The sequence below is a fragment of the Chaetodon trifascialis genome, chromosome 10 (assembly GCF_039877785.1).
Source record: "Chaetodon trifascialis isolate fChaTrf1 chromosome 10, fChaTrf1.hap1, whole genome shotgun sequence".
Taxonomy (NCBI): Eukaryota; Metazoa; Chordata; class Actinopteri; order Chaetodontiformes; family Chaetodontidae; genus Chaetodon; species Chaetodon trifascialis.
Window position 1 is genome coordinate 18,848,538 of NC_092065.1, and position 70,551 is coordinate 18,919,088.

At 41.3% G+C, this 70,551-nt stretch overlaps 4 protein-coding genes across 6 annotated transcripts in view; 2 read left to right on the plus strand and 2 right to left on the minus strand.

The window, feature by feature from the left end:
- Nucleotides 1–751, plus strand: part of LOC139337248 (C-Jun-amino-terminal kinase-interacting protein 1-like) — a 21,201-nt gene extending 20,450 nt beyond the window's left edge. Inside the window, exon 12 of the mRNA XM_070971757.1 lies at nucleotides 1–751. This exon is cut by the window's left edge and continues 2,535 nt beyond it. The gene's annotated coding sequence lies outside the window, so the exon portion shown is untranslated.
- cstpp1 (centriolar satellite-associated tubulin polyglutamylase complex regulator 1) lies at nucleotides 717–5,938 on the minus strand. Its single transcript, XM_070971758.1, has 9 exons — nucleotides 5,618–5,938; nucleotides 5,323–5,425; nucleotides 4,805–4,935; nucleotides 4,285–4,369; nucleotides 3,676–3,764; nucleotides 3,162–3,369; nucleotides 2,778–2,887; nucleotides 2,494–2,557; nucleotides 717–2,256 (listed from the first exon to the last, which is right to left on the minus strand). Exons 1-9 carry the CDS (start codon nucleotides 5,697–5,699, stop codon nucleotides 2,088–2,090), a joined length of 1,041 nt encoding a protein of 346 aa, XP_070827859.1. The 5' UTR covers nucleotides 5,700–5,938; the 3' UTR covers nucleotides 717–2,087.
- Nucleotides 5,939–24,825: 18,887 nt separating this feature from the next.
- On the plus strand, nucleotides 24,826–54,173 carry ckap5 (cytoskeleton associated protein 5). Of its 3 annotated transcripts, XM_070971574.1 has the most exons (45): nucleotides 24,831–24,934; nucleotides 28,025–28,122; nucleotides 29,079–29,272; nucleotides 30,306–30,512; nucleotides 31,798–31,969; nucleotides 32,070–32,199; nucleotides 32,322–32,422; nucleotides 32,607–32,720; nucleotides 32,915–33,019; nucleotides 33,190–33,279; nucleotides 34,341–34,505; nucleotides 34,858–34,986; nucleotides 35,119–35,283; nucleotides 35,439–35,540; nucleotides 36,121–36,231; nucleotides 36,598–36,690; nucleotides 37,104–37,289; nucleotides 37,452–37,546; nucleotides 37,691–37,874; nucleotides 38,082–38,227; nucleotides 38,950–39,124; nucleotides 39,240–39,353; nucleotides 39,634–39,762; nucleotides 39,942–40,136; nucleotides 40,275–40,401; nucleotides 40,805–40,887; nucleotides 41,311–41,421; nucleotides 42,704–42,826; nucleotides 43,152–43,301; nucleotides 43,396–43,599; nucleotides 43,682–43,817; nucleotides 43,954–44,147; nucleotides 44,248–44,420; nucleotides 45,860–45,883; nucleotides 47,837–48,010; nucleotides 48,140–48,260; nucleotides 48,480–48,659; nucleotides 48,798–48,985; nucleotides 49,514–49,586; nucleotides 49,705–49,893; nucleotides 50,058–50,195; nucleotides 50,362–50,445; nucleotides 50,764–50,923; nucleotides 51,009–51,130; nucleotides 51,916–54,173. In XM_070971574.1, the coding sequence occupies exons 2-45, from the start codon at nucleotides 28,066–28,068 to the stop codon at nucleotides 52,177–52,179; spliced, it is 6,177 nt and encodes a 2,058-aa protein (XP_070827675.1). In that variant the 5' UTR covers nucleotides 24,831–24,934; nucleotides 28,025–28,065; the 3' UTR covers nucleotides 52,180–54,173. The 3 variants fall into 3 exon arrangements, with proteins under 3 accessions (XP_070827678.1, XP_070827675.1, XP_070827677.1); XM_070971577.1 differs by lacking the exon at nucleotides 41,311–41,421 and having other exon boundaries at nucleotides 24,826–24,934; XM_070971576.1 differs by lacking the exon at nucleotides 45,860–45,883.
- A 717-nt stretch (nucleotides 54,174–54,890) lies between these two features.
- LOC139338074 (homeobox protein DBX1-B-like) lies at nucleotides 54,891–60,362 on the minus strand. The gene is made up of 4 exons (XM_070972989.1): nucleotides 59,993–60,362; nucleotides 59,376–59,459; nucleotides 55,638–55,840; nucleotides 54,891–55,453 (listed from the first exon to the last, which is right to left on the minus strand). Exons 1-4 carry the CDS (start codon nucleotides 60,360–60,362, stop codon nucleotides 55,127–55,129), a joined length of 984 nt encoding a protein of 327 aa, XP_070829090.1. The 3' UTR covers nucleotides 54,891–55,126.
- Between the last annotated feature and the right edge of the window lie 10,189 nt (nucleotides 60,363–70,551).

A 70,551-nucleotide genomic window follows, 5' to 3' on the forward strand; every position in this document is an offset into this window, starting at 1 on the left:
GTCCAGGGAGGATAAAAATGCAGGCAAAATGGGAAATGCTTTTCAATTTTGGCATGAGTACTGAATATCTATACAAGGCATGCAGCTTATGTCTGAAAAAAGTAGTATTGGGCTCCAAAACCTGTATCAGCTGAACTCTTTACACAAGACACTAGTTTTTTTAAACTAAAAATCCCATTTTTTGCCTTTCAGAGAGCGATTGTCTTCCATCAATTTCACAACCATGTGAATATAATTCAGTCATGCAACAGAAATTTTCTTTCAAAAACTAAGCAGACAAGTCTGTTATTTGATTTTCATGCAGGAGTGCACTAAAGTGAATGAAAATCCATGGTAGCCTGAAAGAAAAACTTCTTTAAAAGTGTTCATGCAGTGTAGTGTCCACCACATGTTCATTTCCATGCCAGCCATCTGAGGTGCACCACAGGAAGTTGCTCTGATCCACCTGAAAGTGTCCTTTCCATGTGATTCTAACACTATGGGGATCTACTGTACACACGACTCATGTCAATGTACACAACTCTACATGACTATATATATGGATATGTATGTGTATATACACATACATATCCATATATATACTGTATTGTATGTATGTATGTATGTATGTATGTATGTTTGTATAGGAGTTATTATTGTATGCTGTTGGTTTGAGCAAAACCTGGGTGTAACACCGCATGATATCGATGTTGTAAAATGAAGACGCACAGACTGGTGATGATCATGGTGGTTATTCCTGTCAAAACAACAACAACAACAACAACAACAACAACAAAATTAAATAGAAAAAACAAAAACACATTTACAACATACACCATATCAAAATCCTCCTCAGTCAATCAGCCAATCAAAGAGAGTCTGGGAAAAGAACCCTGATGATGTCACAGTGATGTCTTCAGGGAAATCTGGACAGGAGCTACACATTAAAACTGACAGCCTGTCTTACAAAGTTTGAAAGACATTGAGTGGCACTGGGCAGGAGGGTCTAATGAAAGATGTTCTTGGTTGCATTGTAGGAACCAGAGCTGAACCCAGTATAAGGACTAAAAGTCAGGATATCTTTAACTCTGCTGCATCAATTTTGACCACACTTTTTTAACTTGTCTCTTGTGTCCTCCAGCTTTATGGAAGTGTGATACTAAGTCACTTCAAGACCCCATTGAACATCAATAAATTATCACATTGAGTCAGTTCGCAGTTACCAACAGAAACCATCAGTAAGAGGCATCACAGTCACATCTTTATTATTCACAGTGGGAGTAAGGATCTTCACACATGTCATGTCACATTCACATATCAAGCTTAATGTTATTCTTTTCATCATAAAAAAGTAATACAGAAATTGGAGCTGTAAATACAGTTCATGCTTGAGCAGGAAGTGGAGGAACTACTCCTTCATGAATTCCTGTCATGCAGTTTAGAGTCCCTGTTCTCTAACATGCTCAACACAACATTAAGAAACATAAAGGACACGTATCTGCTACTACAGTCAATGGTGCATTTATCCAAATACTTCTGACTTTCCTCAGAGAGCTTACAGAGCTACTGTCCAGTGTTGAGGCAACTCTTTTAGCAGGAAGAGTTAAAGCAGCAGGAGTACATTCATCCTAGTGTGATGAAAATAATACTGATAAGTGAGGACGGAGTGCTCACATACGAAAAGTGTACCGAACAATACTACATACAAACATTCTGTTTGGAGAGATTACAGGAAAATTCAAAACTCCCTGCAGCTACAGAGCAGTGTCACATCACGTGACCGTGTTCGGACATGGGACTTGCACATCATCAGGGCCACAGCATATAAAGAAAAGTTGCTTCAGCCGTGAGTCCTGCCCTGCAGTCAGAGATATCATGCTTGGCATTTCACTGAATCCCTCACTGTTCCTCTGGATATAAATACTGGACAACAAGAAAACATGCATGGCTGGAGTGTTCTCTCACACTGATGTGCACTTATCCACTACTGATGTGGGTTTACATAGCAAATAATGGGCAGGAAAGTTTTCATGGGTCCCATACAGACATGGTGTGTTCTGGTTTTAAGATGGGAGGGGACATGTCACAGAGCGGTGACAGCTTAGACGTCAGTTTTCAGAGGAGTCAGTCTCTTCCGTGGAGCCGTCGCTTTCCACCTCCATCTTCCTCCTGTGGTGGATGTTCCTCCTGGGGGAGGCCTTCCTCTGCACCTCCTTTAGACCACCCACAGCGCTGCCACTGCTGTTGCTGCCAGGACTCACTGAGATCTGGGCGATTCTGGACAAGAAAAGAGATGCAAAGAGAAGAAGAAAGGAGTTAGGAGAGGGGAGGAAAAAGGAAAGCGAAGATGACAGGAAGTACAGAAAAGAGATGAAGACAGTGAAAGGAAAGAAAAGGAAATGTGTGCTACAATGTGTTGGCTTGTCATGATGCAGCCATGCTGTGCAGTATACAGTACACTTTATGAGCGAGTGATATAAGGGTGTGTATTTGTGTGTGGTTGTGAGCTCTCACAGTTTGTCCAGCTCCTGGTCCATCTCTGGGTCAATGAGCAACTCTGCCTTGCTGGGTAACGCACCTCCAGAAAGAAGCAAGAAAGAGAAGGTTCAAGATCTTAAGCTCTTTCAATGAACAGTCTCTTAGTCTCTTTTTATTTTTACAACAGACTGACTGCTGTCTGTTCGGTCTCAATGCTCTAATCAACCCTTGCAGTGGTATATACATTAATGTATACCTGTAATGTATAATTGCAAAGCTAGAGGCTGGCTGAGGAGGGTAACGTGTAATGTTGAACCTACCAATAGTCTGGTTGATGGTCTCATGTTTAGCCAGGCTCATGAGGAAGCTGTAGTAAGACACTTTGTCAGTCTGTTCCAGGGCTTCCCTCATACAGGACCTGGGAGGATGACTGTACACACACACACACACACACACACACACACACACACACACACACACACACACACACACACACACACACACACACACACACACACACACACACACACACACACACACACAAAGTCAAGTCATCTAAAACACACACAAACAATCATGTGATGATATTATATTCAACTTCACTGAACTTCAGACTGGACTTTGCGTGTGTGTGTGTGTGTGTGTGTGTGCGTGTGCGTGTACGTGTGTGTGTGTGTGTGTGTGTGTGTGTGTGTGTGTTTTACCTTCGTTTGAACCTGTCACAGAAGGCGTCTATACACTGAGCCAGAGTGGACGGCTCCACCCCATCCTGCTGCTGCTCTTCCCTGTCGTTCTCCTCTGCAGCCACAGAGGGGAGCTGCTCGATGGAGGTGGACGTGGGGACGATGACAGTGTTAGGACTCTTCCCTGATAACAGATCCTGGTAGATCAGCAGCACGCTGTCCAGGAACTCTGCAGGCACATTGGATAGAAAGGGAAACCTGAACACTTGTTGCTTTTTTTGAAAATGCAACTAAATAAATGATTATTTGATGTACAACTAACGCAATATATTACTCATCACAACAAAAAGTCATCTATGAACTGTAATGTGTTATTTGTTGCGTGGTACCCTCAACATGGTTGATATAATATGTTAATTTAACAACACAAGAAAAGTACAAATCTTTGATTTAACATGCTGGACTGATGCAGGAAACTGAACTAAGAGGAACTGGTTCTTTGACACGGCCTATGACACAGTGGTTTTGATTGTACCTTGGTAGTAGAACTGCAGCTGGAAGGCATAAAGGAAATCAGAGAAAGACATCAGACAGACATCGATGGCATCGTCCATCAGAACAATTCTACAGAGAGACAAGAGAAGAAAAAGCAGTTACAACCCAGTTACAAAGAAGAGAGTCAAAGAGGTCAAAGAGTTTTTTGAAGTAATAAAATGCAATGAAAAAGTTTTTTTTTTTTTTTTTTTTTTTTTTCCAAGAGTTGAAAGTTAAACCATCCAAACTGAGACAAGATTACAATTTTTTACTTTTACCAAGGTCAAAAATTATAGATTTATTTCAAATAAGGCATTTAAGGGCAAATAAACAAGGTGACTCTGACTATTGAATTGATGAATCTTCCCATAAAACTTGAAATGACATGGCTTCTGAAGTTCTTATTCCTATTTCCGACAGCACCAATGACACAGCCTAAAACCTTCTTGTTATTTAGCATTACAGACTTTATATGGAGGGGAAAAAAAGAATTAAAAGGAAGTGTATATGATGTAGACTGTATATATTATGAAATATAAAGTAAATATTAGCAAAATGAACTGAAGTGAAAGAGTGCAGCATGTTGTCTGTGGTGTGTTCATGTACTGGCCTGGCTGCACTCTGCACCATCTCCGCTGGGAAGTCTGGACACAGCAGCTGCAGCAGAGACCTGTACTCCAGCATGGACAGTAAGTCTGGAGCACAACAAGACATTCAAATACGTTTAGCTACAGAGGACACGTCAGTGAACCACCAAGTTCATGTTAAACACAAAAAATAGTCTTATATTGAGAAAGAGGGAATTTATTTAATGTTCCCATTCAAATTAGTGTGACAATTTCAACATTAAAACATGATATTTATACAATTCTGTTAACTTTCAGACAATGAAACTTGATCAACAAATTCTAAATGAGCATGTGAATGGCATATTGGTAGCATGACACCCACAGCCCCACCTTGTGGTCATTAGTGAAACACCACCATACCGCTCATAAACTGCTGTATGGCTCTAAGGTGATATCAATGATGTACTTTATTACTCCATGGAAACCACATTACAGCTTCCAACGCTCACACACATTTCGTTCAGGAAACACACTCTCTAGTTATTTTTGGCTCCCACTCACCTCCACTCTTGCCGACCTGTCTGTAGCACCTCCAGAAGACTCTGATGAAGGAGGCTCTGTTATGAGGAGTGGCCTTGATGTAGTTATACTCCCTGAAGAGGACGTGGTTACTGTTCTTCACGCTGCTGAAACTACACACACACGTAATGTAAGCTAGTTGCAACATTCAGTGTGAACGTACAGGACTGACTCTCTGCATCACATTTACAAAGGCAGTGTGCAAGCATGCACTGATATTTTTAGAGGATCTTAATGTACAGAAGCATGCACTGATGTACAAATGTGTATTGACAAGCTGTTTTGGGGTGGTTTACATTATGAAAACATGCCAACTTGTAGTGACTGTCAAGTTTGATTACTTTCTGCTCTTTGTGCAGATATATAAACCCTCCCTCAGCATCTCTGAGAACATGCTCAGTCATGCAGCTCATTGGGATCCAGGAGGGCTAAACCAAGACCAGCTGGACTCCCAACACATGCAGACAGGTGACTGAATGTGTGCTGAGTGTGTAACGTACTATTCAGCAAAGTAGCGGATCACCCCGAACTGGGTGTATTCCTCTTTGTGTTCCAGCAGCTGGGTCACTGCGTCATTCACGTAAAATAACACATTGCTGTCCGCTGTGAGGAAAACAAACACACACAATGACACGCGCGTGGACACAATGACATAACGTTAGGCTGCCAGTTTCAGTAAACTGATATATAACGTCGCTGATTTTGAACGAGTCAGATGGATCGATAGCTTACGAGTGGTAAATGAAAATGTGCACAAGCACACAGTCAGCTGGCTGAAGCGCTCACGGATCTTACCGAGGTATTCGTCAACCGGGACGGTGGAATTTAAACGGTTCATCCTGCTCGTCCTCTCGGGAGATGACGTTGAAGTTAACATTTATCCTCTTGACGTGTGTGTAGCTTTGATCAGAGGCTTGTCTGGCTTCAGCTCATTTCTGTAGACTCTGGATTTTGCTGTCTATTAAAGCACTGACTATCCTGACATGGTGGATCTCCATGGAAGCGGAGTGTTGTGAGTTACACCAATTAGGTTCCCCCGAGCAACACAGCGCCCATGACTTCCTGCTCCGTCGTCGTCTTCTTCTTCTGACCATATCAGACAGCCATCCCCAGAAGACAAGGACACATCCTGAAAATAAAAACACTACAAGAGCTCATAATGAAACGTCTGTGTTTTAGCAGCTTATTAGTGAATCCACAGTCAAAAAATAGGAGTCAGACAGAAGAAATTCATTCAGCAGAGAGTGAATTAGCCTTTAATTAATGAGCACTTTATGTGAGTAAACTAAGGAACGTTAGCATTAGCATCACATGTACCAGGGCTCTCATTGTATTTCTCACGCTGAAAAAAAAAAAAAAAAAAAAAAAAATCATAATATAAATTCTGGGCTCTCAAGAATTGAACTTGAGTTCAGAGTGAGATTTTGGCGGTGGGGGTTGGGGTGGGGATGGGGGTCTGATCTGATAAATGAGGCATAAATTTGTACAAATAAAAATATTTATTTAATTCAGCATTTCTTAGCCCTGCTGAAAAATCCAGTAGAATACCCATTAGGGTATGGTCTAATGGGAATTGGAACCCCTTTAGGAACCATTAGAAGAAACCATTAGGAACCTACTGGTCCCATTAGAATGTAATACCATTAGAAAGCTACTGGTTCCATTAGGAGCTAAAACCATTAGAAAACTTGTCCCTTTAGGATCTAAAACTAAACTAAACTGAGAAACCTACTTAGAAACAATTAGAAAACTACTGCTGCAACAGAAATTATAGCAGAGTCCTAACACTGGGTCCCAGAGACAAGTGTACTGTATAGCTTGCACAAGGACCCACTAGAAATCACAGATGTGATCGCCAAAGAAGGCTACAACATCTGTGTTCCTCCATCACATTAGGAACCATTAGAGACCACTACACCCTGTAGTGACCACTAGACCACTGTATGGTGACCATTTGACTGGTATAGAAACGCCTGTAGGAACCATTAAGACTTCTGTAGGAACCATTAGACTCCTGTAAGAACCATTAGTAGGGACCCGTTCAAGTCCTGTAGATTTGTGTAGGAGATAATACAATCCCATTAGAAAAACAAACCGAACCAATAGGAAAACATAAGTAGCCATTAGAAACCATTACAAAACCACTAGGAACCATTAGAAACCAATAGAATATGCTTAATGGTTGCCTAATGGTTTCTCTGACTTTTTTCAGCAGGGAGTGCAGGTGTATAGACTTGCTGTTTTTTACCTAATTCTATCTTTTACTGGTGCTGCTGTACATTGGAATTTCCCCTTGCGAGACAAATAAAGGTATATTGAATTGAATTGAATTGAATTGAATTGAATTGAATTGAATTGAATTGAATTGAATTGAATTGAATTTACTGCAGCAACTCTGAACATTCACTCAGAAAGGACTCTGTTGAACTCGGAGAGCTATTGTTTTTCCCCAAAGGATGGGTGCTCTTCTTTTTATGTATTATATTATTATTATTATTATTATTTATGTGTGGGACAGTGTAATTTCAGTTTGTGAGCAAAAGTGTGTTAGAGGGTGTAAGGGCTATTTTTTTAATATGTCCCAAGGAAGGTCTTTTTTGATGTCTTGACATCCATTGACACTTATTTTGAAGCAAGGCTGCTTGAAGTTGGACTTGTTGGGGGTTAAATAAAGGTCCTTATTGAATTGTCTGTTCAGCTATTTTTTCTTGTGTTAATATTTAGTTTGTCTTATTCTCATGGAGATTCTTTGTGGATATTATTTTGCTTAAAATTTTGAAATCTAGCAATTTCTGTAAACTCAAGTAACTTGGCAGTAAAGCATAAGAAAAAATAATAATGTTGCCCTAACTTGATAAAATAAGTTCAACCAACATCTTTTTTAGTTCTCTTAAGTAATGTTTTCCATTCCACATTACTTGATACAGAAAGTTGAGTCAACAAATCGCAAGTTGTATCAATTATGTATTCCATGTTGAGCCAACTTGATCCGCAGTTGTAGGAACTTGATCAAATAAATTCAACCAACATCTCTTAAAGTTATCTCAAATAATATTTTTAAGTTCAACTTACTTGATACAGGAAGTTGAGTCAACAGACTGTATGTTGCATGAACTCATGTTTTGAAGTGTAAAAAACTTGACACTATAAGTTGACTCAAATTAACTCAGTCAAAGCGACAAGATGACTTGACATAGTTAAGTCGGGTCACCTAATTTTTTTTTTATTTTTTTGTTGTTGTTTTTTTTACAGTGCATATGCTTCCCGTGAAATTATTTTCTCCGCATTTATCCCATCCTCGGTCTGTCGATCCTCCGCGGCAGACCAGGAGCGACATTCATAATCCCAAAGCATTACATAACATGACTCGGCATATTTTAGCAGATCCATTCCATTTTCAAGTTTGGTCATGTCATTTCTTTTCAGCATCTGAGCCAATTAGTCTCGGAGTGTTTCAGGAACTGACATTTGTTTCTTATATCTCAGATTTCCCTCCAGCTCTTTGGAAATGTATATATATTTTAAAAATAAACGTTTTCTCTTAACAATATTTATCTATTAACTGTTAATCCATTAGTGTGATTTGTTCGTTAAATGGCCATTTATGTTGGCTGATTCTGCTGTATATTAAATAAATGATCATTCATCCGACTCTAAAAACTCAACATCCTAAACAATCAATCAAACCACAATAGTCTAATAGTAATCATCTCCACTGACGCTGTGCAGCCAAGGATGTGCCTCTTCCCCCTCACGTCTATACTTTTGCAAGCGTTTTCGCTGTTGAGGACGTGGTATCGGGTGTAGTGGACATTTTTAAAAGGCGCGGGTGTTGTGAGCAGCGCCGGTGTGTGATGTCTGTCTCTAGGCAACCGTGACAGCAACACACGCAGACAGCGAGGCACAGACACACGACCGGGGTCCTGCGTAGATCCCCTCACGACAATTTTGCTGGCCTTAGTATTTCCTGTGTTTTATTTTGTTCATTATTGTTAGATTTAGTGTGTGTGTGTGTGTGTGTGTGTGTGTGTGTGTGTGTGTGTGTGTGTGTGTGTGTGTGTGTGTGTGTGTGTGTGTGTGTGTGTGTGTGACAGACATGTGCATTGGACATTTGTGAAAATACGGAACAAATCGCGTCCCAACATTTAATTGTCAATTAAAGGACGATTCCGTATTTTACGGGACGGGTGGCGACCCTACCTATAATTGACCTTGAACAGCCAATTATGTGGAGAGATTGCTGCCCCATACAAAATAAAACAAATATAGAACAGAAATATGTCAGCTAAGACGCGACATTAATGATCCATTAATGTCAGGAAGCACCCAACAAGCCATAGCTTCGATGAGCCATTGACGAACGCAGTTCGATTCGCCTGATCTAATAAGCAATTGATGAAGCACTGAAAAAACACCTGAAAAACCTTCTCATGGTCAATTCTTTAAGCCGAATTACTCAGCAGAGGATACTGATTACTTTCCCAGATCGAAACGCGCGGACCGACGCAGATTTTGGAGAAAAAGCGAGATAACTTTAAATTTGTGGATTTTTGACTGGGGTTCGGCGAGACCCGCAGCGTCCCGTTAGAGTCCTCACTTCGGGACGAAAGCGACTGCCACACTGTCAAAAACAGTTATATTTCTCCGTAGATTTTACAAAAAGATCATAAACTATCACTGAGTTTTAGGCATGTTATTAAAATGTGTACTTTTTCCATAATGAGTCTTACCTGGCCACAGTTTCATGCAAACGATGTCCTCGTGCGCCTGAGGTGAACGGCAGAGTCCCGTGATCTTGCTGGGCAGGTGGAGGTCTGCTATCCTGCACGTTCACATACAACCAGATTGACTGTCCGTGTGCATGTGTGAAAGAAGATTCATCGACCGGTATCGAGGAACACTTTTAAGTCAAATTTCAGGTTTCTGCGTGAGCTCAGAGCGGGACACAGTGGAACTACTCTGCTAAAAGGGATTAGTCAGAAGGACTGCTGTCAAGCTGAGCGAACTCTGCCCATTACAACAAAGTAAGAAGAGTTCAAACAACTTCAACTTGAAAAAAGCGCGGAAACTCATTAAAAACCCATGATAATCCATTCAGTTTACTTCAGAAAATACGTCGTGGGCGTTTCAACCAACACGCATGCGCCCGCAATGTGACGTCACGCGCAGTGTTGAACTTTAAATCCGAGCCGACCGCCATCTTTTTACCTCGGAGCCGAGCCGTCCAGTAAGTACATTTAAAATTATTTTCGCTTAGTTAGTTCATCTGTTGGTAATGTGCATTGGTCGTCTAATGTCTCTCCATCTCAAATGATCCGTCAAGATATTAAACCTGTGATGAATATTTCATGTTCGTTCTTTTTCGGAAATACTTTAGCATGTAGCGCTAGCTAGCTAGCGCCGCCAGAGTGAAACAGCAAGTTAATGTAGGGTTGAGCCTCATATTCGACGGTAACAAGTATTCGGCACCGACAATGTACTCTTACAGGAGTGAAACAGTGCGAGACTTGTCATTATTATTACGGAAAAATGTGTCAACTGTGGGAATATTATACCTGGATCAACCCGCTAATATACGTGACGTTGCGACTTGTACAAGAGGCTTTGCTCGCACTCAAACAACCTGGCACAGGACTGACAAGGCAGCGAAATTACAGAGCAACTTATGTTCCACGAGGAAGAGGAGTGGAAAAACACTGACCACCGCCGTAGTGTATGGATATTTTTTTTATGTAGAGTTAGATGCTGTATAAACACGTAGTGATAGGTGATTGTTTTCAGGTGTGCAGTTACACTCTGTATCCATGGCAACGCGTAGCAGTGGGGGTGAACGGCCCACCGGCTGCGTGTGGGTTTTTTGGCCAGTGGGAAAGGAGCCATATGCCGTTTGAAAGCGGGTTGACCGTGTTTAAAGAAAAAACAAACAAAAAAAACAACGTGTCAGTGCATTTATTTCTTCGGAGGAAGGTGTATGTCCAATTACAATAATCATAACTTTTTACCCGATTTTCACACGGTTTGGTTTGTTACAAATGGCAGAGATGTAGTTATGAAACAGGACGCTGTCACACATTAAAAACACGTGCTTGATGCTGAAATACTTTGTTAAAGAGCAGAATACAGACATATGGTATGGCATATGAATAAATGTATAAATTAATTAATTTTATATTTTAATAAAGAAACAGTTTGATTGTTCATTTGAATTTATTTCTCTCTCTCACTCACTCACACAAAATCATGACCCTTCTGTACACACCAATAACACAAGAATTTCTTTATTTTTGTTTTTGTGCGCTGAGTATATTTAATGTAAAGTTTGGCACATGCACGTCTGCGCGCACACACACAACACACACACACACACACACACACACACACACACACACACACACACACACACTCAAAAACCAGACATCTCACATAACCTGTTGACATGCGTATTAAACTTTGAGCAGGTTTTTTTACTCAGTTGTGTTGGAGTAAAACTTCACCAAAACAAACTGTCAAAACGAGGAAGGTTTTTTCTTTTTAGCCAACACATCATATGTCGGCCCACAGTCCACTGCTGCTTTCAAATACACACGTACACAAACACACACACCTTCTGGCCTGACATGTCTAAATTTAAACAACTGTTCACAGCTTTAGGATGACAAAGATTCCACAATAGCCTGAACTGAAACTGCTGATGTTTGTGATATACACTGATTTTAACACATATACATACATACAAAGCTCCCATATATACCTGGTCGGTACATTTTTTTCCTTCTTTAATTTTTTTTAAGGCCTAAAATTCCAGGTCATTCCAGTGTCTTACACTACCCTGTTAAGCTTGCAACTGGGGCTGGGAAGCTAAATAAAATAAAATAAATAAATAAAATAGGGGCATTGTTGCTCTCTTTACGTTGACTTTGGTTGGCTCTGGTGCTAGCAGAGACCCACCCAATATGGCGGCGATGCTGGATTACGCTCCAGCACGTAATGAGGCGTCTATGTATATTATGTCTATGGCTGCCACCGCTGTGCATTGCCATGGATACAAAATGTAACGGTACACACATCACTCATGAGAAGCTCTTTTTTCTCGCTGTCTTGTCAGTGCTGTGCCATGTGGCTTCTGTTTTTACAATGTAATCACTTACCATTCAGATGAGTGACATGGCCAAGTGTGTCCACTTTATAATAAAGTCGTGTTTATTTCATGTTAGGATACATTAAAATCTGGAAGCTTTAAATTGTGAACTGTGCAATTTTTCAGAGATTTGTGGCGATGCACAGTATTTTGCACATCTAAAAATACACATACACATTAAGGAAACTGAACTTAGTGTGTTTTGTGTTGATAATGGTTGTATTTCTTTCTTTCTTTCTTTCTTTCTTTCTTTCTTTCTTTCTTTCTTTCTTTCTTTCTTTCTTTCTTTCTTTCTTCTGTACAGGGTTACTTCACTTCAGTGTAGGCTGTGCTGTTTGGGGCAACTGCCCCTCAGTGAGGTGGTCCTGCAAGTGTTTCTCCTCGCCGAACCAACACACACTAATTGCCCATTATATGTCCACCTTGTTTTCATTTTCTTACTTATTTCTATTGCTCTGTTTGGAGGAACACTAATCCATGTGATGTTATAGAGAAATTGTCAAGAGAGTGGACATTTCAGTAATGTTTGAATGTTTTCATTTTCAACAGACAATGACTCCCACCCACTCCAACACACACTCACTGCACTGAGGAGCTCCATCAGTGATAGGATGCTACATCCAAAGTGTGTGAAGGAGCGGTATCACAGGTCATTCCTTCCTGCAGCTGTCAGACTACACAACAAGAACTGCTGAAAGTAATTTTTTGATAATTTATCTGTAAATCATCTGTAAATTACCTATGCAATAATCTGGGCAAAAACTGGTGCAATAATCTGTGCATTTATCTGTAAATCATTTGTAAATGATCTGTACAATAATCTGGGCAAAAGCTGGTGCAATAATATGTGCAATTCATCCTGTACCTAACAGTCCGCAAATACAATTTATAATTTGATATTGCTTATTTTTATATAATGTGTATTTTTATTACACTCTTTTGTATAGACTTGCTGTTTTTTTTACCTAATTCTATCTTTTACTGGTGCTGCTGTACATTGGAATTTCCCCTTGGGGGACAAATAAAGGTATATTGAATTGAATTGAATTGAATTTACTGCAGCAACTCTGAACATTCACTCAGAAAGGACTCTGTTGAACTCGGAGAGTTATTGTTTTTCCCCAAAGGATGGGTTCTCTTCTTTTTATGTATTATATTATTATTATTATTATTTATGTGTGGGACAGTGTAATTTCAGTTTGTGAGCAAAAGTGTGTTAGAGGGTGTAAGGGCTATTTTTTTAATATGTCCCAAGGAAGGTCTTTTTTGATGTCTTGACATCCATTGACACTTATTTTGAAGCAAGGCTGCTTGAAGTTGGACTTGTTGGGGGTTAAATAAAGGTCCTTATTGAATTGCCTGTTCAGCTATTTTTTCTTGTGTCTAATTCTCATGGAGATTCTTTGTAGAAAAAAAATAATAAAATAATAATATTGCCCTAACTTGATAAAATAAGTTCAACCAACATCTCTTAAAGTTATCTCAAATAATATTTTTAAGTTCAACTTACTTGATACAGGAAGTTGAGTCAACAGACTGTATGTTGCATGAACTCATGTTTTGAAGTGTAAAAAACTTGACACTATAAGTTGACTCAAATTAACTCAGTCAAAGCAACAAGATGACTTGACATAGTTAAGTCGGGTCACCTAATTTTTTTTTTGTTTTTGTTTTTTTTTTTGTTTTTTTACAGTGCATGCTTCTCGTGAAATTATTTTCTCCCCATTTATCCCATCCTCGGTCTGTCGATCCTCCGCGGCAGACCAGGAGCGGTGGGCTGCCAGCTGCCAGCCGCCAGCCGATGCCGGCGCCCGGGGACCAGTTCTCCATCGGTACTTCGGTTCTCCTTCCTTTGGTGATCTTCTTGCATGTTTTTAGTGGGACTTATTTAAGGAGGAAACCTTAGGTTCATGCAAACTCCACACAGAACATGCAAACTCCACACAGAAAGGCCCCCTTTTTTCCTCGAGCAGCAGGCACAGAAGGCGTGGTGGAGGACACGCCACCAGCGCCCACAGCGAGATTCCGGGGGCCTTCTAGCTGTGAGGCGACAAGTGGGACCACTTGTGCAACCGTGCTACCCTACAAATAAGTGTCTGACATTATTATGGAAAGAATCCATACAGAGATACTTCTTTGTTGATGAGGAAGATCTGTTTTGTTTCAGCAGAAACAGCTGTTGTAGCGCTGTTGCCAAAGCCACCAGACTCCATTCAAAAAAACAGTAATTTTAGCATTTTTAAAAAAACTTCTTCAAATGCATCAAAAACAAAATAAAACTCGACAAAAACCTTCTTGGATCACCTTTTTAATGTTTCGGCAACAATTACTAACTCTGGATTGGTTGAAATAAACTTTCAATTCACGGAATGGGGAGAGGAGCGAGAGAGCTGGCTGACGTCAGAGAAGCAGCGGGGGAAACAGCACATTGAGTCGGAATGTTTGATATTTTTACACTTAGACTGACACTAGACATAAGACTTGGTTCTTGGTAAAAATAAATAAATAAATAAATAAATAATAGTAACGTACAGCACAATGGAAACTCTGATTTTGTGGCTCCTGTCCATCATGAAGTTCTTTTAGCAGGCACCCCCCCCCCCCCCCCCCCCCCCACAATCCAGTATTTATTTACATATTCGAATGTATGGATTTTTCAACAATTTGAATATAAATTAGAATTTAGGATATTAATTGACAGCCCTACTCCTGATTTTGATGATCCCCTAGTTTTTTGTCTGGCGCCATAAGATGATTTGTAATAACTTTTATTAGCCCTTTTTATTTAGTGCCATCATCTGGTCAAAAACTTGGTGCATGTCCATATATCTCAGAAAAATATCCCCATCAGCTTTGACTTATGTTAAGTGCTAAGTAGCAAGTGTTGGCACACTAACATGTTGACCATTATGCATACTATTAACTTGCTAAACATTAGCACATTAGCATTGCCACTGTGAACATGTTAGCATGCACACGTTAGCATTTAGCTAGTGCTACTGTGCCCAAGTACAGCCTCAAAAATTTGTTAGAAGGGCTGTACACTCATGTTAGAATATAAACTGTATAATGTGTCATATACTTCAGTTATCAACAACAATGCAGCTACCAATGTTTTACGGCCTTTTCGAGTCTTAGCCTCATTAAATTATTGCTGTTATTTATTTTTATTGTTAGATAGCTCTTTTTAGGATGCCAGGCTGTTTCAAGGTTGAAATCTTACATATGATTAATGAATTTATTAATTTATCAAAACCAAACCACCACCTGGTTGTCACTGCAGCACCATTTTGCCAGCCTCCTCATTTCTAGTCACACCAGTTTGTGTTGTTATTGACTCGAGTACCGCACACATCAATACAGTATGTTCCAGCGGAGTGCTTACCTGTGTGGGGAAGTCAGATGAGGCGTGGAGGTATGAAAAGAGGAATGGTAACTGTAGATTTATGGTTGGCTGTGCACTGTTCTCAAATATTTACTATACTGTTAGTCAGGTTTTCCTGTTATTCGCCTGAATTCAAAGGATTTAAAGCTGAAGAAGTTACAAAATAGAAGAAGTGGGTGGCGATGTCATTTGATAGATATGAAATTCTTAAGTACTTCAGTATTTTGAGGTTATGCGTCTTTACAGGGGCTTTATTAGCACTTAAAAATCTCCTTAATCTCACAGGTACATCTCATTTTTTGGCTGCATACCAAGCTTTGATGCCTCATTACGGTAAAGCTTTAAGGGAGAGGCGATTTCCTCAGGATACAGTTGCTTACCTTCTCCTGAGTGTTTGGAATTTACATATGCTGCATGCTTTTCACAGGCTGTGTGGATGCACAGGATTTCGCGGAGCCATTTTACAGCCCTTTGTTTTCTGTTCGCAGTCTGTGAACATAAGAGGGTGTTGGCTAGGTACACACTACAGAGACAAGGTGATTAAAAATGTCTATACCCTATTTTTAGGATGTGTGCATTTACGGTAAAATATCACCGATTTCCAATCAGTCAAATCTAATTGTTCCGCTCACAGTTCAGAAGCTAGCGGCATGGCATTCTTTCATCTTTACCAGCCAGGCCATATGATGTGAATTAGCCATTAAGCAAATGTTAGCAATGCTAGTATGCTAAACTAAGATGGAGAACATGGTAAACATTACACATGCTGAACATCAGGATGTTAACATTGTCATAGTAAGCATGTTATCATGCTAATGTTAGCATTTAGCTCAAAGCCTAAAATACCACCTCACAGAGCTGCGAGCACGCCTGTGGACTCTCAGTTGTGTTTCTGTTTCTGTTGTCCCTGTAGATACTGCTTGCTTGTCTGGCTCTTTTTACTTTTTTTACGTCTACTGTTTGTTTTACTTCCCTTCAGCGACTGATACCAGCAGCAACAAACAAACCGGGACACATTTAGACAGTTTATGTTTCAAAGTTTCATTTGGTTCTTATCAGGAAGTGATAATCTGTGGTATCACAATGGGACCAGAGGTTTTGCGACACCGGCGGCTTGTTTATCTCCGGCTGGGAGAGCGCCGTCGGGAGGTAACATTAACCAGCTATTTTAACCCATATTAATGTTCATACATTACCCGTTAATAAACGATACCGTTTAGTGAGAAACGCTTGCCATATAAACTATGGACTGACATATATGTCATTTAACCATGAGTCTTGATACATCTGTATGCTGTAATTTTAATGCTATGTTTTCAAGATCTGAAAAGTGCTTCAATTGAATAGTTAAATGTGTACGAACCCTGTAAATAACCCTGACTTAATTCAATAGCCTATTAAAATGTTGTGTTATTAAACATCAGAACCATATTGAGGAGCCAAAGTGTAATAGATGGAGAAATGAAGCATAATTGGTCTAAGCTTTAACATTCACTAGAGTTGTTGTATCAACTAAAATTCAGTTGCTCCTCCTGTTCTTACCCTCTTTTCTCCATCCAGGCAAGGGTGATGTACTGCTGCATAAACATCAGTGTTCCTGTTCTGCTATTATTTTTCAACGATCATGACACCAGAAGAGATTTTAGGCTGAGCAGAGAGTCCTTGGCGGTGCTGCTGGAGCTTCTCCACCAGGAAAGGCGACATGGATGGGGTGCCACAATAGAGACCTTGGTCTGTCTCTTCTGGCTGGCGAGTGGGACATCCTCCAGTTGTGGTGACAAGGGTGTTTGGGATGCCTCGCTCGCTCCACTGTTCACCGCATCATCCATTGAGTCACTGAGGAGGTGGTGGCTATTCGCCACAGGGTCATCTACCTCCCCAAGACCACAGAAGACATGGCACTAGTAACTCAGGGTCAAGCCTCCAAGCGGTCCTGGTGGTCACTGTTAGAACAGGAAACTGTTTGCTTCAATAATCTTGCAGCATCACCAGGGACTCCTGCTCAGCCCCAACTGTATACATGTTCTCTGTAAATCTGCAAATCTCTGTAAATAGTCATTTCTGCTGATCTTTTGTAAATAGTTGTACATTTTAAGAATGCCCACTTGTAAATAGAAATATTCATATTGTATCTTTGTAAATATCTGTAAATCCATCCATCCATTTTCTATGCCGCTTATCCCTTTCGGGGTCGTGGGGGGACCAGAGCCTATCTCGGCTGTCAACGGGCGAGAGGCGGGGTACACCCTGCCAGCCGATTGCAGGGCACATACACACACCATTCACACTCACACTCACACCTAGGGCAATTTTAGAGTCACCAATTAACCTAATAAGCATGTTTTTGGTCTGTGGGAGGAAGCCGGAGTACCCGGAGAGAAACCACGCATGCACGGGAAGAACATGCAAACTTCACATAGAAGGGCCCGACCCGAGAATCGAACCTGCTTCACTGAAAAGTAGTTCAAAAGTTTACTTATACTGTAAATAAGAAATGGAATAGATAACGTAACGAGGTTATAAGATTTTAATTTAGAACACAGTATTTTTTTATTAACAATTTAAATCTAACACAGAACGTAATCAAACAGAAAAAAAAAAAATAAAAAACACCATCAGCACCTGTCAATCATTTTTTGTCAATCCCATTTTCTGCAGGATTGTTCTAAACATGAGTGAAGCATGACAAAAGGTAAACACACAAAATATTAAACATTCCGACTCAATGTGCTGTTTCCCCCGCTGCTTCTCTGACGTCAGCCAGCTCTCTCGCTCCTCTCCCCATTCCATGAATTGAAAGTTTATTTCAACCAATCCAGAGTTAGTAATTGTTGCCGAAACATTAAAAAGGTGATCCAAGAAGGTTTTTGTCGAGTTTTATTTTGTTTTTGATGCATTTGAAGAAGTTTTTTTAAAAAATGCTAAAATTACTGTTTTTTGAATGGAGTCTGGTGGCTTTGGCAACAGCGCTACAACAGCTGTTTCTGCTGAAGCAAAACAGATCTTACTTATCAACAAGGAAGTATCTCTGTATGGATTCTTTCCATAATAATGTCAGACAGTTATTTGTAGGGTAGCACGGTTGCACAAGTGGTCCCACTTGTCGCCTCACAGCTAGAAGGCCCCCGGAATCCCGCTGTGGGCGCTGGTGGCGTGTCCTCCACCACGCCTTCGGTGCCTGCTGCTCGAGGAAAAAAGGGGGCCTTTCTGTGTGGAGTTTGCATGTTCTGTGTGGAGTTTGCATGAACCTTCCTCTTTAAATAAGTCCCACTAAAAACATGCAAGAAGATCACCAAAGGAAGGAGAACCGAAGCACCGAAGGAGAACTGGTCCCCGGGCGCCGGCGTCGGCTGGCGGCTGGCAGCTGGCATTTTTCACACTTCAAAACATGAGTTCATGCAACATACAGTCTGTTGACTCAACTTCCTATATCAAGTAAGTTGAACTTAAAAATATTATTTGAGATAACTTTAAGAGATGTTGGTTGAATTTATCTTATCAAGTTCCTACAACTGTGAATCAAGTTGGCTCAACATGGAATACATAATTGATACAACTTGCGATTTGTTGACTCAACTTTCTGTATCAAGTAATGTGGACTGGAAAACATTAGAACTAAAAACGATGTTGGTTGAACTTATTTTATCAAGTTAGGGCAACATTATTATTTTTTCTCATGCTTTATTGCCAAGTTACTTGAGTTTACAGAAATTGCTAGATTTCAAAATTTTAAGCAAAATAATATCTACAAAGAATCTCCATGAGAATTAGACAAACTAAATATTAACACAAGAAAAAATAGCTGAACAGGCAATTCAATAAGGACCTTTATTCAACCCCCAACAAGTCCAACTTCAAGCAGCCTTGCTTCAAAATAAGTGTCAATGGATGTCAAGACATCAAAAAAGACCTTCCTTGGGACATATTAAAAAAATAGCCCTTACACCCTCTAACACACTTTTGCTCACAAACTGAAATTACACTGTCCCACACATAAATAATAATAATAATACATAAAAAGAAGAGCACCCATCCTTTGGGGAAAAACAATAACTCTCCGAGTTCAACAGAGTCCTTTCTGAGTGAATGTTCAGAGTTGCTGCAGTAAATTCAATTCAATATACCTTTATTTGTCCCGCAAGGGGAAATTCCAATGTACAGCAGCACCAGTAAAAGATAGAATTAGGTAAAAAACAGCAAGTATATACAAACGAGTGTAATAAAAATAAGCATTATCTAAAAATAAGCAATATCAAATTATAAATTGTATTTGCAGACTGTTAGGTACAGGATGAATTGCACAGATTATTGCACCAGCTTTTGCCCAGATTATTGTACAGATCATTTACAAATGATTTACAGATAAATGCACAGATTATTGCACCAGTTTTTGCCCAGATTATTGCACAGGTAATTTACAGATGATTTACAGATAAATTATCAAAAAATTACTTTCAGCAGTTCTTGTTGTGTAGTCTGACAGCTGCAGGAAGGAATGACCTGTGATACCGCTCCTTCACACACTTTGGATGTAGCATCCTATCACTGATGGAACTCCTCAGTGCAGTGAGTGTGTGTTGGAGTGGGTGGGAGTCATTGTCTGTCATCCTCCTCTCCCCCCCAAATTGCAAAGATTCATAAAAACAAACAAAAAACGTATCTGAGAAACGTGCTCAAAATGTTGAATATGAAAACATTCAAACATTACTGAAATGTCCACTCTCTTGACAATTTCTCTATAACATCACATGGATTAGTGTTCCTCCAAACAGAGCAATAGAAATAAGTAAGAAAATGAAAACAAGGTGGACATATAATGGGCAATTAGTGTGCGTTGGTTCGGCGAGGAGAAACACTTGCAGGACCACCTCACTGAGGGGCAGTTGCCCCAAACAGCACAGCCTACACTGAAGTGAAGTAACCCTGTACAGAAGAAAGAAAGAAAGAAAGAAAGAAAGAAAGAAAGAAAGAAAGAAAGAAAGAAAGAAAGAAATACAACCATTATCAGCACAAAACACACTAAGTTCAGTTTCCTTAAAGTGTATGTGTATTTTTAGATGTGCAAAATACTGTGCATCGCCACAAATCTCTGAAAAATTGCACAGTTCACTATTTAAAGCTTCCAGATTTTAATGTATCCTAACATGAAATAAACACAACTTTATTATAAAGTGGACACACTTGGCCATGTCACTCATCTGAATGGTAAGTGATGACATTGTAAAAACAGAAGCCACATGGCACAGCACTGACAAGACAGTGAGAAAAAAGAGCTTCTCATGAGTGATGTGTGTACCGTTACATTTTGTATCCATGGCAACGCACAGCGGTGGCAGCCGTAGACATATATGTAGACGCCTCATTACGTGCTGGAGCGTAATCCAGCATCGCCGCCATATTGGGTGGGTCTCTGCTAGCACCAGAGCCAACCAAAGTCAACGTAAAGAGAGCAACTATGCCCCTATTTTATTTATTTATTTTATTTTATTTAGCTTCCCAGCCCCAGTTGCAAGCTTAACAGGGTAGTGTAAGACACTGGAATGACCTGGAATTTTAAAGCTTACTTTTCCAGGCCTTAAAAAAACCCCCCAAAAACTGAGCAGGTATATATGGGAGCTTTGTATGTATGTATGTATGTATGTATGTATGTATGTATGTATGTATGTATGTATGTATGTATGTATGTATGTATATGTGTTAAAATCAGTGTATATCACAAACATCAGCAGTTTCAGTTCAGGCTATTGTGGAATCTTTGTCATCCTAAAGCTGTGAACAGTTGTTTAAATTTAGACATGTCAGGCCAGAAGGTGTGTGTTTGTGTACGTGTGTGTATTTGAAAGCAGCAGTGGACTGTGGGCCGACATATGATGTGTTGGCTAAAAAGAAAAAACCTTCCTTGTTTCGACAGTTTGTTTTGGTGAAGTTTTATTCCAACACAACTGAGTAAAAAAACTTACTCAAAGTTTAATACGCATGTTAACAGGTTATGTGAGATGTCTGGTTTTTGTGTGTGTGTTGTGTGTGCGCGCACGCGTGCATGTGCCTGCGCCAAACTTTACATTAAAAATACTCAGCGTGCAAAAACAAAAATGAAGAAATTCTTGTGTTATTGGTGTGTACAGAAGGGTCATGATTTTGTGTGTGTGTGAGTGAGTGAGTGAGTGAGTGAGTGAGTGAGTGAGAGAGAAATAAATATAAATGAACAATCAAAATGTTTCTTTATTAAAATCTAAAATTAATTAATTCATACATTTATTCATATGCCATACCATATGTCTGTATTCTGCTCTTTAACAAAGTATTTCAGCATCAAGCACGTGTTTTTAATGTGTGACAGCGTCCTGTTTCATAACTACATCTCTGCCATTTGTAACAAACCAAACCGTGTGAAAATCGGGTTAAAAGTTATGATTATGATTATTGTAGTTGGACATACACCTTCCTCCGTAGAAATAAATGCACTGGGGGCGCATGGGAGACCCATTCAAGATGGCGGCTGCGCTGAACGTCAGTTCCAACAGGAAGCGTCAATGAGGCGTCTACGTACATGAGTCTATGAGTCTATGGTGGCAGCTGCCGGAGATCAGACCCGCTTTTTTTTTGGTCAATAGGAAAGGAGGAAAGGAGCTATATCGTTAGCGGGTCGACTAGCATTAAAAAACCCGCATCGACCCGCCTATTTCATTGGGGAAGCGGCTCATGGTTACTGGGCTGACACGTTTTTTATTTAAACGCGGTCGACCCGCTTTCAAACGGCATAGGGCTCCTTTCCCACTGGCCAAAAAACCACACGCAGCCGATGGGCTGCGTGGCCGTTCACCCCCACTGCTACGCGTTGCCATGGATACAGAGTGTAACGGCACGTGTAAACAATCACCTATAACTACTGTTTATACAGTATCTGACTCTACATAAAAAATATCCATACACTACGGCAGTGGTCAGTGTTTTTCCACTCCTCTTCCTCGTGGAACATAAGTTGCTCTGTTATTTCGCTGCCTTGTCAATCCTGTGCCAGGTTATATGGCATTGTACTACTATAAGGTATGAAAAGTGCCATATAAATAAAGTTGATTTGATTTGATTTGATTTATATGAGTGCGAGCAAAGCCTCTTGTACAAGTCGCAACGTCACGTATATTAGCGGGTTGATCCAGGTATCATATTCCCAGAGTTGACACATTTTTCCGTTGTAATAAAGACAAGTCTCGTACTGTTTCACTCCTATAAAAGTACATTGTCGGTGCCGAATACTTGTCACAGTCGAATATGAGGCTCAACCCGACATTAACTTGCTGTTTCACTCTGGCGGTACTAGCTAGCTAGCGCTACATGCTAAAGTATTTCCGAAAAAGAACGAACATGAAATATTCATCACATCAAACCTAAAATTTGACTTAAAAGTGTTCCTCGATACCGGTCGGTGAATCTTCTTTCACACATGCACATGGACAGTCAATCTGGTTGTATGTGAACGTGCAGGATAGCAGACCTCCACCTGCCCAGCAAGATCACGGGACTCTGCCGTTCACCTCAGGCGCACGAGGACATCGTTTGCATGAAACTGTGGCCAGGTAAGACTCACTATGCAAAAAGTACACATTTGAATAACATGCCTAAAACTCAGCGATAGTTTATGATCTATTTGTAAAATCTACGGAGAAATATAACTGTTTTTGACAGTGTGGCAGTCGCTTTCGTCCCGAAGTGAGGACTCTAACGGGACGCTGCGGGGCTCGCCGAACTGCAGTCAAAAATCCACAAATTTAAAGTTATCTCGCTTTTTCTCCAAAATCTGCGTCGGTCCGCGTGTTTTCGATCTGGGAAAGTAATCAGTATGCTTTGTTGAGTAATTCGGCTTAAAAATTTGATCATGAGAAGGTTTTTCAGGTGTTTTTTCAGTGCTTCATCAATTGCTTATTAGATCAGGCGAATCGAACTGCGTTCGTCTATGGCTCATCGAAGCTATGGCTTGTTGGGTGCTTCCTGACATTAACGGATCATTAATGTCGCGTCTTAGCTGACATATTTCTGTTCTATATTTGTTTTATTTTGTATGGGGCAGCAATCTCTCCACATAATTGGCTGTTCAAGGTCAATTATAGGTAGGGTTGCCACCCGTCCCGTAAAATACGGAATCGTCCTTTAATTGACAATTAAATGTTGCGTCCCGTGTTGAACTAATACGGGACGCCATTTATTCCGTATTTTCACAAATGTCCAATACACATGTTTGTCACACACACACACACACACACACACACACACACACACACACACACACACACACACACACACACACACACACACACACACACACACAACACTAAATCTAACAAATATATATACTGAGCATTGGTTCCATGGTCTATCCTGCCAAAGATTCCCTTGCTCATTATTATTATTATTATTATTATTATTATTATTATTATTATTATTATTATTATTATTATTATTATTGTTGTTATTATTATTATTATTATTATTATTATTATTATTAAATACTTTAAGATGTTACCAGCTCACTCACCAGTCTTGTTCTATGATTAGAATTTAAAGCCATTATTAGTTATGAAGGGTATAGTGTAGCAGCAAAAAATAAACTACATCATACTACTACTACTACTACTACTACTACTACTACTACTACTACTACTACTACTAATAATAATAATAATAATAATACCAGACACTCTGGGGTGCTGGTAGAAAATGCTGAATGTAGAGAACTGTCTGAGGGATGTTACAGAGTATATTATGGTGTATGTTAGTCAAATCACATAGGTGTAATGGCAATACATAGACCAATAATGGAAAGACTATTAAAGTCACAGCGGGGCTTGATTTCAGAGCAGCCAATTAAATATCTCCCAAGGATAAGCGATGAATCGAATGGCCCAATCAGCAAAGGAATTTCATAAATTGGGGGCGGGCCATAGTTCAAATTCAACCAATCAATGGCTTGGTCAGTGACAAATAAGGAAGATCATTAAACCATCGCTAATAAATGAAATGTGAATTTGTGAAGACACACTGGTCTAAAGACAAAGTTTAATCCAACATTATGTGGTATGTGCTGGCATTCCCCAGTGTGTATCTGTTTTTTTTCATGCAGTAATACTGAATATAAAGCGTATGACTCAACACAAGAGTGATGTAGTCAGGGTGGTGCCCCTGTCTCCGCCCTCCTCTGTCTCTCCGCCCTTGGAGGCATTTCAAAAAGCTGCAACAAGTTGGACGTAGGCAGCAGTGATGGGTCCGGAAGTTGGTGTTCACTTGTATGTAAAATAAGAGCGCAAAATGTCTCATTTGCACAGAAAGATGCATGAAATAAATTAAACTGTATTTCGGAATGTTGATTTACTTAAGATGTTTACTAATACACAGTAACAATTACTAAATCTATACCCTTTGTTAACTGAGAAACATTATAACAGCCAGTTTTATTTCGAACCGGAAGTCATGTTTTGTCTTCGCACTGACAACGCTTGTATAAACCTCGGCTGTGCTCCGCTGAAGTGATCGCACTATCAACCTCGTCTAACTGGACAGCCAGCATCGTTTTGTCACCCAGAGACACAAACAGGTATCCCGGCGATTATAATTCATTTAATTTATTTTGGTTAAAATTCGTGTGGGACTCTGAGGTAGCATGCAGTGTTGTTGTGACTCTGCAGCTGTTGTGAACTGCGTTGTTAGGCCTGGCTGTGTTGGCGCGGATGGATGGTTAGCTCATAGCCTTGTTTCTAAGCAGCTAGCGGCTAGCAAACAATAAGGTCTCGCCATGAACATTTGCTGGACCTTGTACGTTTATACCACGTATGCTAAAAAGCGACATATTGACCACTACCTCTACATATATGTTTGGTGAAGCGGCTTTAAACAGAATGGGCCGGTTAACAGGCTAACTGTTCGACTGTTACTGTCGTTGCTAACTTAGCTAACGTTAGTAATTGGCGCTCAGCTGACCAGCTAGTAATTAACGATAGCCAGTTAAGATGATTACCACTCCCAGTCTAACCACTGGAAACAGCACTGGTGACAACTGAGGGTAGTGAAGTGGTTAGATGTTAGCACAGCTTACAAACGACTGCCAACCTAATCGATTATGTCTACCTATATTGGAGGGTGCAGTCTAGTTTCTGAGGGCACGCTGGGTAACTGTGCATGAAGCATGCACAGCTGTCTGAGTATGTTTGTAAGTATTTAGTTCGCATAATCTACATTAAGTGATACTTGGAGCCCTCGTCAGTTCATCCTTGTATGCAGTTCAAAATTTCGGTCAGAATACTGATATTTTAATATATATATATATATATATATATATATATATATATATATATATATATATATATATATATATTCACTTATGAATCTAGTAATATGTAGCAAGTTACCCAGGGCCCAACACTAACTTTTAAAGGTGGTTCCCAGGCTGGCAACCAGGCCTCAGCTTTTGGTAGCCAAAACTGAAAATGTGGTTGCCATTTTGAATGCAAAATAGATTTTTTTTTTTAAATTTAATTTGCCAAATAAAATGGTAAATATAACTGTCAAAGAAATGTAGTGGAGCGAAAAGACAAATTTTCCCCCCCTGGTGGAGTAGAACTACAAAGTGGAGTGGTTTAACAAGAGACTGAGGTAAAGTACCAGTACCTTAGACACCTTAACATATGAAGTAGCTAATTACGTTTATAAAATCATAGTTATAGAAGCAAACTGTTAACTCTTATGGCAGTTCACATATGCCTAATTCTCCATGGTTGCACAGAAGTAGATTGACACTCATACCATGAATCATAATAACAGTGAAAAAACGCAACTGTATAACATACTAAGATTCAACGTCGATCTCCCAAGTGTTAACCGTATGTAACTTGAGTAAACGTATAACTGGGGGGGACCGATATGAATCCATAGCCCCACCCAGAATGTGCATTAGACAATCACATGCTCAGGCTTTTATGTGAAAGTAAGTGCATGAGAGTGAGTGAGTGACATTGCAACTATAGATGTGACTTTACATGATTTGGAGTCTGTTTTATTGACAAATCTGACAGCGTCTTTGGTGAAGTAGTCAGCTGGACAGGAGATTGATCAGAATGCTATAGCAACCGAACATGAGCCTTTTATTATTTTATTATCCTCAAGTAATGGTGTTCCATTATTGGTGGGACAGTCCATTACTGGTTGGGCTCTTTTAGAAATCTCCTCATGTTTGCTTGTTTTACAAAACAGAAAGTGCTAAGTGTTTCCTGTGGAGATTTTTTTTTTCTGTGATGTTTTAAAGGGCTGCACCACCTCCTAATACCAGATATTAAAAAAATCATCATGAATGAATGATTTGATTAGAGTTTAAACCAAGTGTTTAACATTAGTGTTTTCCCCTTTCTTATCGTATTTGTGGTGGGAAAGACGTTTGCTTTATTTTTATCTGTTCATTACCATAGCCCATAAATACATTCCTTGTGATGCAGACTATTGTACACAAATACACTGATACGTTTGAGGAAGATTTTCAAGTGTCCTACTGAATTCAAGTAACAGACATCAAGGTCACACAGAACCCAGGAGAGATTTCATAAGGTAACTGCTATTATTGGTGTACAGTGACACTTTTTGGGCAGTTTCTACAATAAGATGTGTGATTTTTAGTATAGCTCTTGATTATGAAATATATCTGGCAACTACAGGTTGTTGAAAATATGGATGTTTGTCAGAGCTTTAGTTTGATAATGTTTGAATGTCCAGTACTTCCCGGGGATGGACAGAAGTGTCGGCGTGATACAAAAACTACAAAATCCAATGTCACTCTGCGTGTATGTGTGTATGAACTGCAATGTAGACTGGACTCTTTACTAACAGATGGAGTGACAGCTGACCCATGAACGGGTCCAGCACGAGTTGAATGCACATCAGTAGGTCTGTGTTAAGTACGTCTCATATGAAATGGCTGTCTTCACTACACTGCATGTTTAGAAACTATGGTCAACTCTCTCATCCACATCCAGACTGTCCACTGTCTCACTCCCTCTCCCTCTCTCATTGGGGGAGAGGGGGTGGGGATCAGGCCTCACGGCTAGAGTAACAAACATGTTGTGCTGCAACAACAACCACCTATGTTTTGAGGAAATGGATCAGATGATTGAACGCAGAATTTGTTTTATCTTATTTTTATTTTTTTTGCCTGTGGTGGAAAAACATTCAGAGCAGAAACACTGCTGCTCATATGTTCCATTTTTTCCCCTTGAGGTATGTAGAAAAAGTCTGAAAAACCACTGATCGAGAACACATACTTTTGAATAGATGTTAGCTATTTCCTGACAGCAGCAGAATGTTGTGTGGTTGTGTGTTATGTTTCACTGGCCAGCAGTTTTGAAATTGGAGTTAATTTTGGCCCAGTTGTGTCTTTATCTCAACAAAACAGTAATAATTATTAGTCTCATGTGTTCCAGTGCAGTACTGGTGTTATTGGATGTTCCCAGCAGATGTGAGTGAAGACAGCTGCAGCTGAAAACACAGTTTTTCTGATGACATTTGCATATTTGTTTTAAAGCAATGCTCTGCTGACACCAGGATTTCTGTCATGACTTTTAGATGTCATTTAGTCCTCCTGCTGTAAACCAGATGAAATGCACCAAATGTAATTTTGTGTCGATAATGCTTTGTTTTCCAGTTGAGCACCTTTGGGGAAGCCCACCCCCCCGAGTGGCCACCATGGGGGACGATAGCGAGTGGATGAAGCTTCCCATCGACCAGAAATGTGAACACAAGGTGATCCACTGGCTGATGTTTGGCCTCAGTGATATTCTTTGCAGTTTACCTCAGTTCTCTTTCTTGATTTCCTTCAAGTCAAGTATTGACAGGAGATGTTTGTCATATCTCACCTGGCCCGTATATTTTCTCCTCCTTGAATGCTTTTGAATGAGATGTAACACTGCAGTAAATCTTTTCTTTATCCTTTACTGTTTTTATTTCTGTTTTATGTTTAGCTTCCAAACTTTTTTGGAATTGGGGTCTTATTAGAGCCACCCAGCTAGAATTAATGCCATCTAATACAACAGCCCAATAGCGCAATAGATGGAGAAAAACAGGCAATTTCAATATGTAATCTTGGCATCAAGAGAATCAAAAAAATAATTACTCCCAGCAGGTACTGCTTTTGAAACTTTGTAAGCATATGAGCTGGAGTTAATTTTAGACTCTACAGCCAATTGCAAATCAGTGTAGAAGTGGAACCACAGCAGGCATAATAAGCAGACTGACCACAGGCTAAACTCAATTTCCTGCTTCAGTGCCATTTTAACATCACTGAAATGTCTTTTTATGTCCTTAAGTCTTTTTTGGTCTGTACATCATGAAACCATGACTGCAACAGTTTCATGAGTGCAGATGAGCTTTCTCCTTAAGCTCACAAATTAATGTTGGAAGAAAATACAACAATTTCCCACCGTACACATGGAAGGCAGATGGAAGAAAAGATGACCTATAACAGAGATATTTGGTGGCTACGAATGTAGGTCACATCCCCCGTTCACTATACAGATCTCCATCTTCTACTAAACAAGACATTCGTCTGTTTGTCCACGCGCATTTAGTTTAGCTTTTTTCTGTCTTAAACGAGAAAGAAAAGCTCGACTGAATGGGTTTGATAAACTCCAGTTTATTAAATTTTGTATACCCCTTTCTCTCTCTTCAACCATGACTCTGTAACTGTTGCTCGTCTTCAGGTGTGGAAAGCCCGTCTGAATGGTTATGAAGAAGCTCTGAAGTTGTTCCAGAGGATCACAGATGAGAAGAGTCCAGAGTGGGGGAAGTTTCTGGGACTGATAAAGAAGTTCGTCACTGACTCCAATGCCGTGGCTCAGCTTAAAGGCCTGGAGGCTGCCCTGACCTTCATTGAGAATGCCCACGTAGCTGGCAAGTAAGTAATAGTTCCAGCAACAAATGGTCTGCCATTTGTGAGGTTTCAGCTTTTTTGCCAGAAAGTGCTGCATTGGTTTGCCGAAGCCCCCCGGGTTAGCCCACCCACTCCATTCAAATGAATGAGTGGCCTCCACAAGTTTTTCTGAATGTGGCCTTAGTCTTTGGAATGAGATGTTAAACACTCAGTTTAAAGGAGCATAGATGGCTGAAGGGAAAACCAAAGTGTACAGAATAAAGTAGTTTGTGAGTGAACACTAAAATAGGGTGGAGAGTTAAAATGGTGAAATGAGGAATAACCTACTACATGAATACAGCAATGTATTCTGTCAAATATTTTCAATCCACATCACAGTTACATTGTCATTCGGTGGGAAACACTGTTTCGTGCTTGGAGCGTTACTCCCAGGTGCTCCCAGCTGCACTGAGAGCACAACCTCACCCACCATTTAATTGCAGACAATAAGTCTTTCTTCGTGGCAAGTAATGCATTAATGATACAGGGGCACTGTAACCTAAATCAAATGCAGCTATTATTATATCAAGACTATTTGTCAAGTCAAAAGGTCTGCTGTGAGAAAGGTCTCAGAACAATGAGCCAGCCACAGCCACACCTGAACAGGCTACATCTGCACCCACAATGTCAGAGATGCTTAGTAATACTGTAGTTCTAGTCCTGTTGAGCCTCCAACCTAGAAGGGATCCAGTCGAGCTCTGTGTTAGATGTCTCATGCTATCAGTCAAAGATGAGCTTTTGAAAATGAGCGATCATGATCGTGCCAAGTGATTGGCCAGGCCTTCACTAATCTGCTTTTCTACTGAGAAGTGATGTTTTGTCTCCATTTGTGTCGATTATACATATCTAAAGTAAGTTTCAGTTCTTTGCAGGTTGATTTTCACTCTCAAGTGAGCGCCAATGGCTGCTTGGAATGGCTGTTAGTGATTTGAAGTAAACATGTTTAGTGTATACTGTGTATACTGGCCTTTTAAAAGCCCACATAATTGAGCTTTTGTATGTATGTCCTTTGCTACAGGACGACAGGTGAGGTGGTGTCCGGCGTAGTGACCAAAGTGTTCAACCAGCCAAAGGCCCGAGCCAAGGAGCTGGGCTCAGACATCTGTCTCATGTACATCGAGATTGAGAAGGCTGAGGTGGTTCAAGACGAGCTCCTCAAAGGACTGGAGAACAAGAACCCCAAGATAGTGGTGGCCTGCATTGAGACACTCAGGAGGGCTCTGAGGTCAGTGCTGCTCTCATGGGTTAGAATGAAAAATTTCTGATTTTCATGCATTTTTACACAGGTATAAACGACCATCGCAAATGTTATTATATCTATGTGGCTTTTGCTTTTTGCTGCCCAGCCGGCTAATAATAGCCAGCTATTTAGAAAATAACCAGGCTAAAACAAAAAAGCATTACTCTAGCTAGATGTTACATCAGGCATTGGCTTTTGGCAGTAAAGATATGTACGCGGTCTGATTTTGTGGCCTTACCCAGGGTCATGTGAAAGCATACACTTCCCATGCATACAATATCATTTATATTGAATTTATATTGGTCATACAGTATAGATCTGAAAGTGTTTTTATTTTCTTATTAGTGGTTTAACAAACATTGGAAGATGTGTAACATATCAAAACTAGAATCCAAAAGATTTCTTTGGTCTTTAACAGAAAGCAACAGATTCAAGTCATTGGCCACAGCTAAGCTCTGTGGGCACACAGCACTCATTATGTCAGATTGTCTCCTCAAACCTCCCTGCACCAGCAGCAGAACAAGAGCTACTGTTCCTTGTCAAAAGTTAATCAGGGGAAGTCCTTTTTCCAGTCGCGTTTTTGTTCGCTTTTTCCTGCAGCCTTGTTTGGCGTTTTGATTTTGGTTGATAACTTGAAAGTACTGCTTCAGTCTCTCATGTCATCCAGCTGTATAGATACAGTGTATGCAATAGATGGTGCCTCCGGCTTGTGAGGTGCGTCTCTGGCACTTTCTTCTATTTGAACAGGTCAGAACCTGCTGAAATGTGGTTGTGGCAGCCTTTCGTGCAGCTTTTAGATGTTCTAATGGAAGAAATGCCAAAACCAAGAAACAGGGAATAATGTTTTTCTAAATTATGGTAAAGGGGGGAAACATGAAAACTTATATTAAAATGATATCTAGAAATATGCATCTGTAAGTCATTTATTTTGTGTTTTGGTATTGTATGGTGTCTATGGAGCTGGTGGCATGATTTTTAAGGACATGATAAACTACAACTCCAAAGCAGAACAGCGATGGCCATCGATGGACCTCACACACAAACAGGCAGCTCAGTCTCACACATACTGCAAAACTGTATTGCATGGGAGCTGCCGTGGTAATTTCATGCATCATGTAGCACGTGTGACATACATGACTAAATGATAATATAAATGCGGTGTACAGCCCTACATACCAATAAAACATGTATCAGTGCAATGGTGTTCTGTCTCCTGTCAGCTTGACTAACCATTTGTCACCTCTGTCTATCTGTCATCATCTTCATCTAGTGAGTTTGGATCCAAAATCGTGCCGTTGAAACCTGTAGTGAAGGTTTTATCCAAGCAGTTTGAGTCGAGAGAGAAGGCAGTGAGAGAGGAGGCCAAGCTCCTTGCTGTAGAGATCTATAAATGGATCAGAGATGCTCTGAGACCTCCACTGCAAAACATTAACTCTGTCCAGGTAGGGCATACTCACTCACTCACTCACTCACCCACTTTTTAATATTCAGCTTTCAGAAACAAGTTTATCTAAACGGTGGCCATTTGTTGTGTCCCTGCAGCTGAAGGAGCTAGAGGAGGAGTGGGTGAAGCTGCCTTCATCGCCTCCCAAACAAACCCGGTTCTTGCGCTCACAGCAGGACCTGAAGGCAAAGTTTGAGCAGCAACAAGCCCAAGGAGAGCAGTCTGATGGTAGGTTTAACTATGTAGCATACTGCTAACAACATTTACACAAACCAAATTTTCCTTGTTATTTTCCATTGATGTTGAGGAGTCATGGTCCAGTGTCCGCTCTTTTTGCGTTCCTCCTTCAGGGGAGGATGAGGTGGAAACGGTGGCAGCAGTGGATCCCTATGAGCTGCTGGAAGCTGTGGAGATTCTGTCCAAGCTGCCCAAAGACTTCTATGAGAAAATAGTAGGTGTATCTTCTCAAAAACCCCCCGATAGACACAAAGTCTTGTCTGTGTTAACCAGTCAAGGGTCATCTTGGATTGTCTCTTAAAATCTAATGACAAGTTCCTGATTGATTTGGTTAATGAAGGTTTTCTGTGTGATTGAATCCTAAATGTTGCAATATTTCACATTGTCTGTTCCTGTAGGAGGCTAAAAAGTGGCAGGAGAGGAAAGAGGCTCTGGAGGCTGTCGAGGTTCTGAGCAAGAACCCCAAACTAGAGAGCGGAGACTATGGAGACCTTGTCAGAGCACTGAAGAAGGTGGAGTACTTGGCACATTTTCAGTTAGGCAGTCATATCTGGAAATAGGTTATAGGAAACTTATGAGGGACATATAAGATGAATCATCAAAATTCCAAAATTTCTCACCCTAAACAAAGTTTTGCCTAACAAGACGGAGGTGGCGGGGCGTCTGGTGACTCTGCATTGTATGCTCACTGGTACTTATGTTCCAGGTTGTGGGAAAAGATGCCAATGTGATGCTGGTGACATTGGCAGCGAAATGTCTGGCTGGACTGGCCGCTGGTCTCAGGAAGAAATTTGGGACATATGCAGGACAAGTAAGTTGAAGGAAGTTCTCTGCATTCTGACAGCAATTACTTTACTATAATAACTTGTATCAAAATGTCAAGACTTTGCTTCAATGAAACCTCTATTGAATGACAATACTATTCCTCACTACTCATTCGAAGTCATAGATTGCTGCTAAGTTAGAGCTCTGTGTATTTAGGTGGTTCCAACTATTCTAGAGAAGTTCAAGGAGAAGAAGCCTCAGGTTGTCCAGGCCCTGCAGGAGGCTATTGATGCCATCTTCCTCACTGTAAGTATAGTCTTAATACCTCCATTAAATATTAAGTAGTCAGCAGCTCTTCTTGAATCATCCAATGAGGTTAAGAAGGGAAGAACTAGCTACTGTGATGAAAACAAGCTCAGGGAAGGCAAGAACACAAAGTCTGGGGTAACGTTGTCCAATCTTTTTCCGCCACTGCAGTGTGTGGCTTCTGTTGGATGTGGACCTGTAGAAATAGAAGGAATAGGCCTGTTTATATGTTCTTTTTATACAGACGATTCATTATATTTACAAAACCTGTGCTGTATCGTGATGTGTATGGTTGAAATGACTTACACTGGGATATGAGATTTTGGTCATATTGCACAGCTCTCATAAATATGCTATCTAGACTTATACATTACTCTTTACAAGCTAAGTCATTCATTAAGTTTTAATGGTACAACCCACTAAGAAGATAGGAAGGACTTAACTCACATACTTATTGGTGGATTTTCAAAAACTTATGCAACTCAGTTTTCATGAAACATCTCTCTTTAGCTAACAGTAGATAAGTGGGGAGTCATAGGAGACTGACAATATATTGTAGGTGAAGTATTTCAGGGCCTCTCTTGTAGAGCCGAAACAATGGCTCTATTAGATTAAAAAATGTCTATGTAACAATTCTGATAAATAGTTGTAAGTCATTTCTCAAAAATGCTTCTCAGTTGTGAGGATTTACTTAAGATTTTGATGGCGATTTTTCACTTTTAACATTTTATAGACTAGATGAGACATTGATTAATGGAGAAAATGATTGGCAGACTAATTGATAATGACTACAATCATTAGTTGCCAGTACCTAATATACCCCCTCAGTGTTCACCAGTGAGCCATTTTTTCAAAAGGCAATCTTCATTTGCGTTGGCATGACCCGCCACTACAGGGCTGCTGCAAACCCTCATGTATTGACTGCTGTTATTTATAGAGCACTTTACTGACTCTCCAGACCAGTTTCTAATGCATTTCCAGGACACAAATTGAATAGATTTATGGGTTGTTACTGTTTCTGTAGTGTATATAATATCATTTTCATGATATCTTTTTCCCAGACCACTCTCCAGAACCTGTCGGAGGACATCCTGGCTGTAATGGACAATAAGAACCCCTCCATTAAGCAGCAGTCCTCTCTGTTTCTGGCCCGCTCCTTTAGACATTGCACACAGGCCACGCTACCCAAGAGCGTCCTCAAGCCCTTCTGTGCGGCTCTCATCAAGGTATACATACTCAGAGTGGAACGGTCTTCACAGCTTTACCACCTTTCCCTTTTGGTAATACTGTACATGATAATAAGCACATGTGTTATTTCGTATAGCATGACGAAATCATATAATATGAGGTTGAAATGAAAATAAAGTTAAGATAAAATACAAAAAGGTACTGCTCCCAGGGAGCAGTAAGTAAAGTACTAATACTACCATTGATATGTGTAACATTTAAGAGCCCATCGTTGCTTCCTGCAGACACAGTGATTTTGAACTAGCGCCGGGACATTGGATAACAGGTGTGAGATGATTTCAGGTGCTTTATGAAATCCTGAACCTGTACTCTTCTCTTTAACCATCACAGCAAGTGAATGACTCTGCTCCAGAGGTGCGAGATGCTGCTTTTGAAGCGCTGGGGACAGCCATGAAAGTGGTGGGAGAGAAAGCTGTGAACCCTTTCCTGAGTGATTTGGATAAACTCAAACTCGATAAGGTAAGGATCGATGGAAGGATGAAGGGAGAGGAGACACTCATCAGCACGGATCAATTCAATTCAAAGCAAGAGAAAGCTCCCATTTTTCTCATCATTAACCACTTTCCTTGTTGCCTTTTCCTGTGTTAACAGATAAAGGAGTGTGCTGATAAAGTGGAGCTTCCTGGAGGGAAGAAGGGTGCAGGAGGAGGTAGTGGTGGAGGGGGGGACAAAAAGCCAGCAGCTAAAGCTCCTGTTGCTGAAGCTCCATCCAAGTCCTCTGGCCCACCCAGGAAGACCCAATCTGCTGCCAGCAAGGTACACTCAGAACAGTGCACATACAGAAAACTAAAATGTATTCATTTGTCACCTGGTTGTTATTTGCTGGGTTCTGGGCCCTATGACCTGAAGGAACTTAATAACATTAACTGTCCACAGTTGTACTTGAAGTGTCTTGTGTCTCTTCTGTGCAGCCGTCTGCAGGTCCATCTAAGAAAGGCAAGCCCACCTCTGCAGCTGGTGGAAAATCCAAGAAGACTGCTGACAGTAAAGAAACGCCAGAGAGTGAACTGTCTGTAAGTTTGTGTGCATACGCTTGTCTTTCAGTTGAAACTTGTTGCAAAGTGTGTGTGCAAATAGGCCCAGATATAAGACCTGCCCCCTTTCCAACACCTGTTTTTGGAAAAGACCTTTTGAAGATGAGATACATTTGATCAGACTGCTGTAGTCTTGTGTGAAGGTTCCCTGAGATAAGAGCCCAAAGAGAAGATAGATGTTGTCCTTTTCGTTGTGTTTTATCTGTCTTCACTTCCCCAAATTGCTCCTGGTGTCTGCTGTGAAACGGGTCTGTTATCGTCAGCACTGACTTTGAGTTGTTTTCTTTGGTCATTAAAATTGTGTCAGCTCTGTTCTTATGCAGTTGTTAGAAGTGTGCCATCCTACCTCTGATTGGTTTTAGGCTCTGTGAAAAGAGCAATGAGCAGCGAGTCAGCATGTGTTTGATGACGACAGATGGCAGATCGACCTTCTTCGTCCTGACTATTCTCATCTCATTGAATTGTTTCAGTGTCATTTGCATCCCAACACCTGTGGCTCTCAGAGGAGGAGTGTTGTTTGATTTGATTTGATTATTAACTGTCGTGTGTGTTGTCACAGCCTGAGGTGTGTGAGGATCTGGCAGCGGGTGTACTTCCTGCCTCCTGTCTGCAGCAGCTGGACTCAGCCAACTGGAAGGAGAGGCTGGCCAGTATGGAGGAGTTCCAGAGGGTAAAGCCTTTTTTTCTTTCTTCATGACTGAATTCATGACAAATTATTTCATAAATGACTCTTCTGTTTGCATAGCAATGATGCCTCCTGTCATACTCCTATTTTTGCAAATTTGATAGACAAAATGATTAATCAAGAAAAATAATAGTTAGCTGCAGCCCTGCTTTGTACTAAAGTAAATATCGAAATCTTTTTCCATGAAAATATCAATGTTGAAGAAAACCACATTGACTGAACCTTGTTACTATTAAGTTTTCAGTGTGAAATGCTTAAAAGTCTGCATTGCATGTTGAAGTCTGGCGTGTCACTGCGTTCTGTCCAGTAATGTGCAGGAATGTTAATACATGCTTTCATGTTTGCTTCTAGGCCGTTGAGACCATGGATAAGGCTGTGATGCCCTGCCAGGCCTTAGTCAGGATGTTGGCCAAGAAACCAGGCTGGAAGGAGACCAACTTCCAGGTAACTGTCTCGGTTACATCAGTTGACATTTCATTGACAGTTTCCTGAAGCAGTGAGACAGCAGCTGCTTTGACTTGCACTGTAACATTGCCTCCAGAAAAATGCTTTCTAATCTTGACTGTCACATCTTTTTTGAACGTGTTGGTTGCTCAAAAACCATGGCTCCATCATACTCTGTAGAATCAGAATTCAGTGGGTACAACCCAGATACCTTAATTGCATCCACATTTCCCACACATGCGTCTTTTCCTCGCATCTTCCCTCCCACTGAAGACGCGAAGAAAGAAGAATCAAGCACATTTTTAGAGCAATGACTCGTTCTTTTGTCTGATTTAGACCAGAACAGCAGCAGTCAATAAGGGGCTGGGATGCACCCTTTCTAATGCTGTGGTCTTCTTTCTCTCCCTGTGTAGGTGATGCAGATGAAGCTGCACATTGTGGCTCTTATCGCTGAGAGAGGACAGTTTTCAAAGACGTCAGCCTCTGTGGTCTTGGATGGCTTGGTGGATAAGGTTGGAGACGTCAAATGCGGTGGAAACGCTAAAGAGGGACTGACTGCTATTGGGCAGGCCTGCTCACTGCCGTGGACTGCAGAACAGGTGTTTTGCCCATTTCTCTGGATAGAAGAAACTTCTTTTTAAGTTGCTGAAAAAGAAAAGATATTTTTACCTCACAGAAAGATCCTAAGAGTGATCAACAGACCAGAGATGTTGATGATGATGGATATACTGTATTTACACGGTTTGCATTTTCTTTGTCAGGTTGTGTCTATGGCATTTGCACAGAAGAACCCCAAAAACCAGGCAGAGACTCTCAACTGGCTCGCTAATGCCATGAAGGAGTTTGGCTTTGCTGGGTAATTTACAGTCCTTATTTGAATGCTTAGTGTAATACTGAAGCATTAGAAAATTCAAGTCAGGAATTTGCTTGCATGCTTCAGAAAAAAGTCAGCTTTAGTACCTAAGCAGAAACATTGACCTTTGATCTCCCCTCTCTTCAGTATCAATGTGAAGGGTTTCATCAACAATGTGAAGACTGCTCTGGGAGCGACTAACCCAGCTGTTCGGACGGCAGCGATCACCCTGCTGGGAGTCATGTACCTCTACATGGGAGCTCCCCTGCGCATGTTCTTTGAAGACGAGAAGCCTGCTCTTCTCTCACAGATTGATGCTGAGTTTGAGAAGGTAGGGACATTAACCTTCTCTGAATAGAAGTGAAAAAGGTTATTGATTTTCTTCAGTTTTACTATTAAAGAAAAGAGGCTGGAAGAAACGTGAGGGCTTCTCACCACTATGTCATCCTGACAATAAGATATGCAGAGAGAATGACACTTGAAAATGGAAACAAGATATTTAATTGTGTGCGTTTGTGTACTTGTCTGTCCCTCACAGATGCAGGGCCAGTCTCCACCAGCTCCGATCCGATTCACTAAGAAGACAGCAGCGGCGGAAGAGGACGGTGATGAAGGAGAAGACCAGGAAGAAGATGGAGAAGGCGGACATGACATCATGGACCTACTGCCCAGAACAGACATCAGGTAACCAAACACTGAGCGTGTAGGACACAGCCTGTCAATCGACCTGCACAAATACAGCAAAATTAAACTTCCTGCAGTCCTATTTTTGAGAACACCATATTTGATGAATGTAAATCATGAGAGCAGGTCATGCATGCATCCTTAAAAGTCTTAAGATGTTGAATTAGATTTTTACATTTTTTAAGGACATAAAAAGTCTTATTTATAATCTCAAAACGTCTTTAAATTTTGAGACGATGCCTATCGTCCTCTAGCATTTAACATTACATATTTAAATGTATGAGTGCGGAGGGGTTCTACGTATGTGTTGGGTTGTTGGTGTGTAATTATTTGTGCAAACTGAGGTTGAACTATATTTATATTATTTATTTAAGTGTGTGCTTTAGCTTAGCTAGATGAAACATTATTCAGCAGAAGTGATACGGCTACAGGAAACACTCAAGTGTTTTGGTTTGGTAAGTGAATAAATGCGTGACATAAGCATTTTAAGGTTTCATACTCTGCTGCTTCAGTCTTTGAAAGATGTGTTAAAGTGCCTTAAGTGATTTTTAAGGTTATATAATATTTAACTGTGAAATAACATGATTAAAGGGTACTGTATGCTGTGCTTAATGTAAGACTGAAGAAGTCCCAATCAAGAGTCCTGTTCCCTGTCTATTTTTATGGGTGCAATATTATCCCTCATTTCTGTCCTCCCCTCATGTCTCTCTTCTGTCTTTAAGTGACAAGATCACATCTGAACTGGTGTCTAAAATTGAGGATAAGAACTGGAAGATCAGGAAGGAGGGTCTGGATGAGACTGCAGCCATCATCTCAGACGCCAAGTTCATCACAGCCAACATTGGAGAGCTGCCTCTGGCCCTGAAAGGACGACTAAGCGATTCCAACAAAATCCTGGTCAGTTAAAGAGCAGGTGTATCCTGATGTATTAGGTTTTACTCAATGAACTGCTTTTCACAAATGGAAGGATATTAAAATCTAAGTTAAAATGGCTTATACTTGTGCTCTCCAGGTCCAGCAGACCCTGACCATCCTGCAGCAGCTGGCTACAGCCATGGGACCTGGACTGAAGCAGCATGTTAAAACACTGGGAATTCCTGTTATCACTGTACTGGGAGACAGCAAGGTATTGGGCACAAATTAGAAACATACCACCTGCAGTAGCACACACACGCCTGCATTTCTACATGCATTTGTATTTTGCATAGTATTTGAAGTTCTGTGAATGCTCATTTCTGTCCATCTCAACACAAACGCCTTTTGTTAGTAGATCGATGCACTGTGAAAATGTACAGACTGCATATGATGAAAAGGGTCAAATGAATCAGAAGAGGCATGAGAAGATGGAAACGGCGTCACTTCCCTGATTGTGTGGTGACGATGGACATGTCCCTGTTCCTCTGCAGCTCAATCTAAGGACGGCTGCCATGGCCACCCTGCAGGCCTGGGTGGAGCAGACTGGGATGAAGGACTGGCTGGAAGGAGAAGACCTGTCGGAGGAGCTGAAAAGAGAAAACCCCTTCCTACGACAGGAGGTACACACAGATGCACAATCTTCCTACTTTATTCTGCTTTCAGAAAATAGAAATTCTATTTTTTTACCCTTTGGAAACGAAGTGAAATTTCAGGTGCACATATTCCCGAGAGAAATCATAATAAACTTGATGCTGATCAGGGACTCGTGTTTTGCTGTGAACCTCTCTTCATCACCCAGGTGCTAGGCTGGTTAGCAGAGAAGCTGCCCTCCCTGAGGACCGTACCTGGGGATCTGATGCTGTGTGTCCCTCAGCTTTACACCTGCCTAGAGGACAGAAATGGAGATGTGAGGAAGAAGGCTCAGGACGCCCTGCCCACCTTCATGATGCACCTGGGCTACGACAAAATGGTCAAGGCTGCTGGGAAACTCAAAGTACTGAACTGATACATTTTACTATGACTAACAAATTACTGAGATAAATTTACTCGACTTTTCAGTGACTGGCCCCAGGCAGTGATACATAGCTGTGTTGTTTGTAATAATTGTCTCTCTGTCCTCATCTCCCTGCAGCCTGCCTCTAAGGATCAGGTGGTAGCCATGTTGGAAAAGGCCAGGGCAGTGATGCCGGCTAAACCTGCTGCTCCCGCCAAACCTGGAGGAGGGAAAAGCTCTGCAGAGCCAAGCAGGGCTGCTTCAGGTTTGTATGACATCACAGTCTTTACATCTACAGTTTGATTTGCGATGTCAAATCATATGCATGCGACTCTGTGGTAATTTCACATGTAATGTAAAGAAGTCTAAGCATTGTGCTGTCACCAGATTTTAAATCTGGGTCAATTACACCCACAACTTATCACACCTAACTCCCAAGAGTCCACTCCTCTACCCAATAATCACCATCAGTGTGTGAGTTTGTGAATGGTGGAGCCAGAGGCAAATTGTAAAGTGATGGGGGTTAAAGCGCCACATAAGTGCAAGTCATTTTCAAATGCGAATGCACTGTGTGGTGTCAGATGTTTTGATATTGTGTTCAGTAATTGGTTAATGAAGACGTTATATTCACACACTTGACGATTTTGACCCGTGCCTCTCCTCTGCAGCCTCCAGGTCTCAGCCAGCTTGTGATGACTTGGACGGTAAACCTGAAGTGAAGAAGGTCCGAGGAGGAGCGGCTGCTAAGAAGGTATGTCTGTCTGAATCAAGTCCTGTCTTGTTTTCCAGTGTGCACACAGGAACAGAGAAGTGTTGATATTTAGGTACTCTGGCTAGACAGCCATTTGAAGATTTATCACAATAAAAATGGATTGAGGGTGCAATCAGATTAATCCGATTTGGATTTTGCTCCCCATTCATTTCAACAATAAACAGAGTGAATTCAGTTTTGTTTCACTTCTGACTTAAATTTTGAGACACTTAAGTGAAAATCTGTACCTGTGTCAGTTATTCACGTCCACCATTCATACTTGAGTTGTTGTCAGTTCTGTTAGTGGTTGTCCAGATCAGGCATGCACATTATTTCCTTTTGGTCTGTGCACACCATTAGGTTTTTATGTGTCATTTCATGACCATGAAGTGTAAATATGATGTGGTTTTTCTACTCACTCAGCCTCCCTCCCCTCCCGAGGAACCTGTCCCTCCCCCTCCCTCCAAGGACAAGGACAGTAATGCTAGTAAAAAGGCCCCCAGCAAAGGGAAGGCTGCTGCTGGCAGTCAACAGGTAGATGTGTAGCAGGGGTCCTCATGATGAAACTCGGCCCAGAATGCCTTGACATTTAATCTACATGCTGCTACTTATTAATGCCAACAGTGAACCCCAGAGCAAGGTTTCTGTTATCTGGTAATTACCCTTTTTTGACCGGGAAAATTATTTCAATCTCTTGTCATAACGTCCAGTGAAAGTAATTCCATCTTTGCATAGTTTGTATTGTACTAAAATAGCCTAAAATTAAAGATTGCAGGTACCTTCTATTTAAAGAATCAAATAGATATTTTTTTGTTTCACTAATTTATTGAACATGAACCAAACCGTTGTTGTTTCATTGCTTCATTCTGTCAAAGTACGTGCTCTGATTCAATGCTGTAGCCTGCCTAGCCGCTACAACGGCAAACAGCAACAAGTAAGGGAGATCACACATGGTCAAACAAGCAAACCCAAACAAGTATTTAGTGAAAGCATGACAATGACAGCAAGTCTGAGATACAGTCTGAAGACGCGGAGACCATTGGGAGAAATTTGGGAGGAATAATGTGTTCACCAGATGAACATCGAACATGAAAACATCAGCTCTCTGAGCACAGTCAGTGTAGTGACAGTCTGTCTCATCAATTGTGTTTAAGCTCAGTAAACACAAATAATATTGGAGTTACCGGAGTTTCTCCCATTTATCTTGAACATTGAAACCTATTTGTTTTGACAGAAACCCTGCTCTGGAGTCCACGAGTAGCAGACGTAGGCAGAGTTTCTCAGCAGAGACTTGTTGGCCTGACAGATGTTAACCTTGGATCTTGGCTCAGTCTAATCTCTCTAATCACTAACACTACCACTGAGGATACAGCTGTATGATCAAATGCACATGGACATGCAGTGTTAGCAGGGTTCATACAAAGTCTTGAAAGTTTGCAAAATGCTTCATTTTAAGTGTTTTAAAGGTGAGAAAACACAAGCACAAACTTAGAGCTTACGTCACTTTAACTTTTCAGGTCACTCCACTGCATGAAGGTGTGTTTGTGTTTTGATTTGGAATAATCTTCAGTGTTTCCTTCAACCTGTTTATCCATTAACCTGCACTGAGATCTTTTCAACATTAAACCGCTTTGTCTCCTGTTTCTACTTGACTGTCTGTCACCTACCTAACTATTGTCATCCAAATCACACAAAAGAGCCTGTGAGGAAACTGACAGTTTGTGCACACAGCTGTAAGCACACATCCATGGACAGAACGCATTGGTTCACTCACTTTTCCTCACACACACTGTCATGCTGTTACTTCCCTTCTTAGGGTGCAGCTGGTAAGAAGCCTGCAGCCAAAAGCCTGAAGGATGAGGAAGATAAGTCTGGGCCAATCTTCATCCTCGTCCCCAACGCTAAGGAACAGAGGATCAAAGAGGAGAAGCAGCTGAAGGTACCCAACTGGCTGAACAACATGTCATGATCTCAGTGGCTCAGTGCTGCAGAAGCTACATACTGTATGTCTGAGGGGTTGCAGGACACCAGTTACCAATTACCACTCAGGAGTACAGTGCAGTGCGGTAAAGCAAAGAAATAGTTATGAAACCAAACAAAATGCTTTGTCACAGCTTGTGTTACCATACCTGCACTTCCAAGGCCACAGTCAATAAATCATTGTTTTCCAAATGTGCACTGAAAAATCTACACGCTTGCACACCTTCCTCTAATGCCGTCCAGTGTGAGTGACTCTTCTGCTGACAGAGCTGTTTCTTTTCTAGATTTTGAAGTGGAACTTCATCACTCCTCGAGATGAATATGTGGAGCAGCTGAAAACTCAAATGTCCACATGCTTTGCCAAGTGGCTGCAGGACGAGCTCTTTCACTTTGACTTCCAGAGACACGTCAAGGCTATAGGAGTCATGATTGAGGTAGGGAGTGATCTCATTGCTATGAGGGGGTTGAGTGTTGGGGGTAGGCTAGTTTTAGTAATAAAGTCTGTGTGTGCATGTTTGTGTTTGACAGAGGTTGGAGAGTGAGAGCGAAGCCACCATCAGCTGTTTGGACCTGATTCTGAAGTGGTTTACCCTGCGCTTCTTTGACACCAACACCACAGTGCTGATGAAGGTGCTGGAGTATCTAAAGCTGTTGTTTGCCATGTTGAACAGAGAGAACTATCACCTGACTGAATACGAGGCCAACTCCTTCGCCCCCTACCTCATACTCAAGGTGAGTGCACGTCACACTCAGAACCATAAAAGAAGCCACAGTTAAAGCTCCCCCCCCTCACAGTTCCTTCTCTCTTCCTCAGGTTGGAGAGTCAAAGGATGTAGTTCGTAAAGATGTTCGGGCCATACTTGGCATGCTGTGTAAGGTTTACCCAGCATCCAAGGTCTTCCCTTTCCTCATGGATGGAACCAAATCCAAGAACTCCAAGCAGAGAGCTGGTAGGTCTCTACAGACAGCGAGCTTACCGGCTAAAGTTGCACAAATCTGTCTGATCAATTTTAAGCCTCTTTGATGGAGAAATGTTGGAAGAGACGTATTCTAACATTGTTTATGTGGTTTCCTTTCTTTTCTCAGAATGTCTGGAGGAGCTGGGTTGTTTGATAGAAGGCTATGGGATGAATGTATGCCAACCGACTCCAGCAAAGTCTCTGAAGGAGATTGCCGTTCACATCGGTGACAGAGACACGTCTGTCCGCAATGCTGCTTTGAACACTGTGGTGGCTGTCTACAATGTCTGCGGGGACCAAGTGTACAAACTCATAGGAAATGTAAGACAGATACCATTATCATACTTTATAGGGTGTCATGAGAGCTCCAAAACCTACTCTCTACAGTTTGACTTTACCCCCCCCCCCACTTCCTTTGCAGTTGTCAGAGAAAGACATGAGCATGCTTGAAGAGAGAATCAAGCGTTCAGCGAAGAAGACTCCTGCAGCTCCTGCCAAGCAGAGTGCGACAGAGAGGTCTCAAAGAGAGCACCCAACTAACCCCAACGCCACCTTCCTCCGCAAGCCTGCACAGGAAGACCCCAATAAACTCAAGTAGGTCACCTCTGACTCTTGGCTGCAGGATATGTTCATCTTAGCTGAATAAAAACCAGTAAGGAGCCAATGATATATGTTCACCATAAAATATGGAATGTTGAGGAACAAAAATCCAGTGCATGAGCACTTTGTTAGGTTCTAAATAGATGCAATAAATCAATATAATTCATTCAGTTGAGTATATATTACAAAAGCAGAATACATGCAAACTAAAAATAAGACACGTGTTGCGTTAAGACTTTCAGCCGCATATAAAGTAACAAATCGTTAAAAACATTGTCAAGTGCATAGCAAGCTTTCTAAAGTCATCTTACCAGTTAAAACTCATATTTCAGTGCCTGTGTAAAACATATTCATTCCTCTACTTTCAGTATTCATGTTTATTTTACAACATTCAGTCAGAGTGAGCATATTTGGCTTTTAGATGCGGATCAATACAAAAAGACTGACAAAGTGAAAAGGATTACCATCAGCTTCTCTAACAAGTGAGGCAGTTTGCTCATTTGAGCCGTCTGAAGTTAGTTGGGCTGGAGGTTCCTTTAGGAGGGACATTATCGCACAAATGAATATACCTGAATGTTTTCATGGTAAACATTTACCTCCATGCAAATATAAAATGTCTGTTTCCATTTATGCATTTGACGTAGATCTGAGTGGGGAAATTAATGATTTGCTGAGAAGAAATACATTCAGAAAATAATGGTGCTTCTTCAGGGAACTATGAATAAATAATCATTAGCAGTGGGCAAGAAATAATCATCAGAATTCAACTTCCCACCAGCACACACTGCATCACTTTTTCAAAACGTGTATCTGTACAGCGCTGTGGATAATGAGGTGTTTCACTGCGATACGACCCCAACACCCCCAAGAATACACACACACACACCAACTTCTGTTTTACAAAAATCTCTTATCTAGTGATGTGCAATGACACTTGAAGCATTCTTTTACAGGCAGAAGACTAGCATGCTACCAAACTGATGCAGTTCACTTTGTCTGATAAGGTCTCGTAGTCGGATGTGAAATGTCTTGAATGCATTAAGATCCAACTTTTCCAACTGTTCTTCATCAGCATGTCAGCCATTCTGTCAACCAACCACCTCTCAGATGTGCAACATGTTGTGCACTGTCGTGACTTGACTGCGTTTAGATTCATGCCATGTTCCTTTTGAATGTTTGTCTTCTGCTCACAACTAATCTGTCCTTCTCTTCTCGTCTCATTTTACTGACTCATTGCATGTCGGGTTGCTCTCGCAGACACACTGGTACATGAAATCCCATCCATGTGTCTGTGAAACCAACCTCCCTTTTTAAGTGTGTGTGGCTGGCTGGTGGGCCGACTGCCCCCGTTCTGCCTGTCTCTTAACCCTTCATCTCTCTTCCTGTGTGATTTCCTCCTTTCTCTGCTCTGCCTGCCTTCCGCTCTGGAGCAGAATAATGTATCGCACGTATAGGATGTGAGTACCTCCTCCTCCTCCTCCTTGTCCCTCTTTCTACCTGTGGTCATCCTAAGAACTCCACTCTGAATGCAATCTAATGCTCATCGTTCATTAAACTAGTGGAAAGAGAGATTTGCTGACATTTGAGTTTTAGTCGTGCTTCTTCACATGGTAGGCAGTAAGGGTCTGTTCTTCCTCACTGTCACATGATAGGTGAAGTACCAGACTAATGTTTTAAATGTCCTGATGTCACTTTCAAATGTGGTTCTTTCTTCTTCACCTTCACCCCTCCCTTTGTCTTAGTAGTGGATGTTATGCATACTGGAAATGTCGTCTGTGCAGTCCGACACAATCTCGCCAGCTCCAAATGTAGACACACTTTGTATTTTTTGACTGTTGCGAAAAGGAAATGTCACTAATTGATGGTCATGTTTTTTAAACTTCTTATAATTAGCAACAGTTTGGATTGGTTTTGTGCTGTGAAATGTTTCCTTGAAAAAAGAGGACTAAAAATGAATATGACAAAGTAGCCAGCTGGACTTAAATGAGAAAAAAGACCCCAGTGTCCAAGCAGAGGCACACAAACGGCTGTTTTCCACACAATGTTCTTGATTGATCACCTAGATAGAAGAATCTAGAGGAGAATGTTCTATACTGAACCAATAGCTGCCGTTAAAGCAACATCATGTAACTATTTTACTTTAAAGCAACAACTTGAGAATCTTTTTGATGGTAAACTGACTTTTAACAGAGAGGTAGGTGCCTCCGTCGCTCCCACTCTGCAGCCTGAACCCAGCTAGTCTTAGTCTCGCAATTAGTTTCCAAACGGCTTGTCAAAAATCTGACCAATCTTTTGAAATTTGTTTGGAAAAAAGATTTGTAGTGTAATTTTCTTCCGGTTGCGTTTCTGCCCGTAAGACACAGCTGCAGGCCTCCTGGGAGCATGTGCAGGCAGCTGCAAAGGTTCGAAGAAGAGATGTGGTTGTGACACCGGGTTCATGTCAAAGAAAAACATAATATCTTGCTTGTATTGTAGAATATATATTTACTACTAACAACTATATATTAACTGCTGTCATAATTTAAACTACTCTTCTGAAGTGCGTGGCAAAGTTTTGGTGAGCAGGCGTATGGAGAACAGTGATGCAGGGTGTCAGATCCATTGAAAAGAGTTGGCAGACTCACTTCTCATGCTCATTAACGGGCTGAGCAAGCAGGCGTGCTGCTCCATTGGAAACTTATCTAAATGCACAGAAGAGCTCAGTCTCGAGATGATTTTTAGAACATCTTAGTCTCAGTAAAAAATATTGACAGAATGCCGTTGATGAAAAACCAGCCTTCAGTCATCCCTTCAGTCGTCCACAGATGATGTAACTGCAGATCGGCACAAGCCTGATTCAATACTGCAAGTGTTAGTAATTAATGAATTATTCATCATTAACATGCCAAAAATCATTGAAGGAAAATGCAGTTTTTTTTTACATTTTTTTTTTAAACATTTTTTTAAATTGTCAGGGTAGCTTTTGAGTGTGTTTGTTTTTTTTTTCCTTTCTAAAGGAAACAAATACTGACTGTTGGTTTTAGATCAGTGCTGACGAGCTCCAGTCCTGACAGTCTAATTGTAGTTTGGACAAGATCAGGTTCTACGCAGGCTTCAATGTTTTATTAGGTTCTGCCAAACAGATCCTCATTAGACTGAGAGCGGGAGGCACTCGAGGGTGAACCCAGTGAACTGACCTTCTCATTTAAATGTTTGATTAACTGGAATTTGTTCTGAACTTATTTGGATAAAGATGGTTTTTCACCCAAAAATCAGTGTCGGATTCTCAAACTAATAATAGTAAAAGCTTGTGTCACTGGACTGGAGTTTAAAGGCACTGATCGATGATACTCTGGACTAAATATACTGTCCTGTCCCCTCTCTTCCCCCCCATGTCCACCATCTACCTTTCAATCCTTTCGTCCATCCAGCCAAGCCCGTCAGAACGCCCAGCTCAGCGAGTCCTCCCATCCATCCATCCCCAAGGAGTTCCAGCTAGACCTGGACATGATTGAAATGGACCAGAGCAGAGTTTGTGAGCTGCCGGACCTCGTCCAACACAAGCTGGATGAGCTGCTGGAGCCCATCATGATCCCCGAACCCAAGTAAACACACTCTTCTGCTTGTGTTTCTAACAGACACCGAAGCACATACACAGTTCACATTGACCCTAAAGCATTAAAAATACAGACATGTTTTTGTGACTAATATCGCTTGTGTTTCTGTGTACAAAGGATGCGTTCTGTCTCTCCACACTTTGATGACCTCCACAACAGCACGGCCTCCACCATCAACTTCGTCATCTCTCAGGTCGCAAGTGGCGACATTAACACCAGCATACAGGCACTGGCACAGGTATAACACACACACATAAATACATGGTTTGGTCTAACACATTTTCAATTATCAGGGCTCCTGTCAATGATAAAACCGAGCTGCAGAGTCTGGTGATAACTCTCTGGGGTCATCACTACGAGTGACCCCTCTCACATTGTCACAATACATTGTTTTTATAAAGATATCCATTATTGTTGCTTTAAGGTGACATCAAAATTGTGCGTTTTGTCTCCGCAGATCGACGAGGTGTTGCGGCAGGAGGACAAAGCAGAAGTCATGTCAGGACACATCGATCAGTTCCTTATCGCGACCTTCATGCAGCTGAGGCTCATCTACAGCACACACATGGCTGACGACCGCCTGGACAAAAAGGACATCATCAAACTGTACAGCTGCATCATAGGAAACATGCTGTCTGTGAGTCACTGCTACTCTGCCACATACGCTAACATGACATATCACTAACAGCAATGACAACGATGAAGAACCTGAGGTGGACACTGGATGTGGAGACACTGACGTCTTTATGAACCTCCTCTTGTCTGTTTCTGTCAGTTGTTCTCCATGGAGGCCTTGGCCAGAGAGGCGTCCATGGGTGTGCTGAAGGACCTTATGCACGGTCTGATTACACTGATGCTGGATAGCAGAGTGGAGGACATAAAAGATGGACAGCAGCTCATCCGATCAGTCAACCTGCTGGTGATCAGAGTTCTGGAAAAGTCTGACCAGACCAACATGATCAGGTTAGCATGGTTACAGTGTCTTATGACATTTGCTCAGGACCTTCACATTGTTCCAAACAGTCATTCAACAAATTCCAATAATTCCAATTAATACTGCTGGTTATCTGTAGGGCATCTTAAACCAAACTGACTCTGACGTAAAGTTCAGATTCCACGCAAACAAATAATTTAATGTTCAGCATTACTAGCATTGTGTGTGTCCTTGAGCTCAAACAATTGTGTGGAATGCATTTCTTTCCTCATAAATATAACGTTCTTAAAAGCAAACTACCACAGTGCTTTATTTTGCATCGAGGCTTCTGTAAATGATGTTAATGGCTCAGACATAGCTGGCTTAGCTGTAAAGTATTTTAGATCTCCTCCCTGCTGCTCATTAAGCGATTTCAACTAAGTCGGCACACTGACCTGTTTGGACGGGCCTGGTCCCAGACGGCGTGTCGAATATGCAGACGCTGACGAAAGTCACTCTCCAAGAAACTAAACATTATTGTTCATTTGACTCCTCCCTCCCTTCTTGTCTCTCTGCAGTGCTCTGCTGGTTTTGCTTCAGGACAGCTTGGTCACGACAGCCGGTCCCATGTTCTCCGAACTGGTCATGAAGGTAAGGAGTGTAACGGCAGAGAACCTGACACCTTCTACAGCCTACACACACTCACCCTGCCGTCCATTAAGATGGCACATCACACACGTCAAACTGACTCTTCTGTGTTTGTGTTCAGTGTCTGTGGAGGATGATCCGCTTCCTCCCAGAGACCATCAACAGTATCAATCTCGATCGGATCTTGCTGGATGTTCACAACTTCATGAAGGTTTTCCCCAAAGAGAAGCTAAAGCAGCTCAAGAGTGACGTCCCACACAGAACCCTCAAGACTCTGCTGCACACACTCTGCAAGCTCACCGGAGCCAAGGTAACACACACATGTAAACACGCACGCACGTGTGAAATATATCGAATCATAGTCTGAGCAGCGTCTAGTTAAATGGTTTCGATCCTGGCGGAGTTATTTGTGTTTACTGTGTTTACTTCTCGTCCTGAGATTGAATTTATTTGTTTGAATGCTCTGATGAACAGATCCTGGACCACCTATCAATGATAGAGAACCGTAATGAGTCAGAGTTGGAGGCCCATCTGAGGCGGGTGGTCAAACACTCTGGAAACCTGTCAGGATTGAAGAGCGACCGCGGCAACGAGAAGAGCGGCCTGCGCACGGTGAGCAACACCACACCAACGACACACTCCAGTGGCCGTTCAGGTTGACGTCAAGAGTTCAGTTGCCTCTCGTCTTCAGGATGACTGTGTTGAAATGAATTCTGTAATAGAACATAATTGTGACTATGGATATAATGAGGATTGGTCCTTTATGTTTTGTTCCCAGGAGGATCGAATGTCAAAGGCTAAGGTTAGTGACATCCTGTCTGAAATATTTAAGAAGATCGGCTCCAAGGAGAACACTAAAGAGGTCAGTTCAGCTCCATCAAGCACCTTCAAATCACCCTCAACTCACTTTTTGTTACATTTCTGACTTGAAATAATGTCTGTTGAAGTTTTGTTGAATTTGAGGTATGCTATGCAGGATTTATACAAACTCAGACTTATACAGAAGTAGTCCTCACTTCTGACCCACTAGAAATGTGTGGTGGTGGTGGTGTGTTTGCAATCAGTAACAATTCCTGCATAGTACACCTTTAACTTCAGACAGAAAACAAAGGGTTATTATGAGAAAGAGCCTGGAAAACATTCAGTAATGTTTCAATACTGTGTCTGATCTTCTCCTCAGGGTTTGACAGAGTTGTATGAGTACAAACAGAAGTACTCAGACGCTGACGTGGAGCCCTTCCTCAAGAACACGTCCCAGTTCTTCCAGAGCTACGTGGAGCGAGGCCTTCGTTTGATTGAGTCTGAGAGAGAGGGCAAGGCTCGCATCCAGACCTCAACAGGTACAGCTGGAAGCTGTCATCGTGCTAATCGGTCAGAATGCCGTCAGGAGTTTATCGTAACACTGGTGTGTGTGTGTCTCTGCAGTGATCCCTCAGCACGGCGTGGAGTCCAGTCTGAGCACTAACAACGAAGAGCTGAAACCAGCTGTTTACTATGAGAGACTCAAGATCCTCAGACAAAGACAAGGCCTGGAAAACACCTCCAGGGTTAGTTCACTCATACACACTCGGATACACACTCGGTCAGTCCTCTTCCATGGGGTGCTGTACGCCCCCACTGTACATATACATGTCATTCCAGTAGAAAAATGCTGAAGGTGTGATTCTGTTTGTTGATGTTACATAATTTGTCCACTAGAGAGCACTAAACTGTTGATTTTTTTTAAGTGTAAAATGTCCCCTCAGGACATAGTTGAACAATACACAAATGTAAGGGGTCAAAAATATTCATCTGTTTGTTATGAAAACAAATATCAATTAATAAATTATCTTTTTTTAAACTCACTTCTTTAATCTCAAAAATTCAGAACCTATCAGCACACTGTTTGTAGGATTTTGATCTCTGAAGTGAGCCCTGCAATACAGCCTGAAAGGAAGTGCTGGCCTGGGAGGCTCAACTTGGGTCAAGAACATCCCTGTAGAACAGAGATACTGGTTTCAGCATATCTGTAACACAAACAGTGACATGGCACAGGATAAGTGAATGGTTGATCACCTTTATATCAAAGTCGCAACTTCGGAGAGTGCAATTTAAAATACAATATTCATGCTGCTGCATTAGTGCTGAGGCCGCTGTACTGTCAACAAAACTAAAGCGCACATTTAAGGTTGCAGTCAGACGTTTCTTGTTGACATGCGTTGGTCTTGGTGAAGTGTCGCAGGTCACGCATCATTAAACTTTCAGAAGCTTTAACCTTCTCGAGGAATATTCACTGCATGTACACATTAGAAATGAACGCCTCTCTTCACCTTTGTCCTCTCTCCGCCTGCAGCAGGGCGTCGGAGGAAGCGAGGACGAGCCTCAGCAGCGACCTCCCATCTCCTCCCTGCTGTCCTCGAAGCCGTCAGTGGCCTCCTCCACCGACATGCTCCACAGTAAGCTGTCTCAGCTCAAAGAGTCCCGAGAGTTGTACCAGCAAGAACACAACTCCCACTCCCACTCGCCGACGCATGCCCACACCCGCTCGGCCTCGCCGGCGGCCAACCTGGACGACTTGAAGAAACGTCTGGAGAGAATAAAGAGCAACCGGCAGTAAGGAGCACCGCACCACCACCTCATCTCATCCGCGAAGCCTGTGGAGTTCAGCTGGTAGAAAAAGCGACATCCCACTTTTTAAACTCCCTCTATGTTTTTGTTCATGTTCTGGTAGATGGAAATAGAAAGCACTTTGACACTGAAGTCCACCCCTGTGTATCAATAAACCAGGTAGCAACAGACAAATACACCCTCAAGTTTGAACCTGACTCCACCCACTGTGCCTGTAAGCTATTAGAAATCAAACGCACCCTTATCTGATTGTAGTTGAGTACATCCGGATTGAATTGAGGCTGTGACTGGGACTTTCAGCCTCTGCACACACACACACACGCACCAGGAACCATCTGAGTGTTTTTAGCGACTTATTCGGACTTATTTGAAAGCTCTTTTTGGTTTGAAGTGTCGAACGTCAGGGCAGAAAAAGATGAACCCAGAGTCTAGGAGTGACTTTTGATGTTGTGTGTACAGGACCACATAGTCTGCTGTAGTTCTCAGTCTGTACAGTTTCATCTTAATGAACGAACTATCACACCCACCCATCCTCCCTCCTGTCCTTCCCCAGCCTTCCCTTTGAGGGTGCCCCCCTCCCCTCCACTCCCGTGTGTAAACTTCTCACTGTATTATAATAATTAGATAGTGACCTTGCCCTCCTCCCTTATCTGTTTTAGTATCACGGCACAAGATGTTTGTACATATTTAAAAGTTGTTAACCACTTAACTGTTATGAAGCGCTTCTTGTGTGGTTGCAGGACAAAAACAAATGTTAAGAAATGTCATTTGTTCCTGTTTCACCCCGACTTACCACATCGCTGCTGCTGTGTTTGGATGGAGAAGCACTGCTGGAAAGAGCTGAAGTCAAATTTGTGTCTGTGTAAATGCAGTGTGAGACTGCCCCCCTGTGGCTGAACACTGTCATGGTAACTCCTGTTTGTACTGGGAGCTTCCAGTGATTTGTAATAATTGAAGAAATATTATCAGTAAAATGAAAATTCCCAATTAGTGACCGTTATTTGGTGACGAAGCTGATGTCTCTTTCAAAATAGCACAGTGCAAATAGGGCTTGGCGCTCCAGCAAAGTGTCTGATTTCTGCCAATTTCAGACATGCTGCCACTCGAAGGGCCACAAAATAAGTTGAACTGCATTTACACAGTGACATCAGGCCCTCTGTTTTTTTTCTACCTCTGACGGGGTTCAAACTGACAAGGCCCTCAAAGCTGCAGCCGTATGCTGATGTAGAAGGAGGAGTTTTATCAGTTTTAACCAGGTGTTTGGTCAGCGTTAGGTAGGGAACCTGTTCAGCTTTATTCTGAAAGTGTTTTGTGGCCTTCTGGTAAGCATTTGTTTAAAGTCAGTGGTTTTCAATCCTCTGATTTATGAGGGCTAAGTTTTCAGGGTTTCCCACCAAAAACCTGCAGACTTAAGGTGGTACAGGGTTAAAAACTACTGCTTTTATTCTGGAGGAGAAGTGGCACCATTTAGCACATCCTGATGCTGCTTTTCAGCCAATCAGGCTGGAGAATCTGTCCCTCTATCAGCCAGCTGATTCAGGAAGGAAGTTGGGACCAAGCAGAGCCGTATACAGGTGTGTTTAATTGTGCTGTGGGTTGACCTTTGGCTGTAAATACTGTATGTAACGTCCTTCATTAACACCTCCCTTCAGTTATTTAACAGCAGCCACTCTGTTGTGTTTGTAGGCTTGAAGAGCATGGCATGAAGTCTGTGATTGTTTTTATTTTCTCATGTAAATAAAGTTTACATTAATAAAACCGCTGTTTAATTAAGTCATTGTTTTTCTGATGAAGCTGATGATGATGATGACGGCGGCCCTGTCAGTCATCTGTTCTGTAGCCAAACGTTGAGTAAAGAAAAACATAAATAACAATTGTTTTTGTATTTAATTCAAATGTCAGTAACTAGTCTTACATTGTTGCTCTCCAGCTTTCCTTGTATAATCCATAGTGAACGAATGGCAATAAAGTCTTGTTTTTTTTAACAATCCATCTTTGAATTTGCTGATTATTTTCGTAAAGGAATCAAGCAGCTGTTGATGTATTTCTTTTTTTCGTATGTTCGGGTTGCTGCTGCTGACCAGCTGAGCTGCAGTTCAGAACTGATCCACCAAACATTGTTGAGCTGCATTGAGGCAGAGACCCAGAATGTCTTCAGGACTGGATTACTGTAAAAATTAGCTTGTCTCAGCTTGTCCAAATGTCCCTGAATACATTGTGAAATACTGTAACTGCAGGAACTTAGACTCTTAGTTGGGCTAACCGGTGACAGCATTTAGTAATGCTGGTAATGGCATACTGTCGTACACTTCAAATGTACTGCAGTATGACTAAACTGTCATGTCACCTTGCATGAACGCTGCTTCGTTCCTTTTCCTCAAATGCTCAGCCAGGTGATGAGCTGCCGTTGGTATTTAGGTAAAAATATGCTGGAGCTGAAACACGTCCATATTTATACTGTTCATAGCAAACGCTGCAGGACATGAGACGACTGCAGAGTTGTGAATGAGGCTTAATTCTCATGTCTGGTATCAACAGACTTGACATTGATGAGACTTTTTGAGATTTATTTGAGAAAATATAAAGAATACAAATATGTATGGAAAGAGACATTTGTATATTTCAGAATTTTAAACTTTTCAATCTACAAATATCTAAAACAGCTCCATATAAGTACCTTATTCACTGTATATACATATACTGACCTACATATAAAAGCAATATAAACAGCACTGTACAGAAATATGGCCGCGAGAGGAAAGGCTGAGAACATACAGCTATGTACAGAGCAGATTCAGGCACTTCTCGTTTGTACTTTCATTCATCGGGTTCTTTGTTAACTCTTTTTTTGTCCCGTCACACTTCACAACTGACAGCACCTCATTTTATTGGACTGTTAAACAGATCATCGGGTGTCTGAATCCTCTATCAAGGTCTTATGAGACTGTGATTTCTTCACTGTCGGACTCTGAGAGCTCTGACTGTTTGCTGGACTCTGACGGAGACGAAGGACTGTGATGATGATGATGATGGTGGTGATGATGCTGGTGGTGAAGATGTGACTCCTGGCTGTCCAGCTGTACTTGGCTGGTGGGGGCAGTCCTGTCCAGCCTGTGGCAGTAGGTGCTGCCTACGTCAGTCAGGTCTGGGTGGGGGTTGGTTTTGGTGGGGAGGGTCTGCTGGCGACAGCCGCCCGTTGACAGCAGCTCTCTCTCCTTAGAGTTTCTCCATTTCATCCTGCGGTTCTGAAACCAGATCTTCACCTTCACAGGACACAGAAAGAAAACTGTACGTCAATACCAATGACCTCCCCATCGCTGCTAACAGTGTTCACAGCTGGTTTGGGGCACAGATGGACAGAAAATGTGCCTACAAGCCCAGTTTTCAAGGCACAACATGAGTGATGAACTATTATATCATGATATAGATTGAGTCCTTGGTGCGTACCTGGGAATCTTTAAGACCCAGTTTACTGGCGAGTTTCTTCCTGTCTGGTTTGCTGATGTATTTCTGCTTCTGGAAAGTTCTCTCCAGGGCCTTCCTCTGGAGGTCTGAGAACACAGCCCGCCGCAGCATGCCCCTCCTGGGCTTCCCTCTCGGGGCCAGGGGCCATGAAAATGTTCCTGGGACAGGAACCACAGAGGAGGACGCTGGAGGGACAAAACAAGAGACAGTTAATACAGAGATATACCAGCAGGTCCCCCAGTGTGACCCACCACCCCTCAAACATTCTGCCACCACAAGGAGTCTGTTGTTATATCATCAACTAGAATGTAAGTCAGACTTGATGGCTGATGCAGAAGTTTAAGGGTTGTTTCTGCACTACGTGATTCCTGCAGGGCGATGGTGAATTTTTTATATATTTATTTCAGAATCTTCTCAGGATTCATTTCCATTCGCTTGCTTTTCTTAAATGTACCACAAGGAGTTTTCAACTGGAAATGAGTCACAGTCACAATTTAATACTAATGCCTCAATATATACACAAACAAATGAGACCATCAGGGAGAAAAAAGGCTGTGGTTATTTTTTAATACCTGTCCTCAGGTGTGACCCAAAAAGCTGTGCAACCTCCAAACAACTAGTAATAAGTTGTGACTTTCTTTTGCTCGCTTCCAAAGCAAATGCACATGCTAGCGAAAGCGCGATTTTTACCAGAGGCAGAAACACTACCTCTTCTGTCCACAAGGGGCGCCAAAATCAACACAAACTCAAAGGTCCTTGCAGTTGCTTTAACTAATGTTTTAGCTCTTTTGTTAGCTTTGGACTCTTTCATCAATATCAGTGACTGATTGATGACTGGAGGAGAATAATGGCTTTATGAACTCACTTTATGAACCACACTCTGACATTTAATATAAATGTATTACACTGCATTTCTTTTAAATTATTCTATTATTTATGTTTATTCTCACCACTTTGTCAGATAAAGGGTGAATCAACAGCCAGTCGCATGCCATAGAAAGCTGCCGCAGCAACACTTTTCTACTTTTAACGTATTTTGCAGCCTTTATGAGTGATTAATGTGTAATATCAATTTAAGTCACTTAGAGTGTTGTTTCTTCTCCAGGTTTGTTCTTATCAGTTTAGCAGCGGTACAAATATACAGCAGAAGTGTTTTTGGATCAATTCATGATAATCAATCAAGATGTGATTGTGAGGTGAATGAAGTGCGGTTTTTGGTATTTCAGGCTTCTTTTTCATGTACTTTTTGCCTTCAGTGTGTCTAAAATGTTAGAGATCAGATGAATGAATCAATCAGTCAATCATATTTTGTATTTTTCAATCATATTTTCTTGTTTTCTTATCTCAGCTGGTAGAGAGGCAGCGTCTGAATGGAAACAAGCAACAAGCTTATATCCTGATTTCTGCCAAACTTTTGTAAGTATATGCTGTATCTGTCTCAGAAAATCTTCATCCCTTCTTGCTTCCACCATCATCACACAGGCTCCCCGATGCTGCCCGTAATATACTTGTTCTGCCTGAAATCTGCCGTTTCAAAGCCCAATTTGTCCAGCAGTGGAAACAGAGCCTATGCTAATGAGACGGGCTCTCCAAAGCTCGGCTCACACTGCCTCTAATGAAGCATGAAGGGGGATTGTATAGGCTGCAAATGCATAGAGAAAGGTGATTGTGTTGTAATGAATTGAGTGGAAAAGGCCGTCGACAGGCCAGTATATTACAGGCCCATTAAAGACAGGTCAGTATAATGTAGAGCTGTTAGAGAGTCTTCACTCAAGCTTTAGAGGATACAGAGAGCTTAGGGCTGTTCACAGTGTCATACACCTGCTTTTAAGTATTATTACAGTTATTCTGTCCAAGTACTCGAAAACATAGATGGTGTATTCTGTTGAATTGATAAATATGCTGGTCAGTGTTGGAAAATAAATCAAAGGAAACAAGTTCAAACCTGTGAATTTAACAAATCTTGTGAGCAACATTGCTAACTCAAATCTTCAAGGTGTGTGTGTGTGTATGTGCGTGCATGCATGGATGCATGTGTGTGTGTGTGTGTGTGTGTGTGTGTGTGTGTGTGTGTGTGTGGTTTTGGCTCCTATTGGTCATGGTGCTGGGAGCTTTGTGGGCAGGCAGAGGGGCTTGGTGGGAAAACGACGGCGCGTGAAGAGGCGCTGAGTTCCTGAGCTGGGAAGATACCCGCCTCACATTTAGACCATGACAAACGGCACTAATATATTTAGAGCGTGACAAACTGGACTAATTTGTAGATTAGGACAACTGGTGCTAATGTCAGCAGTCAGTGCGTCGCCTAAATAGGCCTTCAAATTGGCGGAGCTGATTCCATGCTGTCCGAGGTATTCCCATGCTAAAAGGCTACCAACGTCTCTAAACGGCCGACTGAGGCCTCATCGTCTGCATCTGCTGCCACAATGTGTTTTCACAAACAATTTCAGGAGCTGTGACATCCAAACTTTTAGGACTCAACTTGCCAACAGCCAGAATTGTATGCTTGAAGGCCTGTTTAGTTTAAACATCTCTAATATTTTTGCTGTGTTAGAAACAGTTTCCTTGACGCCTCTCTCATTTTTAAATCCAGAATTAATCAGACCTATCAGAGAATTGATGAATTCATATTCATCTATTAGCTATAAATCCACGGGAGGCTGGAGAGGGTCCCAGCTGGCACCTGGACAGGCCACCAGTCAGTCACAGGGCTAATTAATTAAAATGTTAATCAGTATCAGACTGAAATCTTCATTGAACTGTAGGTCTCATAGAAACCTTATGGTGGCACCATGAGTTATTTCCCATTATTACAAACTTGTGGCTTCTCAATTCAATTCATTTAAAGAGCTTTAATGAATTGATTCTCCATATTAACATTTATATGCAGCCAGTTGCACTGGTCTAGTTACTCTAACCTATAAATAACAGTTTGCCGATGCAGAGAAATTAACTAATCAGTTAAGATCAGGCATAAATATTTATTAGAAACTGCTTTTGGATCTTTTGTTTTTTAGCTGAACAACCAGTCGTTTTAATGTCTATGGTGAAAACGTGCACTGCTGTTTGTTTGCTCACTCAGATGTTGGCGGTGAGGGTGAAGTGGAGGAAAGTGAAATTTTCACTGACTGAGGAGTTTTCATTCCAACCAAAGTACAGAAAGCGAGCTATGAAAAGCAAAGTAAGTGTTGAATCATCAGTCCCTGCTTCTGCAGGGTGTGTTACTATGAAAACACTCTGTCCTACAGAAATAAAAAGGATATATGAAGAAAAACGTTCTTTGTGTAGCATCTTATTTCCTCCACCACATTTCAGATTGATCAAACTGCCTTGCAGCAAATCACAAACTATTTATTATTATTATTATTAATACAAGTGTGAAAGATATCCACGGATGAATCCTATCTAAATCTCTGGGTTGCAGCTGAAACACAAACCCACTTACTGACAGAAAAATGTTTGAATATTATATTCTAAACAGATGAGGATAAGAGCGGTTTGCCAAAGAGAAAATGAGGAACACATCCTCAGATTAGCACCCAGAATAAAGTGATACCCAGACAATGCAATAAATGTATGTGAGCATGTGATGTCTTTCTCTTATACAGCGGGAAACCAGCGAAATAACACGTAACTCAGCTGTAGATGAACCGTGTCTGTCTCTGAGTTCTGAAACTGCTAATGCCAACATACAGTTTGTATGGACGTGATAAATCCACCAACCTGTGAAATAGGAGGCTCTGATGAAAGGATGGAGGCTCCCATCAAAGAAAGGCAAAGGAAAGGACTTCGACTGGAAACTCTGGACTGAGGAGCAGAAACACAGCACAATTTGACTTCAGATCAGAGAAATAACATGAACAGAAAAATACACCAATCCAGACAGCAGAAATGTATAGAAACGATAATTAAGGAATTACAGCATCTCAATATCAATATTTTAATAACAAATATACAACTGTGTTACAGCTGTGCCCGGTGAGAAAGAATTGATTGAACTGAAAAATAAAGGGAACATTTTAAAGTAACATCTGACACATCTCAGCAGGCTGCTAAATATAATTTTACTGAGCGTTCACCAGTTTACTGGGCCTACAGTTGTTGTTTTTTTAAAGCTATATTCAATATTCTGATAGACTTTGTGTCAATTTGCCAACATTTGTGACAGAGTAGCGATAATAATAATAATAATAATAATAATAATAATAATAATAATAATAATAATAATAATAATAGAGATGGTGTTATATTCCATTATTTCTTATTATTTAACAGTGTGCTTGCTCTAGTAGTGTAACACAAATCTAGCCAGCATCATGCAGTCTTTTCCTCACACTCACCGCTCCGTGTGGACGGTGCCAGTATCGCACTGACGCCGAACTTGAGGTACCCGGAGTCCGGGCAGACAGTCTGCGGAGAGCCCGGGCTGCTGCAGCTCGGGTGGCTGGAGCTCTGCAGCACAGACCGGTCTGCGCTGGGTCCCAACGCCCGGGGAGAGGCGCCCTGTGCCGGGCTGAGCGACAGAATGTCCCCAGGACTTCTGGACGAGAATGTCCGATGTATGTAGCTGACAGGCTGGTTTAATCGGAGGAGATCTTCCACGAGGAAACCTGAGGGGAGTGACCGCGTCAGGGGAGAGGAGAGAGCCGCAGGGGGACGCAGTAAGCCCGGGTAGAGAGGAGGCGGCAGAGCGCTGCAGGGAAACATCATGGTGGTCCGACCTGCACGAGCTTCCTTCACTTTTTGCAACTTTCAGCAGAGTTGCGCTCAGGAAAAAACAAACCTGAACAACACAGTCAGTCTGTGCTCTCTGTGATTTCTTGGAGAGGTTTTATACAAGGGGGTCACTCTCACACAGAAATACACGCACTCACGCGCACACCCACGCGCACAAGTTCAACCCTCAGGGCTGGGCTGAGGGTTCCCTTCATGAGGCTCTTTGAACACAAAGTTCAGGGAGAGGGGATTGGACAACGGTCCCCTGATTTACTGTGATTGGACCTCAGTCATAAAACCCTGCAGGTTTTATTTGTTTGATTTCTCTGATTGTCTGCGAACAGTTGATGCAAAAATGATTTCACTAATGAAAAATGAGATGCTGAGACACGACCCGCAAGCACTTCTGTGGTGATGCGAGGTGCTTTCATTCCGAACTGCTGCAGAGCAATATTATAATAATAATTTCATTGGACTAGCATTTGTGATGCCGTGAGGGGTCTCCAAATAAAATAAAGAAAGCCACAGATACAACCGACTAATGGTTCACATGAATGCAGCATTTAGTCACCCGCAACGAAATCCGACAACACAAATTTTTTTCAGTCAAGACAGAAAAATAAATGTTTTCACTTTCAATCCATTATTTCCCTCCAAAACGACAACATTCATTGAAAATACTTGGAAAGGCTGAGTTAGTGAGCTGTGCCTTTGCGCCTTTAAAAAATGTCTAGAATAATAATAATAATAATAATAATAATAATAATAATAATAATAATGAAAGCCCCTTCCAAACACAGGCAGTCATTGGACCAAAAGTGACCTTGGCCTCCTCTCTGATCCCGTTAAGCATGAAGCGTCGGCCGAGCGCCCGCTGTCCTTCCTTTCATCCGTGTCCTGCTGTCTGTCAGAGCAGCATCAGCTTTCAGACCGTCCATTATCAAAGTATCTTGTTGGATGTGATGATGAATTTAATGACACGATTTAGGCCATTCACAAAAGACTCTGAAGGCAGTGATATTACAGGCCATGTCTCTGCCGTCGGACTAAACCCTATAGAAAAGATTATTATAGGCTGCATTTTAGACAATTAATGACTCAAGCAGAGAGGAAAAAAATGAGAATATAACAATTTGAGGTTTTTAAGCCTTAAGCCAAAAATAAATAAATAAATAAAAATAAACACATAATAAAACAGCAGCTATTTTTGCGGCTCCTGCCTTATATCTCCACATCGTCTGTAATGTCACAAATTATCTGTCTGTCTGTCCGCCGACAAGTTTGGGAGACAGGTGGCCTTTCCGCTTAAAACGATTTAAACAGAGAGAGACTTAAAGTCAGCTTTGTTCTGATCGCCTTTGATCATATTGATCGTCTCAGTGTCCCCCGTTGACTTCGATGAGTGTAAAATGAGTCAAAGTCGAGGAACATAGAACACCCACTGCCCCTGAACGTCCCATGCGCTTTTCCATAGAGAAAGTCGTCATTCAAAGTGATGGCAGTGGGCGAGTTGTTCAGACTAAATGTTTGTGATCTTATGCTTTTTTTTTGCTGCAGAAAACATTTACACATACACTATATATGTTGTCTCCAACTGATTTGCATACAGCCAATAAGCTCTAAACCTGGAAAAAATGAATTAGGTCAGCCGGTGGGGATTCATAAAACCTGGAGCCATTTTCCTTAAGGTGTTTAAATTTTTGTCATTAAACCATAATGACAAACTTGATTTCCCTCAAATTAAGCAACAGGCAAACAAAATTGCCAACTTGTGAATAATGCTGTAATATATTAGCTTCAACACAGCGTTGTACATTTGTCAGATATCAAACTCACCTTTTCCACAAAACCATGTAGCACAAACTTGCAAACTTGTTTTCATGGAATAAGGGAGTTCTGGCCTAGCTTGGGCCAGACTTGTAATTTGGAAATGAACAGGTCGTCTATGTGATGGTGCTCTGACAACAGGGACATCTAGAAACTGCAGTGGGTGGACTCCAGAAAGACAAAGGTGAGAGATGAAAAGAAGTGTGTAAAGAAGATTTGGTTCAGGACTTGAGGGGCACAAGATGTGAGTCCCTGAAGGCCTCCATAATACCTGTGACTAATGGCATTTGAGCACGTGCTGCTCTCCCTCTCCATGTTCATCTTCCATTAGCCTGCTTTTCTTAAATAAGCACAGTGTCTGACACTTTTTCTCCAATGTTACTGACACTGTGGTCAGTGAGCAGTGAACATTTAGGATACAGGAATAACTGAATAAGATGGAATCTCACAGAGAAACCTGTAGCTGAACCGGAGTTCTTACTTTGATTTATCCACTGAGGTTCAGGCTGTTTGCTCTACATTCACTGACTCTGAAAGCTGAACATTTTCTGATTAACTTTTCTGGTCAGAAGAGTGAATCTGATACCAAACAAACAAACAAACAATAGAAATTCAAATCACTTTCATTTGTATGAAGTCAGATCACATCAGAAGTTATCTCAGGGCACTTTTCATGCAGACCAGGTCTCGAGCATCCTCTTCATAAAAACATAGTAATATGCAATAAATCCATGCCTTTATTTCTAATATTTGGCAAACAGATTCACACTGTAGTCGCTGTGCTGTCACCGTATCAAACACATCTGTCGTGAGCTACAGTGAATGAATAGTGTATTCATTTCTTGAAATGACAATAAAGGCCAGGCCATTTGGAGGCCAATTTTTTCCTCTGCCAATCCTAACAGATTTACAGTAGAAGGATCTGAATTTCATCCAAATTATTACCATTCAATTCAATTTACCCTTGTAATATTTATCCAGTTAGTTTGGGCACTGACTGAAAACATTTTTACATTACAACAAAAATGTAATTTTAAACATTACATTTAAAAAACTCAACATCAACTTGTCTATAAATTATTTTCACTGGAACATCTATTGAAGAAATAATGACACTGTGGACAGGGTGTTAAAATATAAAATATTTCAGACATGCTGTTTCTGGTTAAAGGTGTTAATGCCATTTCACATTATTGTTAATTGCTATGCGAATAAACAAACCAAATAAAATGTATTTTCAAAAAAGCAAATATCACAGTGTCAAACAAGAAAACCTAATTTACTCTTTAGATCTAATAACTGAAGGCAGACTTCCCTCATATAATGTGTCTGTTTGGGGCTTTCCTGGTGGCCGCGGCCTCCAGCAGCGTGTCTTTGACATAAGGCCTAAAGTCACAGTAAACGGTGGAATTTCAGGAAATTTCAGTTAACTGAACTGAACAAGTCCTTTCATTGCACTCCACCTCAAACTTATATGCATTTAAATGCATCTTATCTCGGCATAATCTTGTAAATTTCTCATTTTGAGGCCATCGTGATGAAACGATCCGCTCTTTAACAAAGGGAGCCAATCATTAAATGTGCAGCAGATTTGCTGAGTGGCAGTCCTGCCGGGAAATACGACACCTTAACCAAAACCCCTCTCAGAGAGCGAGAGAGAGAAATTGTTGCGTTCAAAGCATTTTATTCCTTCAGAAAATCCCTCTTTTGTATTGAAGTGGAGCAGATGGTTCCCCGGGAGGGAATATGGGCATCAGCAGAACTAATTTCTCCTCCTGGTCCGACAGACAGACAGGCCTGTTGCTCGATCCTTAACCAGCACAACAGCTGTTGGTGAATTAAACACCAGTTAAGACTCATTTTAAAGCTATTAGCCTCTTGAAGTCTTACAACATGAACCCTCCCCACCTAAGACCCTGAATTGATTACACATGCAAAGAGGGGAAAACAACTAAGGCTGCGTCTATGGTGACGTAATAACTAGTTAAGACTCATGTCAGTGCTTTAAGCCTTCAAGCCTTAACGAACATCTACCCAACAAACAAACTGACAACGTGGCGACACAATGAACGGCAAAAGACTTTCAAACGAGGGCGTGACAGCGCAGAATATAACCAGGACTCATCAATGGCCTCTAAGAGTGATGGTGATTCACAGGAAGCTCAACCGTCCTGTATTTATGTTAAAATGTGTGTCTCTCAAGCAGTATAATCTTAAAAATCATCGATACCAACACTATGACTAAGCTAAGCTATTTTAGATTTTCTGTGATTATGCTCTTCAGGAATTAGTACGAAAAACTCAAGATGTTTGTGGCACTTTGTTATATTTGTTCCAGCTGCACTGGGTAATTACTTGTATTATATAAACTTGTCTTTAATTAAAAAAATTGAATGTAAGTCTGTGTATTTCTAGCCCATGTATTTTGATTCCATCGAGAGTTAGCTTGTAGTATTAAAGTCTATATAAGGCAGTGATTCATTAGATATATTTGAAATTCCCTTTACAAAACCTATATGACCAACATTTAGCATTAGACGTGCAACTAAAGAAAAATTTAGCACAATTTTACCTTCATATCAGCTAACCTGCTACTTTAAGCTTGTATATCTGCTGAGCTAGCATGCTACATGAAACTTTGTAATTGCATGGCATCACACAGCTACTGCTGTGTAACTCAGCAGAGGCAAAAGGTTTTTTGTGGGTTTATTACTATAAATTATAAATAAATTAACAAAATTTTGTGTGCATATGCCCACGTTAATAACATTTGAACACAAATGAGCGATTTGTGCATTTGAATTAATTTATGTTCTGTAATTTACAGCTTGTGTGCACGTGCAGAAGATAATGTTCTGGTGTTAATGATGATAGTTAAACATAATGAGGGGTAACAAATAAACTTTCCTGTTGTCTTTATGACATTGGCTGGGCACAATTAAAAAATACTACATTAAAAAAATCGATTTTTATTAAAGAGACAGAGGCTATTCTAAAAGTTACATAATCACATAAATTGTCTTTGTTATTCATTAAAAGTGGAAGGCAAGTTTCTGGCATGTAACTTAATGACCATAAAACTGACAGTTTTCAGCCACAGTTCACAAAAAATATGTCTGCAACAGACAGGAGGGAGTTTACAATTAAAAGGTAATATGTCACAGTGGAAATACTGAATTCTGATTTAATACTCAGCTTAGTAAATAAAAAGCCAATAACATCTTCTCTCTCTCCTCTCTCGCTCCCTCTTTTTGTGCCGCTCTCTCTGTCTCTCTAAGTGTCTCCCGGCCGGAGCATCTGTTTCCAGGCAGTGTGGAACAGAGTGGATTAGTGGGGCCTTCGGTGTCAAAGTGCGGCGACGAGCATTAAAGCCATATTAACTTTCCATTAAACATCACCTCGCTCTGTCGAGGGAGAGAGAGACACAAGCCCTGGGATAAAGCTCCTTATAGATGGAGCGAGAGAGAGTGAATGTGTGTGTGTGTGTGTGTGTCTCCGTGCGTGCGTGCGTGTGTGTGTGTGTGTGTGTGTGTGTGTGTCAGTCTCAGTGCACCTGTTCCCTCAGTGTACTTTTTTGCATGAAAGAAAACACAGAACAGTGTTACACTTAGACCGGCTGTAGTTTTGTTATGTTTAATATGTGTGACGCGCTGTTTAATGCAAGTTTCATGAGAATATTCATTATATTTTTCAGCGGTCTCTTCATATTATGTGTTGTGTTCCCAAAAGTGATGGCTGTCAAATAGATTCAAAGAGAGTATTACCTTTTATTCTTATTTTATTTAATGAGTTAAATTATATTACTGTAATGGAATCAATTTGTTTCAAGACATGTGAACTAACTAAAAGTTTCAAAACTGCTATAATGATAAATTCTTATATGAATGATTTTAAGTGAAATGTCGCTCTAGTGATGAACCAGAGAGAATTATCATTATTCAGTCTCACCGTTCTCGTCGAGCTGGTTTCCAGCAGCAGGAGCAGGAGCAGGAATGTTTTCAGCAAACCATCTCTGATATACCTCTGAAAAATACCTGCCAAGAAGCACATATTTTTCTCGGGAGCTGGAGGAGACCAATCCAGAGATGTAGATGTAGGAGTGTTATAGGGATGCTCACCAGTTTGGTCCAGGCTGAAATATCTGAACAGCTACAGGATGGACTGCCTAGACATTCATGGTCCTCAGAAGATGAACCCTCCATGACACTTGCAACCCCCCCCCCCCCCCCCCACACACACACAAGATTTGGTGATCCCCTGATATCTGGCGCCCCCATTAGGTCAAAATTCCAATGTTTTCAATACTTTGGTTTGTGACCAGATACCTGCAAAACTAATAATATTCAAATCAGCCTCAAACGTGCTTTCTGTTCATTGCCAATTAGCTAACGCTCAGCTAAGATGGTAAACAAATATAGAAACATTATACTTGTTTAAGAACAGCATGTTATTGTTGAGCATGTTTGCATGCTGACGTTAGCATTTAGCTCGTAGCACAGCCTCACAGTGCTGCTGGCAGTGTCTATTCCCCGTGGTGCTCATTCTAAATACTCACTTCTGCTGATTATAAATAACAACAAATATGTGATGCATCTCTCGGACACCTGAGAGTTTTTGCCGAGACAGACGTGCACTGGCTGAATGTGGAATTGCAACTTTTTTGTATGTATTTAGTATTATTTAGTATGACGTACATAAAACTTGTACAAATAGGACAAATCAGCTATTTTGCAATAAAATAAAAAAATTTCCATCCCATCATGTAAAGCGAGACCAGAATTTCAAAACGGACTCTCCGGACGCTTAAATGAACATCTCACTATAAAATACTCTCTTGCCAGTGACCAGCCCCATGAATTTTCATCAAGCACTGTGAGAGTGTGAGAACGTCCGCAGCGTACTGAGTTCATTCAATAAAAGTAAAACTTGACTGAAGCGATTAGCTCCTGTTGCTGACAAATATGAGAAATTGCTTGCCTCAGTGTCCCCATCATAGCCTCGAGACACTTGTGACATAGAGCACGCTCACTGAATGCTCATTAGTTATAGATTGGTCATGGGAGCTCAGAGCAACACATCGCTGTGCTAACAATCTTTCCCATTATAAGAGCTTCCATTCTTCCATTCACAGCCCATTCTGCTCTAATCTTATTGGAGTCTCATAACGTTCTGCGGCCCTTCAGCGGGAGGCTTAAAGCACCTGGCAGGTTGTTAAGAGGGGAGCTTGTAAATGCCTGTGGTTAAAATGGGCTCTGGGGCCCAAACACAAGCCAAGCACTGCCGGGGAAGAGGGGAGGGGGACCGATTTGGTTGTCAAGTCCAGTTTACATTTTTGTCAGTTTTGTCAGTGGAGTGGGGAAAGAGAGAGAGAGAGAAAGTGAAACTTGTTGCTTCAGTTTACTTACGTCTGTTTTCATCTGTTTGTGCTATTCAGATGGTGCTTTGGACGAAGCGTCGTCTCTGAACCAGAGGAAAGCACGGTACACGGTGTGGACCACAGGCGATCACTGCACACACATATTCACATTTAGCCACCACATTACTGAAGGACTCAATAACAGTCATACAACGTATGCTGTATATTTCTATTACAAAAAGCTAAATTTAGCTTTATAGTGTCAATAAAATTTATAGTGGCAATACATTTTTAAAAACAATGTTAAAAAACAATAAGGCAGTGTGAAAGGTCACGCACAGTTATGAACCTTGACAGAATTATCACCTGAATCCGCAGCGCCGCTCGGCTTCACAGAACTTAATAGTGAATTTCAGCTCATTGTTTAGCTGTCAGATCTGCAGCTTTATTGTTTTGGTTCAGTCTCACTGCTCTCAAAAACCCACTGAACACTACTTGCTCACCAGCCACTCACCAACAGAGAAAACCAGCTGGTGAACACAGTGAAGCATTAGCCTATACATTTTTGAAAATATAAGGTATTGATTCCTATGAGTAACATCTTTAGTATTATCTGGAACAGAACAAGAAAAAGAAACACAACCCTTACCTTTAATAGTTTACCAACACCAGTTTACTCTCAACCTCCCAACCTTGACATGTAAAATTGTACTTTCCAAAACAGCAAAGGTGGTTGAACTCCATCACAGATATCTCACAGACTCTCCACTGAGAGATGCACTGCATCAGAGGGAGGTCCAGTATTTCCTCTTTCCCCATAATAGCAACTAAGAGTGAAAGTGTGACTGCCAGGTTCTTCCAGAAAACCTAGTTCAAAATCACTGTCACATTTCTAATAACACAAATTTCTAGAAATCTAGCCCTTGAACCCCTCCCAGAATACACACCATTTCCCCCACATGAACCAGTAAGCAGAATGCGCAGGGAGACTGCTGACTAAGGTGAGATATGTAACCTTATAATAAGACGTTGTTTGTCTATTTCACTTAATAATTAATCTGCACAGCATTCTCTTACATGTCACCGCAAGGCACATTTTATAAACACAACTTTAATCATTTAATCATTTTATTTACATCACCAGCTAAACAGAAGAAAAGACTTGAGTGGCCGAGGCTGCTGCATGACTGTGATGATACAGAGAGGGCTTAGTCATGATGGCAAATGCATATCGTCTTTTTCATGCTATAAAAATGGTTGTTTCACTTTGTTAAAACAACAAAGGGTTGAAATTCTACTATATAGTGCAATGTTTTGCTTTTTCAGGAAGACTGACAGTCAACAGAGGCGAGCTGAGAGGTGGTATCAGGACTGTGGGTCTCTATACAGACCAGATGGAGCTCAAGGAGTCCTAATGAGAGCCACCAGGACAACAAGCCTACTTTTCTGGCACTGAATGTAGTCAGTTATTCATATCCAAAATACAGAAAATGCTAACTATGCGCACAGCACTCCATCGCAGCACAATTCCTACAATCAATATAAGTTGTCCAATAATGCAAAAGTAGATCAACAACTGAAACCATCCCCTGGGATCCTAAACCTGACTTAATTAGGGTCATCACTGCCATGTAAAATGTACACATTGACTCAGCAGAAAGAGTCTCTCACAGAAACAGCACAGAATTTCTTTACACGTAGACTTCCTGTCTTAGTGCTGTGTGTATATTATTATATCAATAGCTATTCACTTCCACAGCTAGCTTGGGTCTTTGAGCAGTTCAGAGGGGATTTTGTTTTAGGCTGGGGGTTTAGAGAGCCTGGGGAAGCGACCTTGTCCAAAGGCCTGGATTAAGCCGGGCTGGTGGGTTGAGCGTAGGGTTGAGGGCAGACACTCAGAGATAGCTGAGGTGAAGAGACCAAGGTTGGTGCTAGGCTTGAAGATGAATAAGGCCAGTCTTATTTCTGAGGCGGGCTGAATACAAGGACGCCAGCGCAGCACTGCACGGCTAGCAGGTATTGAGGCGGGCCACGCCACATAATTGGATTGAACACTGGCCACGGTATTTATGTCACTTCTCGTTTTGTCAATCCCATAACAGGCATGGCAATGGCGTGGGGATCTCCCATGGTGACGGGACTTTGCCTTATTCAGAGAGAATGGAGAGAAAAGAGCCAAGCCTCATTTAATTCACGTTTAATTCTCACTCAAACCGTTTTAAGGGCTGATGTTATTTGCATAACAGGGAAAAAAGGACTCTGCCTTTTCAGTGTCCCCGTGTGTGTGTGTGTGTGTGTGTGTGTGTGTGTGAGAGAGAGAGAGAGAGAGAGAGAGAGAGTGAGGGTGAACAGGAACAGTGTTGTAATTGAAAGTGTATAGTAGGCTTATATATGCATATGCTGAGGGACAAGCGTTCTCACACGGATCAGCAGACAGAGAGATTCTGTTGCAGTACACTCATGCGTACTGCCGTTTATCTACACATTCAAATCATTTATGTGATGGCATTTCAACACAGCGCGACGCAGTTACATCTCCCCATTGTGAGATCTCCACGCTGAACAAATACAGAACTATATGGACGCAGAAACTGTATCCTATAATTAATGTGATACTTAATGAAAATAATCCCATTCACATTCACGACTTTAGCAACACAGTTCAAATCTAAGCTCATCAGCTTTCATTGGAAACACATCGTTTTTCAGTTTTAGCATAAATGAAGAATTCGTCAGCTTAAACTTGAATGATGTTTTTGTGATAATTGATAGATACATAGAAAACATAAAAAAATAAAAGAATAATTGGGAAGCATCATGGATACCACAACCAGCACTTATAACACCAACACTGATTAAAAATGTGTGCAGACATCAAATGTAAGATGTCAAGATGGAGGATTATTCGTCCAACATGCCGAAAACATTGAAACAATTAAGGTAAATGAAAGAAATACACTGTTCAAAAGTATCTGGTATTAAAAAAAACCTTCAGAAATA

What these genes read in the sequence shown, in the direction of transcription:
- cstpp1 (XM_070971758.1), bottom strand. Translation starts at nt 5,699, where the DNA reads ATGTTAACTTCAACGTCATCTCCCGAGAGGACGAGCAGGATGAACCGT. An exon ending in CCCGGTTGACGAATACCTCG is followed by an intron (nt 5,426 to 5,617) that starts GTAAGATCCGTG and finishes TTTTCCTCACAG; the next exon opens with CGGACAGCAATGTGTTATTT. An exon ending in ACAGGTCGGCAAGAGTGGAG is followed by an intron (nt 4,370 to 4,804) that starts GTGAGTGGGAGC and finishes GTTGTGCTCCAG; the next exon opens with ACTTACTGTCCATGCTGGAG.
- ckap5 (XM_070971574.1), top strand. Translation starts at nt 28,066, where the DNA reads ATGGGGGACGATAGCGAGTGGATGAAGCTTCCCATCGACCAGAAATGT. An exon ending in AATGCCCACGTAGCTGGCAA is followed by an intron (nt 29,273 to 30,305) that starts GTAAGTAATAGT and finishes CCTTTGCTACAG; the next exon opens with GACGACAGGTGAGGTGGTGT. An exon ending in AAGACTTCTATGAGAAAATA is followed by an intron (nt 32,423 to 32,606) that starts GTAGGTGTATCT and finishes CTGTTCCTGTAG; the next exon opens with GAGGCTAAAAAGTGGCAGGA.
- LOC139338074 (XM_070972989.1), bottom strand. Translation starts at nt 60,362, where the DNA reads ATGATGTTTCCCTGCAGCGCTCTGCCGCCTCCTCTCTACCCGGGCTTA. An exon ending in CAGAGCCTCCTATTTCACAG is followed by an intron (nt 55,841 to 59,375) that starts GTTGGTGGATTT and finishes TTGTCCCTCCAG; the next exon opens with CGTCCTCCTCTGTGGTTCCT. An exon ending in TGGGTCTTAAAGATTCCCAG is followed by an intron (nt 55,454 to 55,637) that starts GTACGCACCAAG and finishes TGTCCTGTGAAG; the next exon opens with GTGAAGATCTGGTTTCAGAA.